The 72,089-nt window shown below is 40.4% G+C and overlaps 1 protein-coding gene across 1 annotated transcript; it reads right to left on the reverse strand.

The window, feature by feature from the left end:
- Positions 1–6,126: 6,126 nt before the first annotated feature.
- On the reverse strand, positions 6,127–37,993 carry LOC148021170 (protein BTR1-like). Its single transcript, XM_087698106.1, has 8 exons — positions 37,634–37,993; positions 8,574–8,812; positions 8,317–8,420; positions 7,080–7,273; positions 6,905–7,002; positions 6,649–6,813; positions 6,486–6,547; positions 6,127–6,404 (listed from the first exon to the last, which is right to left on the reverse strand). Exons 1-8 carry the CDS (start codon positions 37,776–37,778, stop codon positions 6,305–6,307), a joined length of 1,107 nt encoding a protein of 368 aa, XP_087554232.1. The 5' UTR covers positions 37,779–37,993; the 3' UTR covers positions 6,127–6,304.
- Between the last annotated feature and the right edge of the window lie 34,096 nt (positions 37,994–72,089).

A 72,089-nucleotide genomic window follows, 5' to 3' on the forward strand; every position in this document is an offset into this window, starting at 1 on the left:
CAAACATTCTGACCTTTTACAACTCATGGGGTTTTGGGGTAGCAACCAATCTGCACTTAGTTCAAGGAGAACGATGTTTTTTTATCATCAATCAAGCATGGCCATCACTTCACAAGGTTATATGGTAATTATATCTCTAAATCTATTTATTTCTTCATCTAGCTATCTAAGAAATTGATACTACCATATTGTTCTGATGTATATAATCAACTTTATCAATTAACCACTACATGAAGTTCATTCCACGCAATGATTTAGGCACAACATATCAAGCAAACAACCAAACATTGGAAAAGACAACTTCTTTTATTTCAATTCAATTCCTTTGTTATATGCCCCATGGGATTTTCAATTCCCACAAAGTCATTCCACCTCTCACTTAGATTAACCCAATTCCCAAATTAAGCAATGGGGATCATGAAGTTCTCACATCCCTATCATAGCCCATTATGGGATTTACTTGCTTAGAGTCCTCTAAGCTCCGTTGTCTAATGTAATGGAGCAACAACGTGTTTAGACTATTTCACTACTTGGCTCTCATTCTTGGATACAAAGCATCATATTCTCATTCTCATCCTTTATACCATTGGACCTTGGGGCTAATCCAAATGTTAATGGCCATTTCGTTGCTCCCACAGATCTAACTACCATATCTTTTCAAAAATCCAATCAACGACTCAATCAATCATCAATCAATCATCAATCATCAATCACCAACCACCATCACACACACGAGCACCCACCATCATCAAATACTATCAAACATCAATCAACCACCCACCGACACAAAATCACAACTTGATGTGGAAAGGTTAGCAACTTCCTTGTTATCAATTCTCATGGTGGAATTGTTTGCAACCTCATTAGCTTCAATGGAGCTTTCATCATGCATGAGCTCCTTCCCTCCATTCGTTCTCCTCTTAGGCTGCTAAAATGAAGGTGGCTAGAAAAGAGAGCAAATGGATAGTTTTATCGAGGTATCAAAGCAATCATAGAAGAGTTCAAAAAGCCTAACCATTAGGGTAATTAACTTATATAGTAACTCTTGTAGCTTTAGTAGTTCATGTCCTTTCCTATCAATGCACCCCAAACTCGATTGTATATGATTCTTCAACTCCATCATTTTGTCCTATACACCTTAAAGAAATCTTAAGAGGATGCTAATATCACTTTCTTTCTTTCTTTCTTTCCTTACTCTCTAGCCTATCGTCTCATCTAGGATTTTAGCTAGCAATTTGTTGTTTCCTGATGTTTGCTATATCCCCCCACTTGCTACTCCAACACTTGTTGTGCATTCAAGATATGATCACCACCATAAAGGAAGAAATCTCCACGGCCATAGACATCAAGTTTAAGGCCACACAACAAGGGTGGCATGTCAAGCTTAAGACCGCATAACAAGGGTAGGTAGAGGGGGTGAAAAAGAACATTAAGAAGAAAGTGGAAAAGCATAATCATAAAGAGGAGGTGCACATCGCCAATCACCACTCTCAAAGGAGAGAGGATGAGACAAACGAGGCATTTGAATGTAGCAGTGAATGGCATGTCGGATAAAGAAGGCTCATTGCCCAAAGTGAATGACAAGAATCTATGCATGTGCACTGGATACAAAGAGGAAGATCCACTTCCCTTCACCAACATGGAGTTGGGATAGGACCACAACAATGTACACTAATATTGAGGTTTCGAGATAAGATGAAGAGGACAATCTTCATGTGAGGGAGGTCGTACGATGGAAACTTCGACCAAGATACAAGCAAAGCATAGATACACAAGCATGTCCAAAATAATAAAGGTCTTGGATCCGGAGCATTGACTTGCTTTCAATCCATTGGTCCTAGTACAATGGACTAAACCTAGGGTGTATTGAGACAATGGAACTACTCAATTCCTTGAGCATCCCCCTTGTCTAATTGGAGAGGACCATACCTACCTCACATATCCATCTCCTCAAACCACCAAGTTTCAGCCACCACCCATACCTAGACCACACCTATGCAACACATTAGCTTAGTTGAAATACACAATCACCACCTCTATCATGGGCTCACACAATTCAAGCACACTACTCTCCTAGGGACACTCACCTCCCAACTCACCTCCATCCTACACTTAGCCTAACCACCAAATCTTCCTAGCCTCCACACATACTATAAGACTTGCCTAACGACCTAGGATCATGATCTAGAATCAATGAGTGCAAGGAGATACACAAACACCTCCAAATCTAGAGGGCTAGAGCATTTTACAAAGTGGGAGGCCTCTAGGCAAGAGAGGACCCTTACTCGTCATAAGTAGTGGGCATACAAGGAGACACAGTACTAGTATCTATACCACCTATTCATGAGCAACGATGTATCCACATCATGGTGCAAATTTTGAAAGCCACACCGCCCACACTCATTGAAGGCCCAAAGGTATGTCACTCATATGCAAAGAGACTACATGATGTACCACACTAACCGCCAATTCCTCACCCTCTTAAGCCTCGCCCTACCACATCCACTTTCTTCACACATGATATAGTGAGGAGAATAGTAGAGCACCTACAACATAGAGAATTGATGGATCATACACATATATAGGGTTAGCACTTCATTTACATAGAGGACATTTTGGCTCCTCTCCTTGCTTTCATATTTAACATGGCACTAGCAAAATGCTTCCTAGACAAGTGGACCATGCATACCATCGTGCCTATCCACAAGTCTAGAGATCCCCTAGATTTTAGTAACTACAAGCCATACATTGGCCAAGATATATAGAGCAATGTGATGGAGGCGAAGCTCGGCACCTTTGCAAAGAGGGAGATTGAGAGCAACAAGATAGGTTAATTCAAACAAGGACTATCTACTTTGAACACATCTACACCATCAAAAGCATGATTGAGGAGCCAAAAGTGAGGAAGAAGAGACTCTATTGTTGCTTTATGGATTTTCACAAAGCCTTTGATAGAATCCTACAAGATGGACAAAACCATGCGTGCGTGCGTGAGTGGGTGGGTGGGTGGGTGGGTGGGTGGGTGGGTGGGTGGGTGTGGGTGTGTGTGTGTGTGTGTGTGTGCAAGAAGAAATGGTTGCCTCACCTTGCATGCATGGATAGGGTAAATAAGATGCCATCACGGTCTTTCGCAAATATGAACTTTTTTATTCCCATTGCTTGATTTGGGATGAAATGAGAGATGCAACAACTTAGTGGGAGTAAAAAATCACACAAGGATTTTAATAAAGAAATTAAACTCAAATTTTACATGACATCTTTTGCTATGGTTGATTGTATGCTTGATATATTGTGCCTAAAGGATCATGCAATGAACCTCATGTAGCCAATTAATTAACAAAGTTGATAGCAACTATCAAAATAATATGGTATTAAAAACCACTCAGACAGCTAAAGCTACCTCAATAAATGGAATGCAAAGCGAATTAGTTAAGGTCCCGACAACATATTAACCATAGAGGCTAAAATAACCATAAGACTTTAGATGTTTAGGGATGTTCATGTTTAATCCTTTTGGATTGAGGCCTTAAATTTTCGTTGCAAGATAGACTCAAGGATCACCCAACCAAAACTAAATCCATGCATCTTATGGATTCTAAACAATGCCACTCATGGAGAGATATCGAAGACACTGTTGAAGGTTACTGCCTCTTAACTTAGCTAGAAGTGAGTACCTCATACGTGGTATCAAAGCATAAGTAAATAAGTGTCTTGTTCTTGTTTGATTAATGGGGGGATGATTGAAGCGAGCAACCTTTGTCAAGGATGTCTCCTTAAACCTTTTGTTTGCATTAGTGACTTATCTGACGCTCTCCCTATCGAATAAGCTAACAATTCATGGTAAAATCCTTAGTCTAGCTCTTCTCAAGAGGATAAGCTTCTAGGACAATCTCTTAAGATGACTCGTTTATGTTTCTCAAGGCAAATAAGTCTAATATGCATACATTGGTGGTCATTTGGAGACTCCTGGGTCTTCCCTCTAGCCTCTAACATCAATACACAAAAGTCCTTTCCTGTCACTTACATAGAGAGACATGTGCACTTTGTAAAGATGGAATTGTTTCTCAAGGAAAGAGCAGAAACAATGATGTAGTATGGCCTCCAATTTCTTAGCTTTGCCTCCTTGGAAACAAAAGTCAATAAACAATTGATATAGCCCATCTACTTTATACAATGAAAAAAACAAGGAAATCTTTTGGGTTAAGTATGGGTCTCTTGGTAATATATTACCGTGCTAAAGCATTTGGATAACAGTGCCTTGCCACACGTAAAGAACAACTTTGCAGATGACCTTGTTACAATCCTTATATGAGCAATAGCATCCTTGGGTAGACATTGTTATGGCTTCATTTGAGAAAGCTGACATCTCACATGATTGTACTACAATCAAAGTCTCTTGGTGGTATGTCTTGAATTCAACGTAAGGAATCAAAGCACCAATCTTTCCTTCTTGCACACTTGATTGCTTATTGGTAGGAGATACTTCATAATGTTCCCTTTAACTCTAGAAATGAGACTTAACTAATTGCAAGAAATGCTACCTTGTCAAATGTCAAGAATGACAACTTTCCAGATGGCCTCGCAACAATCCTGATGTGAGCAATAGCATCCTTGGGTAGACATTGCTATGGCTTTATTTGAGGAAGCTGGCAGCTCACATGATCATACAACAATCCAAGCCTCTTGGTGATATGTCTTGAACTCAACTTGAAAAATCAAAACATCACAATGTTTCCTTCATTCACACTTGATTGCTTCATAGCAAAGGATCTCTTGCTACTAATGTTCCCTTGACTCTAGAAAGGAAACTACCCTCACTCTAGAAAGAAAACTCTCTCATTGCAAGTTGAGATTATGGTCACATCCAAGTTCCTTGATTGACCTAATAAGCACATGAAACATAATAAGTTTGAATGGATGGCAAGACTAGATTTGAGGATTATATAGGATACTAATATTCCTAGTCATTCTCAGGTTTATTGTTGTGTGCCATATCCATCAATACATTTGTGTTCCTTAAGGTTATAGGTTGATTTCTACCACATTGAAAGAACAACTTTGATGGCATCCCCCTTTGACTACATCTCAATCTTCATCTACATGGTTGGACTAAGCTTTTGTGAGTGTGGATGATTTCTTGAAATGATCAATCAATCTAGTTTATCATAGGATGGTTGAGAGTAAGAGAGGGATGATTAAGAATGCCAATAAAGTTTGGTATACTTAGGATAGTAAAGCTAAGAGGCCTGATGAGTCTAGGCTTTCCTACCTAGGAAAAGTGTTTATATAAATGCTTCTTATTGAGAATCTCCCCATGGGGAATATGTTGTGCCATTGCAAGATCTCCAATGGTAGAGGTGTCATATATACAACATGTGACGAGACTGCTGCTCATCTTTTTATTTCTTATCCAGCTACTAGACACGTCAATAGTATCATTCGCGGAATATGGCGGATTTTGGGCAAAATGCTATTCACAACCACTTAACAACCAAAATATACCCGTCTCTCTCATTTTCTACGTTGAATTGTTCCTTGGCACATCAAGTATCATTGCTCATGTGGACATTGTTCAAGAATTGTTATTGTGCCAAGTTAGTTCCATGGTTTTCCTGGATGGCTATCATCTGCATCACCCTGATCACACCTGCTTTGTGATTCCATTATCCTATCATCGTCACATATATGGCTCCATGTGTTGTTTTCTACCTGTTTTTCCAATCCACTTGGTCGGTCAGAAAGCCCTTTGTAAGTAGTTCAATTCGTTGACACAAACTTCTTCACAATGTGGAACTGTTACAAACAACAGTGCAGCACATCCTTACCCCTTTCTCCTCACATACTTACACCTTCATCTACGTTCCAGTTCATTACTCCACATTTTCAACTTAACTCTAATCTCCTAAGAGTTCAAATGAGTACTAGTAGTCCTCATACTCGCAGCAAACCAAACTTCTTTCCTCACAAAAATCATCTGAAGTACGTTGCTCATGTCATGTCACTAAGAATGTCTTTATCTGCAGTTACGATTTAGCATGCAGGACTTCATGAAACAACGGTTCTCAATCGGGCATCTCAAAAAAATAATTTGTTTCCTAGAAAAGTTGAAATATGAGCCAGACAGTAGATGCAACCTCATTCACTTGAGACCCCAGCAGTATAAGTTTACACTGAGAATAAGCCTTAAAGCAGGCATCTGTAAAGAATGGCTGAGTCCTACCAAAAACTTCAAAAACATGCCCCAAAGCACAGAATAGAATTCCGAGTATAAATTTATGCAAGTTATCTATCACCTTGCAAGACATTACTTCTCAAAGTTGAGGGCTATGCTTTGCTGAACTTTCTTGGTCACCAACTGCTGAGCTATTCGAACACACTCAGCAGTACCAGTAATTGTTACTTTTCTGAAGGAAAGGAAAAGAATTAAAACGTTAAGCTGAACTTCCACCGTTATTATTTATAAAACTTCAGAGCAAATAAAATACCGATTTGTAGTGCCATCCATGAAATCGCCACGATCAGAAATTTTAATTCGAACACCACTTGACTGCAACAAAAGAAAGGGAGTTGAGACTTCAAAACCTGCTAATACCTTGCAAAATTACTATTTTAGTGTACTAACATAACTACATGAGTAGAGGAAGTGACCTGCTGAATCTCTGTAATGATTTTTCCACCCCTCCCAACAATAGCACCCACATGTTCATCAGGAACAGCTAAACTAACAGAGGTGGTCATTGAGCCTGTTGCTACTGCAGGTACTGAGAGCTGCAGAGGTGATGATTGTACTGTGACTAAAGGAGGCATTGAACCCTGCCTCCAATAAAACGTCAATAATAAGGTCAATAGACCCAGTGGTCACATTACAGAGAGAAGAAATGTAATCACTCTTACAAAATCTTACCTTTATCTGATGATTACTAGTCGCACCATTTGTGTAACCCATCGACATGAATGTAGAGCCAGAATGTCCCTGTGCGGCAAGTATACTGGCTGGCGAACCTGGGCGCATACACAATGGCAGCAAGATTAGAATTTAAGACCATAAACTAATTTCACATGAAATCTTGATTACGTACCAGTGTGAGAAACTAAAGCAGATGTGTATTGATTATAATTCGGATCCTCCACAAGCTTTCTTAGTATGAGTGCAACAGCCCGTAGCTGCTGATCTAAGCTTCCCATGATTGAGACAATGCGGTCATTCAAGCCTGGCGTAAGGTGCTCCAAAGGTGAGAGCTTTATACTTGCATTTGAGTTTTCAATGTAGGATCTGTATCATAACGACAAGCTAGGGAGTTTAGCTGATGGCAACAGTTATTATAATATGTTGAAAACCCATATGATACTAGTCTATTATAATTAACATGAAGATCCAGCTCAAGTGTAGCAATGTTCATAGATCACCACTCTTTGTCTACAAGGGAAGAGGGGGGCGAAGGGGCACATTCATCACTTGTACTTGCAGATTCTGGCATGAAGAGAGGGACGTAGAATTTTTCCAATGTATTGTTGACCCTTGAATAGTTATTTTCTGTTCTCATATTGTTTCATTTTGCTTCCGTGGTCTTGCAATGTCTCTTCCATTACTGCTGTATCTTGCACTAGTAATAAGACCGATCTAGCATTCTTATTGTGTAGCATGGATTTTTGTTGCTTCTACTTTACCTGGCCATTGTAAGTCTACTAACAACAAACATGTGGCAAAATATTTTGATAAGGCTTCCTATTTGAGTTACCACATGCAAACAGCCTGTTTGCACGTTAGACTTCAATTGTCTAGAATCATGAAATGATGGAGGTAAGTAACTTCCAGGATGTGGCATAGCTGAAACCAGTTTCAAATTCTCTTCTGCGCTGGTGAACATCAAGATGGGGGGGTGCTTTCATAACATGTACTTGCAGATTCTGGTTTGAAGAGAGAGAAGTTGAAGTGAGAGAGGCTATAGATAGAGTGCGCCAGCAATTTGCCATTCTATTCATGATCCTACATTTTCTATTCCTGCTCCCGTACTCTTTTGTTTACATACATTTGCAGTGTTGCACTGTCTTCTCCATTCTCTGGTACATAGTAGCATCGTATTTTGCAGCAGAGAGTCTTGTTTCCAATTTACATAACCATCAAATTTCTAATGTGCATAACAAACATGTGGTTGTCTCTTATGTTACAAGTACTTGCGGTTCTCACTTCCTAGTCAATCCTTTCATGATCTGGTCATTTTGGCAGCATTCAAATGTTATGTTCAAACAGTCTACTTGCATATGGTATCACTGCCAGTTTTTGAGATGTGAGTAGACAAGAAGAAAATTGCATACTTTATTGTCGCACCTCCTTTGCCAATAATTGCTCCACATGCTGAATTTGGAACAACGAGTCTCACAAGATTTGACTTCATGTCATTTCGGTTTTCCGTTTGTGCCTGGTATTTGCCAAAAATATATCCAATATGTCATGAGCCCAACAGCAGCTATACGACTCCCCTTCTACTGTGATAGCAAGTGGACACAGAGAATTAAGTTTTCAGAAAATCACAGTACAGTAAACATTTTCAGGCAACCCAATGAAAACCCACCTCATTCAGTATCTTTGAAAGTATGAGATGAAAAGCAGTCAATACATCTTTGATGGTACCACTTAAAGCTATAATGCGGTCAGTTGTTCCTGGAAAATATTCATGATTTCGAGAGAGCTGAATCCTTGCACCAGACTGAGATTGGAACTCGTTGATAGTAGCCCCACCCTTTCCAATGACGGATCCTGCTGCTGCATTTGATATAAGAAATCGTATGCTGGAAGTGTTATTCCTTGTTTCTGCACATTCCAAACATAAACTTGTAATCCATTGAAGTTTAAATGATGCTTTAAAGCACCATTCCTGAGAAATACAGAGTTTACGAACAATAAGACTATCAAACGTTACGTCCAGCACAGCCATCAAGCCATCCACAGGCTCAACAACAGCAAAGTGCAACCACATCTTGTGTATAGCAAAGATGTTCTTTCTTTTTTCCACATGCTTGAATAAGATTTGATGTCTAAGATTCTCTTTCAAGTTCTCATAATAAAATTTGTTCACCCGAAAGCTGCACAAATGAGTTTTAAGAGAAACCCAAATGAAGGAAGATCATCATAGAGCAAGATTTCAGCTTTTGTGTGCACACCTGGAAAGATAGCCACTGGAGATGTGGCCGACCAGACATAGGTTTGTAAAGCTTGTCAGTATATGTAAGTATAGATCAGGGATGTCCAAGCACAAGACATTCCGGCTGAGAGGTGAGCAGCCAGATGGAAAGCCAAAGACAGCCACAGAACAGAGCAGTCAGTTCAGTTTGCAGGTGAACACCCTTTACAAAGCAGTGACACTACATGAGGCAGCCGAACCACTTTGGCAAGCAAGTAGAGACGGTCAATACACGACATGGCTGCACACGGCAAGAGGAGACATGTTAGCATTGGCATGACAACAGGACAGAGTCAATGGTTGTGCACAAGTGTCAAGGGGCATGCTCCTGGGAAACCCTAAACTTGAAAATCAGCTACAAAACATGCACACGGTGGCAGAAGCACTGGGGGATGTAGGCTTGACAACCTTCCAACAATTATGGAGCAAACATCTAATCTATCTCCCCCCAAGCCACAAACTAGACTACTAGACATGTCTGAGCTATTGTTAGAAGTAATGCTGAACTAGGCCATGTATTCATTAAGAACAACCCTGAAATCGCATGTTCCCAAAACTGTTGGCTACAGTGACTTCAATCATTGGATCCCTGTTAGCAACTCCTTTGGCATACACTAATTATGATTTCAACTTCCGACTCATATGAACTGCAACATCATTATGGCAATGGCAAAGCTGCTCACATCTGCAGTGACCTCAATCGAGTGCATCACAAGAAGCCAAATTAATCTATTTGGAGTTTGGGTAGAACGAATGCCTGCCCAAACTCTATAGCAAGGTGCCAAGCGAGACAGCCACATTTTGTCTCACACTATCCAAGCATCATCATCAATACCCACTTCACACTACAAGAACAAGCTTCCGTGCTAGCTTCCTCCCTCCTCACAATTGCTCTGCTACCTAGAAACATCCTTTGCTTCCCTCACTGTAATGTAACCAAAATTATTGCAATAAAATACTCCTATGTTCTTGCCATCTATACTTGAAGCACTACCCGTATCTCAAATTTCAAGAAGAACTTGGCTTAATAGTTATAATGTTAACTAGCCACAGTAATGAAGATAATTTCCCAAGAAACATTAATGATAATCACATCCATACTATGGCCAAAATGTTTGTACCCTAGGTTGGGAAAATTGACAATAATCCCAACCATGACTTACGTCAACAAAGTTGAAAGCCCTATTAGCTCTAATAGTAATAGTTGAAGGTGCTTACTATATGTCATGATAGTCATGAAGATAATATAGAATTATCATTAATATGATAAGCAATGTAACCATAACATAGATTAATTGACATTAGTGGGAGCAATATTAATGAAACATTGCTACCCCAACAAATTGACAAAAGCACACTCCACTTCTACAGTGCATCCCAAACTTCATAAATACTCACAAGAGTACTACCAAAAAATGCAAATAAGATGGACCCATTCACCTTGCAATCAGTGTGTACCTTTCCACCTAAAAAAGGTCACCAATGCTAGCACAGGCTTTCAAAAGGCTAACAAAAGTGTATGGGCTTGTGGCAACACCATCCTCTTGCATGTCTAAGCACAAGTGTAGGGCTTCCTTACCACAACCACATTCAGTCTAGCCAGAAATCATGGCTGTCCAAGAAAAGACTGCTTAATCAGGTAATGGCAGAAAACCTTAATAGGAGTAAATCGATGCTCATCATTAACATTATTAAAAATTAATGATAAAGATAATAAATAAGATAACCCTTTTCTCTAAAAAACGTGAAGAAAAGAGAAAAATAATCTACATAAAATTTATATATTATAAAACTTTTTTCCCTCGAAAAGGCTGGTCAACACATCAAATAGGGCCTCCTATTATAAAAATTGATTAATTAATAAAATATAATAATAATAATGCTTTCTTTAAGCCATAAATAGGCTGCATAAGCTGGTCGATGCCAACAAGAGGGCTGCAATCTCAAAAAAGTGTGCACCAACACCATCGGGCTGATCACAAGTGGGGAGAGAGAACAAATCATGAGCAGGTCGACCCTTCAAAGGGGGGAGTAAGAGAAAGAGAAGACTAACCACCTCCAAAAAGAAGGGGCTGAGAGCAAGCTACCTGTCTTTAGAAGGACTTTCTGGCAATTGAATCAACTCAAGACCTCAAGGCCTCAAAGATGGCTTAAAAGCGAGCTGAGCACCGTGGTGTGGTGATGAGGCAGCTGACTTTAAAGCTGCAACCAAGCCTCCATGGATGGTCAATTTGCAAGAGTGCTTAGGCTGCTTCTATTGCATGCAAGAGGTGCCCTCTTGTCCCTGATACACTAGCAATATCTTCTTAAGCAATGAGTCATGACACTACGAATGGTGGTCATACGTGAAGTGGGTGCAAACATCTCATCATAATCAATCCCGTGTTGTTGGGCATACCCTTTGGCAACAAGATGTGCCTTGTAGTAATCAATGCTACCGTCAGATTTGCGTTGTAATTTGTAAATCCATTTAGTGCCTATAGCATGCTTGCTAGCAGGTGAGTCACATAACTCCCATGTGCCATTTTTATCAATAGAGTTGAAGTCTGATTGCATAGTTGCCATTCAATGGTTGTTTTGTGAAGGGTCGTATAGAGAAACAAGTTCCTCATTGCATGCAGTAGCTACAAGTGCTTGCGCAACCAAGTTACCATGTGCATGGTGAGTGACTACTCTAGCTCTACTAGGAAGAGAAACGGGTTGTTTGCTATCTTGTAATGTATCTAATAGCCATCTAGGGACTATTTTAGCTTCCCGAGTAGCAGCCCTCTCATCGGCCACTTCATAATCAGCAATGCCTTGATCAATGTAAAGGAATGCTCATAATCATGCTATTATTCAACATGTGTTGTTGCTGATTTCGCTACTGTAAACCCTCTATAGATTGCTGAAATTGACCAAAATCAAGTGCACTTTGCTAAAATAAAGGCAACAAATCGTCAAACATGTTCGAGGACCCCACATTGGGCTGAGATTTGCAATCCATGAAGGGTTGACTATACACATGACAGAATCAAGCCAAAACTTTGGGGGCAGCTTATTGTGTGACAGCATACAACATGCCACTTCTATCAAGGTGCAATTTTTTCTTTCAATCACACCATTTTATTGAGGTGTATAAGGCATAGTACACTGATGAATAATGCATTTTTCAGCCAAGGAGTTGAACTCCCATGACATATATTCCCCCCCCCTTGATTGGTACATAGTGTAATCAGCTTGCATCCAGTGCCATTTTCAGCAAAGGCCAAGAATGTTTTAAATCATGCAAACACTTTAGATTTGTGCCTCAAAGTATATGCCCAACAATAATGAGTCATGTCATCAAGGAAGATAACAAAGTGCAACTATCCTTCGATGGATTTGACACGCATGGGCCCACAAAAATCACTATGCTCAAGATGCAATTTCTTATTAGCATGCATAGAACCAACCTTGGAAAAGGAAGTATGATCCATTTTGCCAAGTACACAGCTTTCACATACATTGTGAGTAGATGCTTTCATAGGCGAAGCAAACTGTCATAATTAAGATGACCAAACCAAGCACGCCATAACTCAATGTCATCCACAATGGAGGTATCAACCTGTAATGCATCATCTAATGCTCTCCTCTCATATAAATCAAGCTGATAGAGTCCATTGTACAAAGTACCAAAGACAATGAGAGCATCCCCATCATTTCATTCATTGACACTCCATCAATCCATGTGGAATTTAACCACAGATCCAACACATGCAATGGTTGAAACTGAAAGCAAATTTTTCTTTATGCTTGGCACATACAAGACCTTTTCAAGGATGATCCATTGCAATAATGGGAATATGACCAATGCTTTGAATTGCATACAAAGCATTGTTTGCAGTAATCCATTGCAATAATGGGAATATGACCAATGCTTTGAATTGCATACAAAGCATTGTTTGCAGATACAACAAATCCCCCCTTTTATACATTTGTATATGACACAAACATGCCACAAAATGACATTATGTGCTTAGAAGCTCCACTGTCAAAATACCATGTGCTACAATTTTCAGTAGCTAAAAGCCCATGCTCATGCGAAGAAGACGCACAACAAAGGCATAAGACTGATCAATGTCCAAGCTCGCCAAATGTGCCATTGCACACTTTCCATTTGCTGAATTTTCAGCAACACTCATGCCTAATTGTTTCTTCTTTTCACTTACCATCATCTTTCTACATTCTTCAATAATATGCCCTTTCTTCCTGCAATAATTACCCCTCTTTTTCTTAGCACCATCATCTTGGTGCTTGAGGAGTCTAAATTTTTATTTTGCCTTTTCCCTTTGAGTTTGAGGGCTACAATTACTTCCCTTTATTTCAATGGCTGGCTGCAAATGCTTAATTATCCATACTTATGTTAGAGCAATTCAGCCTTGATTGCTCTTTTGCAACAATAGTGATACCACACATCGAATGTGTATGCATTGGTATCTCCTTTTGTAAGTAAACAAAGTGTAGTTAAGTATCAGGTAGACCAACCAAGACTATAGATACAAGAGATGCATCAAAAATGATTTCATCAATATTAGCAAGCTGCTCTGTAATGTCCTTGACATGTGTAATGTATTGCATCCACAGAATCACCTTCTATCATGTGCTCCATCTCAACCTACTTACGCAAATAGGCTACATGAGCCTCATCACGCACCTTATACAACGAAACAAGCTTATTCCAAGCATTCTTGGCCGCTGTGCACAACCGAATATGCGGAATGACTTGTCTTTGGCATGAAAGTGCAATCAAAGTATGAGCTTGGGTGTCACACCTATCCCATTTCAACTACTTTACTATGGAAGGTGCAAAAGAAGCTGGAGCGGAAGATCCACTGGTGATAGTGGATGAGGTAGAAGAACTTATGGCATTCTATGCAGCCAGGCCTACAAGCCTAACTTCTAAATCAAATACATAACCCCAAAGCTACTTGGCAATAAGTACATCCTTCATCATGTATGCCCACATGGGATAATTACGTCATCTAATTTGTCTAAGTCTCCAAACATGTTGGACAAGTCATTTTTCCTACCATTGCTTCGGATTTTTAGTTTTTTTGAAACCAATTGTTGTCCAAAGTGCGAATGCACTTACAACACAAAAATAAAGCAAAGAAAATAATAAAAACTCAAAATTTTTTAAACAATTGATGGCATCAATGAAGAATTTACGGCTAAAAGGGCTCCAATATGCTCAAATGTCAATGTAGAAGGTATAATTAGCCTCAATGTCAATGAATTTGGGAAATTTTCACAAAAAGCCCCAAACTAAATTGGTAAAATTGATGAAATTTGAGCTCAAATGTGAAAAGCCTCAAATTTTGCTACAAAATAAATGCAAAATCCTCAAAAATTCTAGTGAAATTCGGGGTTTTCAAGCAAAAGCTCCAAAATTCTTGATGAAATTTTGGGGGAAATTTATGTTTCCTATAAAATCCCCAAATTTTGTGCTTAACAAGGGCATACACAAGAACAAGAGGTATTTATGTGGCTAAATATTGATTATGGCTGAAGACCCTGAATTTTTTAATATTTTAATCCAGTAGACTATCGAACAAAAGTGAAGCACGATGTGCAACGACTCAGTGTTTGATTGTCAAGACCACCTCCAAGGTTGTCGAGCAAACTATTAGAACCACATCAAGCTACATGACGGGGTGCACAACTGAAACTACAAGTAGTCGTACAACGTGGCATCAAGCGTACAGCTATTGTGCACTCTAGATGGAGCAATCTAGACGTGGTGCAGCTAGCATGCAATTGTCGGTAAATTTCCCAACAGGCAATAGGCGCGAGGAGTCAAGGGATAGATTGGAGGACGTTGTCATGGGATTCCGTGCCCATGGTCTAAAAATAAAACTTTTATCCTTTACATATATCACTTAGTCACTTGTATTCTAGACATGCTACATAGAGACTTGCCTAATGCAATAAATCTTAAAAACCTAAGTCCACCAGCATATGGCATGGTGTAATAAAGATGGGGGCTCTTTGCCTTAAAATACAATAAATTGACAAGATGATTGATTTTGGAAACTTAGTCTTATTCGTCCTTACATTGCTTACATGAAGTTGCTACAAGTTTTGTAAGTCATGGAACATTAAACAAGAAGAAATATGGTCATGAGCAGATGACTTGGTAGGTTCCCTTGGATTACATTTTCCAGAAGCCAATGATGTGGTTGTGTACTTATGATATTCAAGAGTTTTAAGTGTATTCACAAACCAAGTCACACGGAAGATGGAGTTATCTAAGTTGACTAAGTATGGGACATTTGTATGCATTAGCCTTGCTTATGTGGACTTATTGTGGTTCATTTGAACTACATGGACCTTCCGTTTTTTGCACCGCATTTTTCGGGCATTCTCGGGCTGAGAACAAGGCGCATCATGGATGGGGGAGAAAGGAGCTCATTCACTGCCACAACAAAAGGAGATGAAGCCATGCAACCGCAAGCAACTTCAGAAGACTCCACTTGACATGTAAGTACCACTCTTCCCATGCACTGACGAACTAGAAGGCCACTCTTGGCTGTGTAAAACAGGGCTGAACTATGTATTTAAGGGCAGCACCCCATACTTACTTAAGGCTCTTGGATGATTCTTGTGAAGAAGGTTTATTCTTAACTTGGGTATTCTTCTCTATGCTGAGTCTGATCTCCCATGCCAAGAGAGGCATCAAATTTACTCTCTTGAGTTCTTTAAGAGTTGAATGAGGACTACTATTGGCTATCCAAACCTGTAATCTGAAGGGCTGAAGCTCATCTCCTTGCATTCTTGCCTAATCTTGTCACAACAAGGGGCTCATTCTTGCTCTTGGAAGCCACCATTGTAGAAGCTTGAAGAGAGGAGTATCTAGAAGCCTTCTTGACTTGAATATGTAATAGAAGTGGGCTGAAATAGGCAGCCCAAACAAAGAATTGAGGGCAGTTGTACATATCTTTCTCTTCTTGAAGATTCATGATCAATCATAGATCTTACTTGACATTGATATGCTTGATGCAAGTTGACATTGCATAAACATTGTGGAAGGGGCATCAAGAGAGCATCTTGATTGCTCTATGGCAACCAATAACAAGGCAGACAAGGGCAGCAGGATTTCCTTCTTCTCTCCTACTTCTACATGCTTATTGCAAGCTACCTATTGCTTGTTATATGCTTTTGAATATAGGGGCTGCTTTTGTACTTCAACAAGGTGTCTTCTTGGAAGGTTGATGCCATGCATATGGGCTGAAATAGGCAGCCCACACAGTGATTTTGTGGACAACAGGTCCTTTTTCTTCTCTATTGCTTCATACGGTGTGATAGACACTTAAACTTGGCTGATCTATGCACTCTGAGATAGGGGAAGTTTATGTTATCATCAGAGGTGAAGCTTGGATGATATTTGGGGGCTGATTTGGGTTGATATCCTCAGCCATAATCAGAAAATTAGCTACAGTAATGATCTTTTGATTCATTTCTTGCTCTTCAAAAGATATCTTGTCAATGCAAGTCTTATGTGCCCCTATGGCAGGGCAATGTTTATAGACCATTCATAAATGCTTTGAGTCGGATTAAGAGGAGCTTTTACTCTTTATTCTTGACTGTAATAACCTAACCTTATCAGGAACTCTATTTGAGGCTTTCTTAAAGCAAGTCTCTTTTGCTCTACAAGCCTTGTAATTGACTCATAGTCTTTTGTCTCTATCAGTCTATACTGAATGTAATCATGCAAAGTTGATTTATACTTTGGAATCATGTTTGATCGATGGGATGCAGAGTTGTTTATGTTACATGATAGCATATTGTACTTGAACACATCTCTTGTGATTGCTCTTACAGTCAATAAAACAAGCTTGGTTTGAATTAGAACTTAAGAGGCAATACTTTAGTGATCTTTGCTAAGTACATGCAATTGGAAACTCTATTATCATCCTTGAGAGCTTGGCTTGAAACCTTCAATCCTTCTTTTATCTCTATCAACTCCAAAGTTCAAGCTCTTGAACCCTCATACATTCTTCTCTCTTGAAGACACATCTCCATCTTGTCCAGTTTTCTTGCCAAACTCTTTGTGAGAGCTCTTGAATCCTCATCCTAACCCCTAGGTACTTTTTGAAGGCACGTGCACATTGCCCGCCACAAAATGCTAGAATGGGAGGGATATTGAATTCCTTATGCAGGGTGGCTGCGCCGACTGCTGTCGACTTAGCAACTTTACCCAGGATCCACTTCATCCCCGTGACAGCCATTGTCTCCAACGGCTGAAGGAGTGTCTGACGATGTCCTCCCATAATTTCGGCTCCATACATAAGGACCGGAAGCACGCACGCCTTGAAGACATTGAGTCTTGTTCACATGGGGGTCGAACAGGAAGAGAGGAATGTCTGATATGCATAAAGGGTCTTACGGCCCTTCTCAATCCTCTCCCGAATTACTGTTTCAATAGAAAGCTCACTATCTAGTACAATGCCCAGGTAAGTGTATCTCTCACAAACTTCGATCCGTTCGGTCCCCAAGTGAAGTGATCGATCCCTCAAAGCTTGCAGCTTGCCAAAGAAAACCATGGCGTTACACTTTGAAACGCCAAAGCTCATTCCCCACTTGATTGCCTACTCATTCAACCGGTTTAATGCTTCTTGCAGCTCCTCGACGAACTCTGCAAGGAGAATCAAATCATCTGCAAAAAATAGCCCCTCAATTCTCTCATGAAGACCGAGAACGCTAACTCCAAATCCATCACCCTCGTTTATGATTTCGTTAATAAATATGTTAAAGAGGGTGGGGGACCCTGTCAGAAGTGGAGCAGCGGTGAAAGCATAAACATGTGCTGAAATAAACTGCTGAAACACAAGACAAAAAGAAAAGAAAGAACACGATACAGATGAGAACTCAGATGTATGCACGGGAAATGGAATCCATATATCTGAACACGAGACAGTCGCATACAACAGTGAGTCACTGGCTGTGTGGGCACTGGCACTGGCTCCTCTCTCTACAGAGTCTGCAGATGGTGAAATGAAGTGACTGACTGAGGAGGAGCCACTGAGTATAAATAGGCTGAAAAAGTGGGGAGCAATAATGCTGGTCGGACAGCATTTAATGCTGGCCGACTGGTGCATAAAATGCCCCAATGGCATAAAATGCCACACCAGAAAAATACCTAAAATACCTAATAAAAATGCCCAGCCCAGATCAAGCTCAGACTCACACATGAGCTGACAAATACTCTGCTAACACCCTCTCTCAGATCATGAGTGATCTGATACAATACAATAGTACAAGGAAAAGGGATCAGAAACTATACAACATAGAACCACCAAGTAGAACCATGGATACCCAAGCAGTGGGTGATCAAGCCACCACCAAGGTGCCTCGAAGAGAACTTGATGTCGATGTCGATCGTACCAAACACCTGAAAATAGAGAAGATCATAGCATGTCTCTGTGTCCATCACCAATGTCTCGCAGTAGCATACAAGACTATCCTGTCAAAAATGTCGCTGAACATATGTGACCATGGATTCGCCACCTTTGGCCAGACCGCCAAAGTGTCCCCTCATGTGAGCTCCAGACGAATGCCTCCCGCTCTCTGTCAAATAATCAGCTCAGCATGAACCTGGATATCAATCCCAGCTCCAGGATTTGATTCCGTCAGACTGAAGTCGATGCGTCAGGGACGTCCCTCTCTGGAACCTGTGCACCTATATAAAAGTATAGATGAGGCGCCGCTGCCCCATCTGAACACCCGCTCACACTCTCTCTGGCACAAGAGTCGTGAGGGATGACCTCATCACCACCACTAGAAAGCAGCCGAGGAAGGGGCCACCAAGCCCTTCCCGCGATCCAAAGAAGAGGATCCCTTCCGCGCCGTGGACTTCACCTTGGTCGGAGGATCGGAGTCGGAGCTTGATGAAGGAAAGGACTCATTGGTAGAGTCAACATCCCGCTTCGTCTTCTGCTCCTTCTTCCTGGAAGCCGCTAACTTCTTGCAGTCATTCCGCAAATGTCCCTTCTTGCCACAGTGGTAACACTGGGCCTTCGACTTCACCTTCCCGTTATCCCTCTCTGAAGCTACATAAGCCTCACCTCCATAATGTGTTGGAAGCCGCCCCTGTAATCTCAAGGATGTCTCATGGTTGTCCTCATCAAAGTCTTCAAGAAGAGGAAAAGGACGGAGAGGAGGAGGAGTAGCTCCATAGACGATGTACCATAACCGCTTCTGCACAAACCAAGCTTTCATGACAGCACTCCATGTGAGATAATCAGGTCCATGTAACTTATCATCAGTGGAAGTGTACGGAGGAGCCATATGGAGAGGATAAGAAGAGAAGTAGAGAAGAGATGGAATTTAGAGAGGAAACACAGCCAAAACACAAGCACAAACTGCAGAAAATGAGAGTTCACATGCAATATAACCCAAAATCTGATCAATAGAAGACAAAATCTGCTGCAAAAAGTCAAAAGATCAGTCAAAAACTGCCAAAAACAGCAAAAACGGCCTGAAGTAACAGTCATCAGCCACGAGACACGCTGAATCAGCAAAACGCAGGCTGTAAACTGGAGAAAAACAGGTAGAAAACTGTCGCCAGCAGCTGCAAATGAAAAACGCAGGCAGCAGAGGGTGCGTAGGCAGCAGAGGGTGCGGAGGCAGCAGAGGGTGCGGAGGCAGCAGGCGATGGCAAAACTGCAAAAAACGCAGGCTGAAAACAGCCCCAAAACAGGTCGCCTGGCTGCGACAGCAGTCGTCTGATCAGCAGGGGTACTAAACAGTCCTGAAATCAGCAAGAAAACACAACAGAAACACAAATCCTTAAAACTGATACCATGTCAGAAGTGGAGCAGCGGTGAAAGCATAAACATGTGCTGAAATAAACTGCTGAAACACAAGACAAAAAGAAAAGAAAGAACACGATACAGATGAGAACTCAGATGTATGCACGGGAAATGGAATCCATATATCTGAACACGAGACAGTCGCATACAACAGTGAGTCACTGGCTGTGTAGGCACTGGCACTGGCTCCTCTCTCTACAGAGTCTGCAGATGGTGAAATGAAGTGACTGACTGAGGAGGAGCCACTGAGTATAAATAGGCTGAAAAAGTGGGGAGCAATAATGCTGGTCGGACAGCATTTAATGCTGGCCGACTGGTGCATAAAATGCCCCAATGGCATAAAATGCCACACCAGAAAAATACCTAAAATACCTAATAAAAATGCCCAGCCCAGATCAAGCTCAGACTCACACGTGAGCTGACAAATACTCTGCTAACAGACCCGAGGCATCCTTGGCGTACTCCTCGTTTCACTGATATGGCTTCGGACAGAAGGCCTCCTATCCTCACCCTTATCTTAGAAGCTTGGTACATCCCCTCTATGAACCGTATGCAACACCCTTCCACTCTACAAGCTCGCAGCTTGCAAAACAAGGCTTGGTGCAGCATCGTGTCATATGCCTTTTTGAAATCGATGAAGGCAACGTAGGTGGGTTTGCCCTCCACACGACGCCTCTTCACAATCTCTTCGAGGCATGCAACTTATCCGATACACTCCTCGTGCTCCCGAAACCCAGCTTGTGCTTTGAGGAAGAACTTGCAGCTCTCTAGGGCCTTGTAGATCCTAGATACCACAATTGCACTATGCTTATTGCCATCTTGAAAATGTCATCCACCCAAGATATTTACCCAACAACTTCAATAAGCAAGTCAAGGCAATTGGATACACATGGAGTCCATACTATGCTAGGAAACTCCTCCTCAAGCATACATCCTTGTTGAGCTAAAATATGCATTACTTACTGATTAGCTTCTAAAACAGCCCCAAAACACACCAAAAATGCTCTTTTAGAGTAAAATCCTAAAACACGGAGCGGTTCGAGAGAGTTCAGTGGAAACCCTAAAATGGAGAGCGGTTCGAGAGAGTTTAGTGGAAACCCTAATTTTTGGGACGCCCTTCCACATCTATAAATAGCCAGGCTGCCCCCATTCAACCATTATCCTTGTTTGCAGGTTACACCAACCCACACACCCTCTGTTGCTATTGGCGCCCAGTTTCCAGCCTACAGCCCGCCTCCATCTGTTGTCCAGCCATCATTGACTACAGCCACATTATCTTCAGCCTGTCCATTGCTGTAGGCAACAACTCTCAGCTGTTGGCGACTGCTCCAGACTGTCCCAGACTGTTGTTCAGCCTATTGTCCATCATCTCCAGGGTCAATCAGCCTACATTTTCAGCATTGCAAGCCCTGACACTCTCAAACACTATTTCAGCGTGCTGTTTACAGCAGATTGTGCACAGCTTCCAACCTCCGATCGGTGGTACACTGCTGCGTTTACCAATTTCCAGCCTCCAGACTGTTGCGTTTTGGTGACCAGCCTACTGCCATTCAATTTTCAGCACTCCTACACTCCGACTGGTGGTCACAGACTTGGAATCTGTCTTCGATGGACGTCACACTCCGACATTGCTCTGCCCTTAAGCACACTGTACACTCTTACATTCACTTACAGCATTCATTCACTTCAAAGTTGTGTTCTCTCTCTTCCTTCTTCTGTTTGTGTTTGAGTTTCTAATTTGAGTTTTGAGTTTTGCGTTTAAGGTTTGAGTTTTGCCCTCTGTATCTGTGTCTGTCTCTTTGTGATTCTATCGTGGTCGTACACTCTGTCAAGATTGTGGGAGAGAAAGAAGGAGTCTCACTTGTAGCTTTCTTGCTTGCACAATGGGGGAATACACACAAGGGTGGAGGCTGAAAACAGTTTTCCTCTTCTTAGTTGTGTAAGCCAAAAGAACTCTTATACAAAGAAATAGAAAAACCCTATATATGGGTCTCAAACCAAACTCAACTAACTAAGGTAGCATACCATAGTTACCAGGAACGGGGAACGGGAACGGGAACGGGACCCCCGGGAACGGGGGGAACGCCTAAAGTTAGGGGACGGGAACGGAGGGAACGGCATATATATATATATATATATATATATATATATATAGAGAGAGAGAGAGAGAGAGCTCATAGATTAAGTTAGTTGGAAGATTGCATGGTGGAAGTGAGAAGAGTGGCATGATATCACCGTTGCATCTTGCTCACACCAAATCTGGACAAATCCCCAAATTTTCCAAGTCCTGCGTGCACTAATTTCAGTGAAATTGAAAGAATTTCACTAAAATGTGAAAAGCCCCAAAATTCCCAGGTAGATGTGCACCGACTTTGCAATTTTTGAGTCAAATTGTCCAATTCTGTGTTAAGATCCCCAGATTCGAGAAAAGCCCCAAATTTTTGAGCCGATTTTGAACAGATAAGAAATCTTGTGCTCACGCATGCGAAACCCCGTCAATGGGTGAAGGAGATTTCAAAAAAAAGATTGAAATTTTGAAAAAATCTACGGGTCAACGGACCCGTCAGTCGTGCGCTGTGACGCCCGCCTTTCGCCGTTACGTACTGGTCACCGTGTCCGCCGTGCAGTCGCCCCGTCGCGTGCAGCTGTTACCTGTTACGTATCGCACAGCAGTCGCCTCCAGTCATCTGTCCACACTTGCTGCAGTTCCAGGGAACGGCCGTTCCAAACAGGGAACGGTTGCTGGAACGGCCCGGAACGGTGCGGAACGGGCAGGAACGGGGCTGGGAACGGGCAGGAACGTTCCATTGGCGTTTCGCTAGAAGACACATGCCGGAACGCGTTAATCCGTTCCTAAGGCCCGGAACGGGCGTTCCCTGTTTCTATGTAGCATACTAACTGAGCCACGAACTAGAGTAGATAAGGATAGCTGTCATGTAGCTATTATTCATGGGCGGTGTACCAACCGCGTCTGCAACTGACAAGTCGGTGACATAAATACACAACGGTCACCCTGGCGTATCACGAGTGGAGCTCGATATCTCAACACTCCCCCTCGAGCTCAATCCCAATTCCTGTACACCAAGCAGGTCTCTGAACTTGCGCAACTTCTCTGCGCCCAATGCCTTCGTGAATATGTCAGCTACCTGATCCTTTGTGCTGACATAAACTAGATGAATAAGACCTAGTAAAACCCTCTCTCGCACATAGTGATAATGCACCTCAATGTGCTTTGTTCTAGCATGATGGACTGGGTTATTTGCCAAGTGTATACTACTCATGTTGTCACAATAAATGACAACTGGCCCATCTGTAAACTGATGCATATCATAAAGTAGCTTATGCAACCAAGCTACCTCACATGCAGCCATTGCTGCACCCCTGTACTCAGCCTCTGTGCTCGACAAGGCAACTGTAGGCTGTTTCTTGCTGCTCCAAGTGACTGCAGCACTCCCAAAAGAGAACACATATCCACTGGTAGATCGTCTATCAGAAATACTACCAGCCCAATCAGCATCAGTGTATCCATGCAACTGTATCTGAACCCCAATCTCATAAAATAGTCCATATTGCAATGTGGACTTCACATACCTAAGTATGCGTCTAGCCACATCCAAATGTGGTTTCCTTGGAGCCTGCATAAACTGACTTACCAATCCAACAGCATAGCTCAAATCTGGCCTGGTAATAGTCATATAAATCAAGCTTCCTACTATGCGTCTGTACATAGTAGGGTCTTCTAGAAGCTCACCTGCATCTGTGCTCAGCTTCACATTCTGCTCCAAAGGAACTGAAATAGGCTTACAGCCTGTCATCCCATATTTGGACAGCATGTCCAATCCATACTGCCTCTGCAAGAGCTATATCCCACTTGGTGATCTAATCACCTCAATGCCCAAGAAATAACGCACCTCTCCCAAATCCTTCATCTCAAACTTCTGCTTGAATAGCATTTTCACATGAAATATATCTTCATCACTGTCACCTGTCATAATCAAATCATCAACATAAATGACAAGTAGCATAATACCTTTCTCTGTTTTTCTCACATAAAGTGAAAAATCTGCCTTGGAAATCTGAAAGCCAATAGTGACAAGATACTGTCCTATCTTGTCAGACCATGCTCTAGGTGCTTGCTTCAAGCCATACAAGGCTTTCTTCAACCTGCAAACAAACTCAGGATGAACAGCATGCACATAACCTGGTGGCTGCTCCATATAGACCTCTTCTTGCAAATCACCATACAAGAAGGCATTCTTTACATCCATCTAATGTAAAGACCATCCCTTTGATGCAGCCATAGCAATGACTGCTCTTACGGTTGCCATCCTTGCAACCGGACTGAATGTTTCTTCATAGTCAATGCCATATGTTTGTGCATACCCCTTGACTACTAATCTTGCCTTGTATCTGTTCACAGAACCATCTGCATTGTGCTTCATCTTATAAACCCACTTACAGCCAATTGCATTTTTACCTTTAAGCAAAGGTACCAATTCCCATGTAGCATTTACTTCCAAGGCATCCATTTCTTCATCCATGGCTTTCTCCCATTTTTCTTTTCCCATGGCTTGCTCAAAAGAAGTGGGTTCTGGTTCCTGTATCACTTTGACCATATATGCATAGTGAATGGCTGTAAATCCATCATATTTCAGCCTATCCACAGGATACCTAGCTCTCGTAGACCTGCGCAAAGTAGGTTCACTCCCAGGTGCTCTCAAAACATCCCTGGTCTTCCTTACTCCAGGTGTAACAATAGAAGGAATACCCAACTCATCATCAATGCTCTGTTCTGAGCCACTGGATTCACCATTCACATAAGAGTGACCTGCATTCACATCAAACATGGACTGATCAACCTTCTCTTTTCCTTTTCGTGATACCTGCATACCACTATCTGCATTACTTTAAGAAGATTCTCCTGATCTCAATCTGCCTGTCCATGGCGAAGAATGTGAACCACTACTAGAGGATGCTCCAGGTCCACTAATATTTTGTGACTGCAGCTGTGAATTCTGTGCAGCATTACCATTTTGTGCATCTACATCATCAATCACATTTACTGGTTTATACCAACTACTCATCTCATCAAAAACATCTCTGCTCACTGTAAACTTACGAGTAGAAGGATTATAGCATCTATACTCTTTTTGCTGCAGAGAGTAACCAATAAATATGCACTTCTCAGCTTTTGGATCCAACTTGGATCTCAACTCATCTGGCACATGTACATAGGCAATGCAACCAAAAATTTTCAAATGAGAAATATATGGTTTTCTACCAGTATACCTCTCCTCTGGAGTCATTCCATGTATTGCTGCAGTGGGAGTCCTGTTCATTATGTAGATTGCTGTAGCAACTGCTTCAGCCCAATAAAAATCTAGCAAGTCTTTTTCATTGAGCATGGCTCGAGATACCTCTCCAATATGCCTGTTTTTCCTTTCTACAATTCCATTTTGTTGTGGGGTATGACTGCATGAATATTGCTGCTTTATGCCATGCTCCTGCAGGAACCTTGCAAACTCATTTGAGAGGTACTCTCCCCCTCCATCTGACCTTAGGCATTTTATCTGCATGCCTGTTTCAACCATAGCTTTAAGAGTTTTGAAATGCCCAAAAACTTCACTTTTCTTTTTCATAAAATACACCCAAACTTTTCTGCTATAGTCATCAATAAAAGTGACAAAATAATAACAGCCTCCAAGAAATGCAGCTTTAGTAGTCCACACATCAGAGTGGATTAATTCCAATGGCTTCTCACTCTCTTGAACATGTCTAGGAAATGGTTTCCTTACCTGTTTTCCAAACTGACAGGCTTCACATACCTTATGCATTTCTGCAACCTTGAATTTGGGCAATCCTGCAACAATATTTTGGGCCTGCATTGATTTTAGTCGCTGTACATTAACATGACCAATGCGTTTATGCCAGATATCAATATCTGCAACTACACGGTCCCATGTGCAAACATTGCTACACTCAATTCCAGCATGTCTGCATCCAATGTAAACATTCTGCCCTTCTTCTTTCCTTTTGCTATCAAGCGACCTTTATTTTTCATATCCTCAACAAAGCATCCATGAGGATTAAATCTGACCTGCAAGCCCTGCTCAACCATTTGACCAACAGAAACCAGATTCTTGGTGATATTCAAGACATGAAATACATCGGACAGGTATTTCTTTTTCCCATCCTGCATAGACAAAGGAATTTTTCTAATCTGCACAATAGGATGTACAGTATCATCACCAGTCTCCACAAAACCTGGTTTTTACATTTTCCTTGCATCCTCCATCCATTCTGCATGACCTGTCATGTGGTTTAATGCACCTGAGTCAACATACCATACATCATTGCTTTCTTCTGCACTTGTCACAGAATTGTTCATGTGCTGCACCATAAACAAATGCTCATTTCTGTCATCACCCTGTCTACTAGAAGATGCATAATTCTCTTATTGCAGTTTTCCATTCATGATGTCATTCTGCTTTTTATAACAGTCTTTAGCCATATGACCCATTTTACCACAGTAGTAGCATTCAACATTACTGTTTGCATTTTGGCCTCTTTGCCATCCACCACGACCTCTTTGGCTCCCCCTGCCTCTAGAGTTACCATGTCCTCCTCCATAGGACTGGTTTTCTTGAGTTTGCTGCATATTCTGATTTCTACCACGGCCTCCAAATCGGCCTCCTCTACCTCTGCCTCTACCTCTTCCAGCATTTGAGTAGAAGACAGCTTCTTTTGAAGTTCCTCCTGAAGAAGATGCACCACCATTTCTTTGCTCCTCAAAAATTAGAAGAGCAATCAGCTCCTCAAAATCAGGAAATCTTTCACGAATTGAAATGGATGTCCGAAACTGTGCATAATCCTTTCCTAGACCATTCAAGGTCACAGAAACCAAATCATCATTTTCCACTGGCGACCCGATGGAAACAAGTGTATCTGCAATCTTCTTCACCTTCATGTGGTAGTCATTGATGCTCGTATTTTCTCTTTGCACATTATGCAACTCTTGCTTGAGCTGCATTTTCCTGGCTTGGGTATTTGTGCTATACATTTTTGACAAAGTATCCCATACCTCCTTTGGCGTACTTGCATCCTGAATATGCACAATCATAGAGTCTGAAATGTTGATAGACAACCAGTACATAACTTTCCTAGCTCTCTCATGCCATGCTTTAAATGCCTGCATTTGCTGTTGATTGGGAACATCAGGAAGAACTGGTTCTTCTTCATTTCCTGCAACAAATTCCCAATATCCTTTTCCCATAAGGAAATTCGTCATTCTAAACTTCCATGCTTGGAAGTTGTTCTTGTCAAGCTTTTCAGTGACAATCTGTGAAAGAGAATCAGATGCCATTACAGAACACTGCAAAAAATTATGTCACTGCAAAAAACACAGCTTCACCCTCACAAGGGAAAATCTGCAAAACTGGCGAAAGTGGTATTTGATTCACCGCCCTCTTGCTTCACCGCGAAGGGTGTCTCAATCTGAGACAATGCACTCTTGCAATTTCCGGCTGTGCTACCTGCATAGATCTGCTCTCAAAACAGAAAATGAAAGCAACACTGCTCCTCTTATCAGAACACCGCGAGCTTGGCTTGCTTTCTTGAGCTCCTTACCACGAACAAGGCTCTGATACCATGTCAAGATTGTGGAAGAGAAAGAAGGAGTCTCACTTGTAGCTTTCTTGCTTGCACAATGAGGGAATACACACAAGGGTGGAGACTGAAAACAGTTTTCCTCTTCTTAGTTGTGTAAGCCAAAAGAACTCTTATACAAAGAAATAGAAGAACCCTATATATGGGTCTCAAACCAAACTCAACTAACTAAGGTGGCATACTAACTGAGCCACGAACTAAAGTAGATAAGGATAGCTGTCATGTAGCTATTATTCATGGGCGGTGTACCAACCGCGTCTGCAACTAACAAGTCGGTGACATAAATACACAACGGTCACCCTGGCGTATCACGAGTAGAGCTCGATATCTCAACACACTCTATGTGTCCTCAATGCAAACCTAGCAGTTTCCTTCACAAACCTATAAACACAATAGCTTCCATTATCTGTCACGACTTGCACCACATTTTCGACTCCTATGTCCATAATGACCTATCACATGTGCTCCCAAATGAAAGCTCCTGTGATGGTAAGACCTTAGGCAAAGGCATCGATGGCCTTAATTAACATGGTACTTTTAAAAAAATACACTAAAACATTATAAGCATTACTTCAGCCTATATCCGACCATCCACCGCATAATATTCTGCATCTATATTTCGCCCATGTCTCCTTCAAGGATTCCAATTGAGCCTCTATGGATACTTTTTTCATTTCGAAGCTCCTGTGTGCATAATGCATCTGTGGATAGGCCTTCCCACTCACAATCTATGCGGCTCGCTACCCTAATTATCTTATTCCATTGATGTGTAGTGGCCACATTGAAAGGGATAGCACACCAAATAAATAAGCGTGTGAGTTCCCTAGTTGCCTCCACAATTGCCTGCCTCTAAAGTCCTACATAGACACTTGCACCATGCAAGGAGCCCCTTTGCCCACCACCACTAGAAGATGGCAACGGAATCCTTTCTGGGCTTTGACCCCATACGGATATAGATACACTTCTTTTTTCTGAGCCACCAGCACCTCCAGTTTAGCTAGCACCACCAGGCCAACTAGCATCTCCTTGCACCACTTGTGCTTCATTAGCCCGATATGGTGTTGGATGAGAGGATTCATCCTCTTCTAGCTCAATACCCATACGCTTTTAGCGCCAAAGTTGGCGACTTACCGTTACTTTTGCCGGTACATTTATACAAGGCCTGATGTCTTTGTTGAAAACGCATGTCAAGCGGTCTTTCACGTGCATTACGCTCCTTGAATTCTCCAATCCACAATAGTTACCCGGTACTTCTTTGATCCACTAGAGTCCTCGTATCCCTTGATTGGAGTAATGTGCCTCCAAAATGGATTCGATGCCATGATTAGGTAATTGAAAATTGGAATTTGGAAAGAAAATAAATAATAAGAACTTAGAATAAGATTAAAGAAGGAGAAGGAGGAGGAGGAGAAAGAGAAGGGACTTGAAAGGATAATAAAAAAGGACGGAAAAATAAGAATAGAAGGAACTTGAAAGGAGAATAACTTAGGAGGAGAGAAAAAGAAGAAGAAGAAGACGAAGAAGAAGGAAAGAAGTAAGGAGGAGGAGAGAGACTGGAGAGTGAGCTGCAGGAGGTAGAGAGCTGGAGTCCAAGAGATGAACATGCCAAAGACCGAGCGAAAATGTGAAACGAAGCCCGGTTTTACCCTCCCACTGCCCATTTTCCCGCAGGACTTTTTCATTTCAAGCCAAAATGGTTGTTCCATTTTGGCAACACTCGTGGGAGTAAACCCACCACCAAAATCACTCCTCATAAAACCTATACGATGATCAGTTTGGTCATGAATCAACAACACCCAAGCACTTATATAAGTGAAAGCATCGGACTTGTGCTTGAGAAAGTACACCCACATGTATCTAGAGAAATCATCCACTATCAAAAAAAGATACAACGCATCATTTAAGGCGACAGTGGATGTGGGACCACAACGATCTACATGAATGAGCCTAAGAGATTCAGCAGCACGAGTGATAGATTGCTAAGAAAAGGCGGCAGTGGATATGGGACCACAAAGATCTACATGAATGAGCCTAAGGAAATCAGCAACACGAGTGATAGACTGCTAAGAAAATGGTGTAAGATGCTATTTACCTAGTTGACATGCTTTACAGACCTCTAAAAAAGTTTTAGGCATGGAAGGCCCTCAACCATCCCTTGGTGCGACAGCTCATAAAGAGAGCCATAGCCCAAATGTCCTAAGCAAAAATGCCAAAGACGCTCAAAGTCTGTGGACTCCCGTGTGGTGGCCAATGCCTAGAAGCAATGGAACTCCGAATCATTGGCAGTCGGCTAGGTAAGAAAGTGTCATGTGGTAAAGGCCATTAAAATGTGTCTTACCTCAACCAATCATTGAACCAATCTGAGAGTCTAGGACCTTGACTGTGGTCACAATGAAGAAAATTGCTCACCCGAATTGGCAAAGCTGCTAAACAAACAACAAGTTCACCCCAAGCTGGGAGGCATGATAGACATCATCCAGCGAAGCAAGATTTGGACCTAAGTCAATGGGGAAACTTACATGACCCTGGCTTGAATCTTGACCAAGGAGTTGTTCCTACGCGAACACTCGACTATGGGGATCGAAAAATGAAAATATCTGCTCTAGGAGTCACATGATGGGTAGCTCCACTGTCCACAAGCTGAACAAGTACTAACGTGCTCGGTTGTGACGAGTGGGCCTTTGTAGGCACCTTATCAAGAGGCAACTCGCAAATGTGAACAAGACTCACATCCGATGTCTCTAAGAAATCGATGTGGGCCTCTGCCAAAAACCAGATAAACCCTCTTTGTGTGCCTCTTGCCTTAGATCGACACTTCTTGTCATAATGGCCAATCTTTTGACAATGTTGACAATACCTATTCTTCTTAGATACGTTTTGCCACCCAAGATTAAGTTTAGATTGAGTGTTTTCTTGGGATTCACTAGTCTTGTTTTGAGTTTGATCTTGATTTGAGTTTTGTTTGCCCTTGCTCTGTTGCCCCCTCTGAGAAGATGCAACTAGAGCCCCCTCCATCGAGTATGCGTTATGAAATTAATTGAACAACCGTGCGTAGTGTAACAACTGACACTCAAACTCATAAAATGTGGACATCTAAGGCTGTGAAATCACCTGCTACACAAAATGGAAATATTTTCTTAACACCTTGTTAAGAAACAAGATAACCTAATCGTCAGAGGACTTAGGAGCCCCAGTGGTTGAGAACTCAGCGAGGAGACATTGATACTCAGTCAACTTGACTTTCAAGTCATCCTTGTCTATGATTTTGAAAATTTAAAGCTCATGATCTAAATTGAAGCAATGGGTCTTATCTCAAGCCGCTTAGCGATCAATCAAGTGTGCCCAACGCTCGGATGCTAAGTCAAATGTTGAAGCGAAGAGTGAAACTCAAGCAATAAGCCCTACATAACCCCAACAATAGCAAAGGCATTACGAGCCTTCCATAAGTGGACGATCTTGTATGGAACAAGATCGGGATCAGGTTGGGGTTCCAACCCCTGCACTAAATAGTTCTAAGAGTCTAAGACATGCCTCATAAAATTTGACCAAGTGGTCTAGTTTGTCCCGTTGAAACAAGTCTTGTCATTAAAAGCATTCTTGGCAGATGAGAAACTAAAACCATGAGGTGTCTGTGAAGATGGATAGATGAAATAAGATGGAGAATAAGATGGCGATGGTGGTGGTAGTGGTAGTGGATAAGAGGAGGAGGGGGTAAAGGTGGATAGGCAAAAATAGACCACTGATATTCAATGAGTGGTAATTGTTGTGTAGGTACCAAAACAAATATAGATCCATATGATACCGTAGGTGTACATGGAGGCACTGGGACACAATAGCCTTGTCCAAATGTCGACTAGGGCATAATATAATGATCGGATGATCCACTAGGTAATGCCATAAAGGCGAACTGCGATACCAAACGATCCACACTTAAGTACGTATGGCATGCACTCCTAGAGGGATAACCCGAAAGTGTGTGTGGGAAGATCGAGCCGTCATCACAGATACAACACTTAGAAATAGGTATGTAGAGATCCTTAAGATTGTTTTTAAAATATGCAAAATGCCATGTTATTGTGTGTGGTTGATAATGAGGTGCACTTAATGGAAGCGGAAAGAAAGATACAACGAAAGTATTGAATTTGTAATGGATGTTGTTGTGGAAAAGATGGTTGGTTCCTTTTGTCTATTACATGCATTAGATGATGCACCTACTTCAAATTGACCATGAGAAATAAAATAATTTTGAGTTCATAAAGAAATGTTTGTCTTTCTCATTACTCACAAATCAAAGTATGTTTTGAAGAGTCTCTTCTTGACGAGCATCCCTCAATCCAACAAAAAATACAGATTCAATTGGCATAGAATCTGAAATAATAGGGTTTGTATCTGACATTAGAGAAAAGAAGTATTGTGGAAGTGATGTATAATCCGAGCCAAGTTTCACTTGCAGATGGCCAATCCGTAGTGAAAATTTTGAAGGTCCTACAAGATCATTAGTTCTATGAAACTCACGCTTAGCTTCAATCTCCTGTTGAGCCCTATGCACAAGGATGTGATCATACTCAAGGGCAAAAATTTGATATGGTCTATGGACTCCATGGTAGCTCATTGGTTCTCCACCCATGTCAAATCGAGTAATACCAAGTTGAGAGGCCCACTCCTAATTGTTTTTATCCATATTTGGCTATGGAGACTGAAGCGATGTTATGAATGTATTTGAAGTCATCTGACCCTTCTGTTGTTTTTGCTTTTATGAATGAGCTTTCCGATCAAAGGCCGAGGTTTCTCAGAGGGTACCTAGTTTTGATACCATGTGAAAAAGTGCTCTAAAAGCAAAAACACAAAACCAATCATATGACAAAGCATAGACTAATAAACACAAAACACAGTTAGGATTAGGGTCAGGGTAACTCAAAGACAATGAACACGATGAATAATAAAGTGAATGAACAATAAATATACAATATTCATGCAACAAACACACTCTGTAATGAATACTGAACCTCGAACTCTCGTATCTCTGGGATCAAGGAAGAGGTTATGAGCTATAGAGTGTGTTGTACTCCAAATGGATCCCAAATCGCAACAAAGGCAACCTCGAAGAGTCAAATACTAGCAAACGTAGCCAAGGAAGGATGGATCTGATGCAGACGACAGTGCATGAAAGAGAAATACTAAAAACACAAGTACCTAAGAAGAGAGAAAATTTGGGCGACAACTTAGGTGCAAGCGCAGCTTGCGAAGGAGAGAGAAAATTTGAATGGCAGCTAGAAACTGTAAACGCAGCCTATTGAGGAGAAATAAGATCAGGGCAACAACTCCAAACTACTAGCGACAGTACCAAATGTTAATGTCAATATTAAACGCAACACTCAAACAATAGATAGGCGACAACTCTAGGGTATCAAGCGACAACTACAGACAAGTGGCAAAGGCTAGGATTAGGCGCTAGATGGTAGCAGATGGCTAGAGGAAGCTCTAACCGTGATATTCATCACATACAGGGTGTGGGCAGCAAAGATACGGCTCTTGAAACCTGCAAAACTAAGATTAAGGAAGAGTGGTGACCTGCATGTCCATTCATAGAAAGTTTGAGGCACCCAAATTAGGGTTTTATATGTGGGACATAGTAACTCTCTAGGATCACGTTTCTTTTCTAAATAAGATATTTATTCATTAATTAAGTGTGTTTTAGGCTATTTGAGTCAGACTAATGCATTTTTAGCTCAACACCTAGAGCAAGCAATAGCAGTCATATCTGTGTTTTGGTGTCTCTGCATTTGTCATGAGCGATCAACAGTATTTCTCCCTCAACAGACCTACATCAAGATCTCTGCATCATGTAGCTGATTCCTCTTGTTTTGGAGCTGTCCATAGTCAAATGTAACTTTTTGTGGGTATTTGTAGGTATTTACCAAGATGTCTTATGATGAGGTCTCTATTCCTTCCTTTGAGAGATGGAGAGATTTTCGTACTAGTTCACGCGAGGAATGGAGGTCACCCAGCCTGTTTGTTTGAGAACGCTATCGGAGGGGTTTTTGTCGAAAGGTCGAATCCACCGAGGATCAAAAGTAGAAGGAAGTAGAGATAGGAGATGGAAGAGAAGATAGAGAATACCCAAGTGGTAAACACAACAAAAACAAATCACAATGAATTGAATCAATATGTATTGAAAGAACCTGGAATCTTTGCACTACTTAGAAGCAATCTCCAGCATTAGTTCTCCTGGAGCTCCTTCGTAGACTAAAAACGTGGATCAAAAAAATCAGCCCTTTCTCTGCTGTCCGGAACCCAAATCTGATGCTGGCTCCGAAAGGGGGGTAAAACCGCAGGACACCTACTCACGGATCTCCCAGACCACTCCTTCTTCTTTCTTCAGTTCAATCTGCAGTTTTCAGCCTGTTTACAGCAATCGCGACACGCGCGATTTCGTCAATCTGTCTTTTTTACGAAAAATCTTCTAATTGGCTGAAAAAGCAACTAGCTTTTTGCATGCCACCCTAATCTAGAAGCTTTTTCTAACTTTTTCGGATTTTTACAATAAATAATATCAAAAATAAACTAAAATTATCCAAAAATCTAGTATTTTCGAATAATCCATGCAACTCACACTAGTACTAATGACTCAAATCACATTGACTCTCTAGATCAATAGAGAAGTTGAATGATGATGCATTCCATACTTTTTCACACTGTGTCCTCATAACATCACGACATCGCTCTCCTCCCCGTTCTCTCCATGTTTCACAAAAGGCCCATTCTATTGGCCTTCGTATGCTATTCATGGCACCCTCTATATAGGTGCACATGCTCCCTTCTTTACCCAAAGAGGACCTTTGATGGGTCAAACTACTTGCTTTGGTTGTGTAAGGTGAAGTGTATCCTTGATACCTTCGATCTTTGGGAGTTTGTTACCCACCCTATTCCACGTCCTGTGGAGGATCGCACAATTGGATCATCGATGGATCGTGCGACCTTATGGGATTGGCTCAATTCTAGAGCCCGATCTTTCCTCTTTATGAGCTTACAAGATTCTATCCTAGTGCATATGTTCAAGTTGCAAAAAGCAACGAAAGTGTAAACAAAGCTTATTTCTTTGTACCATCAAAAGACATTTACCCATCGAATTACTCTCAAGAAGCAATTACGGATGCTCGTTGTTGACGATTCTCCTAGTGCATATGTGCAAGTTGCAAAAAGCAACGAAAGTGTGAACAAAGCTTACTTCTTTGTACCATCAAAAGACATTTACCCATCGAATTACTCTCAAGAAGCAATTACGGATACTCGTTGACGATTCTCCTTCCATGAAATGGTTCCTTGGACAAGCACAAAGCTAGGCTTGTTGCCAAGGGTTTTGCTCAAAGGGCAAGTTTTGACTATTTGGAGACTTTTGCACCTATTGCTCAGATGTCTACTATTCAAGCTATCTTGGCTCACCACCACTGGCATGTTTATCAAATGGACATCAAGTCTGCCTTGTTGAATGGCATCCTTGAGGAGGAGATTTATGTTTCATAACCTCTTGGTTTTCCTGTGCATAGGAAGACCATGTCTACAGATTGCAAAAGGCCCTCTATGGCCTGAAGCAGGCTCCTAGAGCTTGGTATCAACGAATTGATTGACTCTTTCTATAGAGTGGCTTTCATTGATCAACTCATAATTCAAGGTTGAGAGTGAGAGGTGTGTTTTGCTCATATTGTATGTGGATGATCTTATCATCATAGGGAGCTATGCTCAGGAGCTTAGAACCCGAGAGATTTTGAGACAAGAGTTTGACGCGACGGATCGTGGGATCCTACACTTCTTTCTTCGGTTAGAGATCTATTAGATGGCACCAAGAATTTTTATTTCCCAACACAAGTGTATCTCTGAGTTACTTTCGGAGTTTGATATGACCAATTGTCAGCCTATTTCATGCCCCATGGATCCAAAGTCGAAGCTTTTGGCGGCAAGAGCTCCCCTTACAGATGCCACCATTAGAGATGTCTTGTTGGCTCCCTCATCCAGCTTAATCACACTCAGCTGGATTTTTTTTTTGTTGTGGCTCTATTGTCTTCTTTCATGAAGACTCCCACTCAGGAGCATTGAAGAGCGGCCTTGCGCATTTTTCATTATTCACAAGGGACGAGATCCTACAAAATCATGTATAGAGAGGGGGTCGCTCTTTCCAGTTGAAGTGACTCTGACTGGGTAGGTAATGTGGATTTAAGACGGTCCACTACAAGTTATGCCTTCTCCCTTGGATCAGAAGCTATCTCATGGAAAAGTAAAGAAGCAACCTATTGTCGCCCTTTCTTCTATAGGCAGAGTATTGTGCATTATGTTTTACAACTATGGAGGCAGTTTGGCTTCACCACATATTGGCGAAGATTAGCTTTCCCCAACCTGGACTTATGGAGCTATATATGAACAACCAAAGTGCTCTATCTCTGGTGAAGAACCTTGTGTTTCATACTTACACAAAGCACATTGAGGTTCAATATCACTATGTTCGAGAGCAGATCTTGGATTTTGAGTTAGCAGTGGCCTACTATCCCACAATGGACAATGTAGCAAATCTCTTTACGAAGCCTTTACCCAAGGTATCTATACTTCATCACATGAGGTTGTTGGGCCTTCAAACACTCCCAGTATCTAAGAGGGGGTGTTAGCATGCCTAGTCATGTCAATTTGTCATCTCCTGATTGTGAGATACTATCAAAATCCAATGAAGACATAGGAGCTCTAGCACTTTTAGCTACTGCATTTCCTTCAATTGTCAACTTCTTGTGTGCATTTCTAGGTTAGTTTATTTTTTTGGCATTTTTCCAATGCAGCCAACATTAAATCCTAGTTGGCCAGCATTTATTGCACCTACAAGTGCAAGTCAGTCAGTTTTTGGCTTCATTGGCTATTTATAGCCTCCCTCTCTCACTTGGCAAATAAATACTCTAGTCTTCATTTTGTCATATGCAAGTGCACACTCCATCACTCCATACTTGGTATTGCCATCATCATCAGCTTGATTTGGTGCCCTCGCTGATGTTGTGGGTTGCATGCAAGGACTGGTCAGTCCATCCCCTTTGTATCAACATTCTTCTTCAATTAGTACAGTATTATTCCTTCATCTTCTACTCTCTCTCTCTCTCTCTCTCTCTCTCTCTCTCTCTCTCTCTCTCTCTATATATATATATATATATATATATATATATATATATATATATATATATATATATATATATATATATATATATATATATATATATATATGTTCATGTTTCTCTTCCATTGCCCACTCTCACATCTTCAACAAAAGGGTGTGGATTGTACATCATAGATACATAACTAAGAGTTTTTCAGTAAAATGCCAGCTATTGTATCATGCATTGCCCCTTTGGAGATTAGCTCCAGCCTATAGCCCAGTCCCCCCCCCACCCCCCGGGGAAAAAAAGGTTAGCCTTAGCAATAGAGGGTTAGGCACTTTTTTGAGGGATGAGTAAGAAAATATTGCCTCCATTATTGGAATAGGCCCTCCTTGGTCTAAATGATTTTTAATAATAATGCGACATAGATTTTCCGATGATGCTTGTGTGTGTGGTTGAAACTCAGAGGCGATTCCAATTTTCCAAGAATGCCTGTGTGCTTGTAAGTCCTCTAAAGTCCCTGTGTGTCGTCTGGAATAGTTACAGCAACTATACAGGGTCCACTCTGGGACCACTCTAATCAAATGAATCTAGCGGATAAATAGTAGACCTTTCAGAATGAAGATGAAAGGCACAGTAGCGAAACACAAGCAATGCGGATGAATAATAAACTTTCTGAATAAAGATGAAAGGCACATTAGGGAAACACAAACAATGTTGTAAGCGTAAACAAGGTTAATAAGCAATCGGAACAGGCAAAGGAGACTGCTATGAGACCCCAGGTGGAAATGTAGAGCCTGATATGCGAAGAAGAAATGGAGCTTACCGAGGGGATTGGCGGAAGGCGGCGAAGAAGACGTAGCAGGAGGGAGAGGATCTCCTTCCTCTTCTTCTTCCTCATCCTCTTCCTCTTCCTCGTCTCCATCCTCCTTGCGATGCTGTCGTTGGAGCGAGCGTAGTGGAGCTTCCATTATGAGGAAGAAACCTGGTTGACGAGCTTTACAAGAAAGAGCGATACGGAAGCATCGATTTGTGCTGCAATGGCGTTCTTCTAGTTGCCGTCGGTCAAATTAGCTGCAATGGCCGTCTTCTACTTCCCCGCGAAGGTTGAATCGAGCGCGTAGGCGGGTCGGTGTGTTGTTTGCTTTTGTTTTGTGTCATTCAAGCGTCACAAACTTGGAAGGTTATCGTCGTCTTTGAAATTACCATCAATACTTCCGAAATTATATTTCAGGCACTTTAGTTATTTTTTGGCCTGCCCTATGCCATCGTGAAGAGGATGCGCTATGCTTCTCCTTAGATCATTAATTTAATATTGTTATTATTTTATCATTTAGGTCTCACATGACAAATGCTACGAATAGAGTTGCATTTTGCCAGCTAGCATGGTTATAGAAGGGGGGTTAGTTGGGGATCTCATTGCATGTGTGTATAATGACTTTTCCTATGAGCATGAACAAGTGGCTTTTTTTGTTGAAAGGGCAATTCTTGCTCCAAGGAATCTACAGGTGGAGCAAATCAATTTGGAAGCATTGCATTTGATACTAGGAGATGTAAGGTAGTATTATTGGTACTGACGATAATATGTTTCTCTACTCTATAGAATATTTAAATTCTCTTGATCTCGAAGGTGGGTTTCCATTGCATGTGTTGCTCTTGAAGGTTAATGTATCAATTATTTTACTTCGAAACTTAAATCTTGGGAGAGGGCTATGTAATTGAAAGAGGCTAATATGCAAGGCTTTTAGTAGTAAGGTTTTGGAAGTTGAGATCATTACCGCCACAAACATCAATGCTAGAGTGTTCATTCCAAGAATCGCCTTCATTTCCACAACCTTACACTTTCTTTCACTATAAGGGTAGTGACAGTTTCTTGTGCAATTGGCATTCACAATGACTATTAACAAGGCTCAAGGACAGACTTTGGTTTCAGTGGGGTTGTATCTTAAAAGCCCAATCTTTACAAATGGGTAGCTCTATGTGGCATTTTCTCTAGTGAAATCCTCTACGGGGTTGAAGATCTTACTACAGGACAAAGATTGTTGTGCAGGTTCCACTATTAATATTGTCTACAATAAAGTCTTGCAAAGAGTTTGATCGCCTCCTATCTCTGTCACTTCCAATGTTTGTCGCACTTGATTGCTTTGGAACATTTCTATTGTTTGTGGACTAAATTCACCTTTGCTTTTTTTATTTTTTCAATAATGTGTTGTAGGGAAATGAAGACCTTGGTGTTTAGTTACTATCGTGCATCTTAAGCTCAAATGAGATTGTAGGAGAAATTCCTACATTGGGTGCAAGAGCCTAAAAGGCCAAGATCTCTTGCCCACATGGTTGAGCACTTTGTGAATCTTCCATTTGTTCAAATATATAAAGGCATATTTGTTGGGATTATTTACCAGGGATATGTGGAGTGTTATTGTGTAGCATCCCCTATCTATAACCACGGTGTAACTTGGTCGCACTCAAGGAGAATCCCTCCTCAATGGAAACGATGGGAGTGTCATGATTTATGTTGCTTGGTTGTGCTACATCAATTGAACATGGATATTGACCAATGTATTTTATTTGCATGCACTATAATTCTTATTCTTTTTACTTTTTAAAAATGATACCAGGAGGCATATTCCATGGTGGATTCCGTGAGGTTTTGCGGTGGATTCCGTAAATTTTTATTTTTTGCCGAGGCCCATACACAAGGTGGATTCCTTATGTCAAAAGTCGATGGGGATGCCTGTCTTTTTTAGGCGTCTTCTTAATTTAATGTGCAAGTGGGTGATTCCATAGCGGGTGATTCCACAAAATACATATTTAAATTAATAGACGTTTATGAGTTTAGAGTGCGCACTCGTAATAAATTAAGGTTAGGATTGAGTTCTTACCAAATTATTTATTTTGTAGCTAAAGACTGCTACGTATTCACTTTTGTCAGTTTAATTTTATTATTTTCTAACAATTATGAATGCTTTAGTTGATATGTAGAGCAGGCAGCGGTGGCGTTGGGAAGCATTGGGCGATAGTGTGTATTCAAGTTATTTAGAAGAAATTATCATTTTTGACGGGCACGCATCTTAGGCGTGGCGCCAATATTTATTTTGACGCTCTTATTTATTGAAGCGTTTGATATTATTTTATTATTTTGTATGCGTATGGGCGCATGATTTAAATATTTGTATTGGACATTGTATTTGGGCACCCAGTAGCTTTAATTCTTTAGTGGGACAAAAGCAAACACAAAAGCTAAAGCATGCTAATTGTAAATTGGGCTATTTTTTTGAGCTTGGAGATCAATAATATATCAAATACATGCTTTCTGGAGTACTCACACAAGGCATGGGGGAAGATTGTACCCAATTAGTCTTTTGATTCATGCCGTGTAAGCTTTCTCTCTTGTTTTTTGTGCAAAAGTAGAGTTCTTTTGTTCTGGGGACCTTTCGATGCTCACTACGCGCGCATACAGCATCCTATCTGTGCACAAAAAAATATGCTAATGGATTGCATTACTACTACTATTGTGTTGTGTTGTTGCAGCAAATGTTATGTTTTCTAAAGAAGTGCGATCCACATGCAATGGTTTGGGTGAAATCTCAATGCCGCGGCATGTGGAAATCACAACGCTTACTATCATTAATAGCAAGTCTCACAAAAGGAAACTATTCAAAAATGAATAGCGAAATGGAATTAATGTTCATCTTCGATACATTCATGCATAAGTATATTATGTTTGTATGGAAATTTGAACAGTGATGGTCACTAATTTGTTACTAATTGTTTTGACTCTATCAAGACTAAATTCTCTCATTAATGAGAGATCTTGCATCATGACGAGAAGTGGAGAAGGAGGAATGGGGTGCTTGCCAAGAGGGGGTGGACACCTTTGCCATATTTGTGTGCATATAATTTGAAATGAAATTTCAAAGTTTTTCCTATTCTCTTGCAAACATTTAGTTCAAGGTTTGGGATGTAGATAGCAAGAAAATAGTTGAGAGAGAGAGAGAGAGAGAGAGAGAGAGAGAGAGAGAGAGAGAGGTGTGAAAAAGAGGGGGATCAATGACCCACTTTGACACAAAACCTAGTGCTCTGCACTAGGATAGTTAACACCCGTGCTTGTGCGAGTACTAGCATGGAGCACTAATCTTGATAGTAGATACTTGTGAGGTGATATTTCTAGCACTTTAGTTGTTTTTACTTGCCCTATGCCATTGTTAAAAGGTTGTGTGATGCTTCTTCTTAGAGCATAATTTTTTTAGAAAAATAAAAAATATTAAAAATTTTATTATTATACCATTTTAGGTCTTGCATCATTTCAACCATTCTTCTCTCATCAAGATTTAGCCATTTGTTGTAGGAAGAACAAAAAAAGAACCTTTGAAGTCACCATAATTTCCACCTCCCCCACTACCAAAACTTTAATACTAGATGTGTTGAGATCATGGTTTGTGAGTCAAATTTTCACACATGAGCCTATTTTTAGGGTCTTAGAAACGTGTTTAATGAGAGCATGTAGGGTCAAACGCCGTTGCATGGTTTAAGGTTGCTAGAGGTAGAGTAAAGGTTTATCATAAACAAGGTGACATGCTTGTTCTGTGGATCTGAAGCAGATCATGCATGAGCTGGACTACAATGTGGACTTACTATTGGCAAATATTTTCCCTTGTTACACATCATAATAACCATTGATACACACAAATAAAAGGACCATTTCCATCTTTACTATGCCATTGACATATACAAATAAAAGGATCATTCCCATCTTCGCTATGTCTTCTCCCTTTGGACATGCATTTGTATATAGTTGGCATTTGCTTAAAGCAATGAAGAGCAAAAAGTGAAACTCATATAACAAAATATTGTCTTTGCACAATGCCAAGGGGTTGTAGTTATAATCCTTAGCTTTAGGAGCAACACTGATTGGTGAGGAGCAATTTGGCATCATCTTGGACATAATCAATTCGCAGCTTTCAAGGCATTGGAGAAACGACTAAAACATTGTTGCTTAATTTGCCCTTATCAACTAGAGATTCACGTTAAGCATTATGGTCTTTGTTTTTCTTCATTCGGTTCTAGGGTTCCCTTTTTTTTTTGAGTTTTTTTTGCCTTTTATGTATGCTTAAGCTTGAAGACCTATTTCTAGGTTAGTTTACTTCTAGTTTTGCTCCTTTAGGAGTTCTCTTATTCGGCTCATCTCTTTCGAGTGCTCTTGGTGGCGTATTAGTCTCACTTGTGTCTTTTTTTTTTGGAGTGGCCATGGTTAGTTTTCTAGTCCTACTTCTTTGCGATTTCTTATCAAACAGTTTCTCTCACGAGATTAGTAGTGTGATGCTTCTTTCCCAATATCTTGTGATAAATTAGTGTGTGCATAGACATGGTATTGCTTTTCTTATCCAATGTATTCAATTACCATTCAAGTGCCCTAAGTGCAAACTATGCTTAATCAGACTTTCCACTTTCCAATCAGTAGTGTACGGTGCACAAATAGTCTAAAACACTATGTAATGTGGTTGCCATCTTTGATTTTAAGCACAATATTACATTTACTTAAGTATTGTCTCTTCATCTTCTTTGGCCATAGCTGGGTATTCCTCAATGCAATGCAACCTCCTTAGGCCTAAATATAGCTAGACAAGGCTATGAGGCATGGTTAAGTGCAACATTGGAGGCATGATTATGGCCTATGGTATTAAAATTGTGCATTGACATAGAACTAGTTGCAGGGCTCCTAGTAGCATTTTCCAAAGAAGTATGGGTTCAAGTGAGGTTCTCTAACAAGTCATAGGTATTATTCGATGCACACAAGTTCTTGGAAATTTTAATCATGTGACTCCAATGTGCTCCCTTGCTCAAAGGTCCTCAACTAGACATAAGACAACCAAATTTCCTCTAGGCTATCAATGCTTCCAATGGCTTACACTTGCTCAAGGGTTTGCTTGGTTCTTGGCAAGCCTTGAGGGGTTAGGATCACTCATGAAGTTTATGGCTTAAGTGAGCAAAATGCTATGTTGCAAACAATCATGATCCCCACACCAATTACTTTAACAATTGGTAGAAATCTAGCTCCTTGAAGCTAGGATCATGTGATCACTAGCTCAAATAGCTAAGTACAATAGAGATAATGTTTTGATGATTGGATAAAGTTGGTATTGTGATTCGTGGAAGCAACTCACACTAGTGTTAGTGCCTTTAACCCAACATAACTCTTGAAGCTTGGACAATTTTGAGATGCTCTTAGAAGAAAATATAAAATGTAAGACATTCCAATTGTGTGAGTACAAAACTTTCACTTGAAGTAAGGGATATTGGAGTGATGAGATGCCCCTTAAGGTAACCCTTCAAGCATTTTCACTAGTAATATATTGAGGATACTTATTCAACAGTTAATGGGTCTTTTCTGGTGCAATGTTTCTAGCACAACAAGGTACTCCAATGGTTCTAGTATGATGAGATTATCTTGCACAAGAAATTCTAAATGGTGTGAGAGGTCACCAATTAAGAGGATATAGGGTAAGATTCAATGAGCCTCAAGGTTTTCCACAAGCAGTCCCTTGGGTTGCTCCAAATCTAGCAAAGGCACCCTTATATCTTAGCAAGATCAAGATTTAATGCTCTTAGGTCTAGCCAGGTCACTTACATGGTGATGATATGGCATTTCCCTTGTGCTAGGGATCTTAAAGAGTTGTGAGTCCAAGGTACATGCCCTCAATGTATTAATACCTCGAGGGTCGTCCTTTACAAGTTTGGGAGTGACTTGCATGGTTTTTTCTAAGATATTGTTGCCTCTTCTTTAGCCTAGATAGTACTAGATTATCTCAATCACATCTCTCTTGAGAAACTATTGATAAGGTGCCTTGCATAGGTTCGAGTTCCTGCCAAGCAATCATATGGGAGTTGTTAGGATAGAGTGCTCCAAGTATTGGCTCATGGCTTGAGGATTTGAGTAATAAGTCTCAAGAGCAAATGCTAAATTGCAATGGGATGGGAGTTATGGTCCAAAAGTGGAAATGTGCGAGTAATTGCCCAAGGGTCACAATTGAGTGCCATTTGCAAGAATTACCATCCATCCAAGTGAAGGAGGTCATGTCCATGTCCTAGTGACATCCACGGCCTTAACAAGTCCTTTGTGTTGTGGGAGGTGCAAGGGCAATGTGATACATTTGATCAATGAGTAAAAAAATTCCCATGTGAATGCTTCCTTGAGCATGCACGAGCATGCAATCACTTACATGCACATAAATACGTGTATACTTGCTCATTATACAAAAATAAAAATTCTCCATGGGAACTCATCCTTAGGAAAATATAGACATGCATTTATTTGCACATGTGAGAACACACATGAAAAGACTAGTTTTTGCAAGCACAAAAAAAAAGGAAACAAACAAACAAACTCCTATTGCATGTGTGTAAATGAGTCAACTCGCGAACATCTCCTTGATCTCATTGAGAAAACACGTGAAAATTTGTGGCATGGCTGTAAATAAAAAGGGGGAGAAAAGAAAAGTCAATGAATTAGTAAAGAAAAGAAGAGCTCAATTCTAACTAGAACTCTTGATTAAGAGGGAAGAGTTCAAATCCAACTGAAACTTTACATGAGAATGACGCATAGGCTTCTCTCGAAAAGATATTTCCCTCTTTATGCCACTACTTAACAAGTGGATATTTTCCTATGATTATTTAAAAAAAATCTTCCTTTCCTTATGCCACCTTATGACACTTCAATTATGTTGATGACATCCATAGCATCTCTCCTCCCCCTCCACCTCCCCCTCTCCTATAAATAGAGGCCAAGGGAAGAAAAATAGAGCATGGGAAGCAAAGAGCAAAGCCATGTTGAGATGAGTCAATGCTAGTGAGAGTGGCACACACACAAACATATACACATACACAGAGAGGCAAGGGATAGCAGGATGATGGTCGATAAAGAGGAGTGAAAAAATACAAGAGTGTTGAGAGAGAGAGAAAGTGAATACTAAAATTCTCAAAATACTTTCCCAAAGTCAATATTCTTTTTTGCCTCATCATATCCCCTTTATTTTCTCCATCTAGCACGTTCCCTTGTAAAAAGGTCAGCATGCCTAATGAGGCACAACCTTCCAATGTGGTGGGTTCATCTATAGTGACCCTGAATGGAGTAAAAAATATAGCCAATGAGGCCATCAATTCTAACATTCAAAATCAGGCATTTAATATTTACATGATTCATTTATCAAGGAAAGATATTTAGAAAAATATAGAGTCGTGCGAGTGAGATGTAAGTCATGATGGAAAGAGGTTAGTCTAGCACTAACATTTTTATGTTAAGAGTATGCAATCATCATCAAAAAGGAAAATAATTTAAATTATAATAGGACCTTATGCTTTTACCAAGTGAGGTACCTCTTATAGGGAAAATCTTATTATAGTATACACACGATTTGATAAGAATAAAAAAATGTTAATGCTAAGGGTTAAGGAAGGAAAGAGAAAAAACTTGCAAAGCTTCTATATGATGATAAAGCCTATGAAAAATAGGAAATCATATAAGTATATGAGTACCTGATGCATTAGACTAGGAGTTGTAAATACAAAAATTTTCCAAATTCATCGATATTGAGGCCAATTATAACATATGGGAGGCGGTTATAAGATTGTGTGTGTGTGTGTGTGTGTGTGTGTGTGTGAAAATTATTGTTAGTCGAAATGAAGGCTAGTGGTGGAATTGTTGCTTAATAAAGATGTTCTGGCCTAGTTAAAGCCATTTTTGGTTATGGATGAATGTGGCTGATTTTGGTTGTGTTTAAGATGATGTATGCCAAAAGTCAAGTACATAAGATGTGATGATGTAGTGTACATTCATTGCCATAAGAGGCGGCACTATGGTTGGTACAAATTTGTTGCAAGAGGTAGCACCATGGCCAGCATGTACTCTCCCCAAGGTTTTGTAATCACAACTTACATTGGACCTCGATTTATATCCACGTCTAAAGTGTGAATTTCCACCTAGATGAGAGGTCAAACATGTGAGGAAGCTTCATCCCCCTTTGTTGAAAGATAGGCATGTGAACCTTATGTATACAAGGGTGGATAAGGGTAGCTAGGTGTAAATGAACTGGAGGACAGGGAGCAAGGGGAAACCCTAACCCTAACTTCTCCAGAGGCTATATAAAGTGCCTAAAGGTCACTCTCACAGTTGAGGAGAGTGTACTAGTTGTACTTGTGAACAACTCACCAAGCAAGATCTTCTTCTTGTACTTGAGCTCTCTCTCTCTCTCCCTCATGTGCACACTCTCATGCTTCCACTATGATATTTCAACATGGTATTAGAGCCAACTCTGGTTTGATCCAACAAGCTTCCTTTAGCCATATCCTAACCTAAGTGCATAGGAAGATCTTTTGCCTTCTCATTTACCTTATTCTCCACTATAGCCAGCTTGACCCACTAACCTTGGAGGAGGTGGTGTGTGCAAAGGAGGAAATATTAGCTCCTGATTTCTTCTAGAGGCTTCATCCCCAACTCAGGTCACTTTAGCATGGTACGTCAAACACAGACATTGGGTGACGAGGAGGGCATCATTGTTGAGTTCTCAGAAAATGGTGCAGTCTGGGCATTATGATGTTTCAGGGCCTAGTGCGATCAACAGATGGGTGCAATGTGGGTAGTTATCGTGGGGCTTTCTTAGCCCCCTTAGTGGGCCATATCGCTCTAAAGGGTTTGAACTAATTCCTCTCCTAATGTCTATTGTGACTAAATTCCTAACTATGGGTTTTTTGGCAGCCATAGCCAAGAAGCTTCAAGCTTCTTATTTTCACTTTTTTTCAATGTAGGAATCATTAACAGCAATTCTAATCACTGAAGCATATGCTATGAAGCGTGTTTCTAATCTATGAGTAGCTCCAATACTCAGGGGACATCATAAGCTTATCAAGAAGCTGACTCTCAACACTGGTCCTTAGTCAAGTATTTCCTAAGCTTGACAAGGTAAAAACCTAAACATCTCAAGTGGTCTTAATCTTGAGATGAGTGCCTTTTTAGCATTGAAAAGGCATTTAGTGACATTAGTTGCTACTAGCTTATGATGAAAAATGAACATGGATGCAATTGAAATCTCCTCGGACTCTTCACCAAGTGTCGAAGTTATTGATCGATCGTGCACAACCAAGTATTCATCCACTAAACCACAAGGTGGGGAGGAGCCAAAGGTCCAACAATCAAAGTTCATCTCATTGAAGCCCAAGAAGACAATAAAACCTAAATCAAGGGTTTTTGGAAGGAAAGGACCATCAAAATCTTACCTTGAGGTACTATATGTGTATGATTTCCAACCTTTTTCATGCTTACAGTTTTAAAGTCGGTTGTCATTTGTAAGGCTATCATTTCTATCAGTTGGTTAATACTTGGCCATTTGTAAAGGACTAGACGCTACCATTGCCCAGGGCAATCGATAAGGCCTTCCTATTATGGCCATGGCTTATGTAGATGTAAGGCCTCAAATCCACAAGATTAATGGAAAAGGTTTCCATCCCTGGCAAGTCTTGGTGAAATATAAAATGATGGAACAGGGCTACTGGCCCTTCATAAAAGGGACCAAGGTTATTGATCCATAAAATTCACTTGATGTAGAAGATGATGAAAGAGCTCAAGTCATCATCATGCTTCATTTGGATGAGTCCCAAATACATCATATTGACCAACTCTCCATTTCCAAGGAGAAATGGGACGAGCTTGAAAAGCTATATGGTGCTATAGGAAATAACTCGAAGATTTTTCTAAAGATCGATTTTTTTAGCTTGGAGTATAAATAAGGAGAATACCTAGGTAAGTTTATTTCACATATGAAGGGGTTCATGGCATAGCTGGCCTTCATTCAAGCACCAATTCATGATGAAGATGCCATTCCCATCCTTTTGAAGGCTGTAAAGAAGGTCTTTCCAACCCTTGTTACTACCCCTACCAATATACCTAATCCAACTTTGGCAATCACCATCCAGTCTTGCTTAGATGAGGAGAAGAGGAGTCAAGGATCTACTTCAACAACCCATGAGAAACTCCTGGTGCATACTATCTCCACCAAATGCTCCTTTTGTAATAAGAAGGGACATCTTGTAAGTAATTGTTGGAAAAAATATCCCAACAAAATGAAGTGTAACAAGTGTAAGAAGATAGTGCATATTACCAGTAAATGCTCTACTACTCTTGAACTGCCCAAAGAATTGGAGGTCAACTTTGTCTCCAAATCTGAAGATAGACTTTTCTAAATCCTCTACTTATAAGCACTCTTGTAGCCTGATTCAGAAAGGCATCCCATTTTGTTTTGGGGGGGGGGGGGGGTCTTAAACATGCCTTGGTGTCCAATGCCACTCTGGCATTGTATTGACTTCTTGTGGGATAATCCTTTTCTTGAAATATGTTAATGGCGGTAGTAATTAGCAGCCTTTAAAGGCAGGATCCTCCAGTGTGGCGCATTAAGGAGCTGACGGGTGCAGAAGTAGTAAAGACTGCCTAACATAGCACATGGGAGAGAGAATGTCCTGCTATAGGCAATGGCCTATATAAAGGAAGGGAGCGAATAATTGTTTTTCTTGTTTGAGTACATGCATAGCCCTAGAGGTCAAGTATCAATATCAAAGGGTTCTCTTGCTTCATTTCCATATCCTTCCCAAGTCCCTTCCGCCACTCTCTCTTGACTAGTACCTTGAGTGCTCTCTATCAGTAGAGCCTCTATTGTATCGTCCAGTCACTACATTCAGCATTAGTACTTATGATCATGTAGTAGCTATTTCCAAAGTTCTGTGTTGTGACCATATTGGTCCCTAATAGTTGTATTGTACTTATTTCATCAATATCTTTTGGATTGATCTTTGAGTACATTTGGCATTTGATCTCTTTGCTATGATTATGTCTCCCTCTACAACTCGGATGTTGATTGTCGAAAGTGATGTCAATGTCCACATGTGTCAATTCTAAGCACGCCCTTCTTGGTCAATTGACCATGTTTTGGCAGAGAATGTAGCTCCACATTTATCTCTTTGGCATCATCGCCTTAGGCATATGTCCTTGAAAAAAATGAAAATGCTTACCTATTTGCAATATCTTTCTTCCCTTGACTATAAGTGATTTGAGTCTTGTGATCATTGTTTATATGGCAAGTAGACATGTAATATGCATAAAAGGTTTGGTATGACACGCATGGGTGAGCCATTGGCTCTTGTTCATTTGGATGTATGTCTATGAGAAAAATTTCTAAGAGATACGATTGATAGTATGGAACCGTAGTGGATCACTCTAGACACACCTAGGAAGAATAGAAGAGGTGATGCATAACCAAGATTTGATCAGGATTACAGAGACACACTAGAGCCTTGAGAGGGGGCTGCCTAGAGTACATGGATATATCTGTATACAAGGGTGGATAAGGTTAACAAGGTGCAAATAAACTAGAGGATATAGGAGCAAGGGGAAACCCTAACCCTAACTTCTCCAGAGGCTATATAAACTGCATAAAGGTCACTCTCACAGTTGAGGAGAGTGTACTAGTTGTACTTGTGAACAATTCACTAAGCAAGATCTCCTTCTTGTACTTGAGCTCTCTCTCTCCCTCTTGTGCACACTCTCATGCTTCCACTATGATATTTCAACACCCTTAAGGCAATATGAGAACCAATGGGGCTTTGGTAGTAATACTCAAACTAATCCTAAGATAGGGAAACAATCCTCGATGGACACAATGTGTGAGGCAAGTGCAGTGGCGAGACCCAAGATGAAGAGAGGGTACAAGTTGAAAAAATGAGTACAATGCAAAGAGCATTGGGAACCCAAAATTTATGGGCTGGTTATTGCTCTAAAGAAGAGAGTGGATTCTTGAAAATGGAAAGCGAGTGGATAGTCGTTATGTTGACGTTGTCTAATGGATGGGTGGATCCAATTAGGCCGGTGTCATTCGAAAGATTGAAAATAGGAATAGAGCCAAACACTAACTCTCTAGGATCCATGTCTTAAAACCTAACTATGTGCTATTTTAGGGGACCAAAGTTGAGATTATGTCTTATGGGCAAAGAGGTCAAGTTTGATTCCCCCTCATCTTTTACTCTCTTTGAACCAAGTGCAACAATTAGTATGCTCTTAGTTATGATAGATTACAATGTGATAATCATGACTAGGCACTAGAAAGTTGGTAAAGACATATTAGGTCATAAGTCCCTCAAGTAAATCCTAGTGGGTTATGCCAAATATTCTATTGCAAGGTAGACTCGAAAGCCACATGACTAGCAAAGTTTGTCAATCCTAAGGGGTCCACATAGCACTTCTCAAATAGACATCCAAGCAACTACTAAACATCCTCTCCCCTAGCTCAACTAAGGGCATGCACATCACAAGCAATTATTGTCTGAGGTGGCATAGGGGCCAAGGGCCAATTATGGTGGTGGCACCCAACTGAGTAGTCGCTATAGTTGATGATTGACTAGTAAGTTAGAGGTAAAGCCATGTGGCCATATTCTTGACTTGACGGTTGATCGTCACATGTATACTAGATATAGAAATACATGAGGTAGTTGACAGTGCTTGAGCTATTACAATGTTAGAATGAGGCCTATGTGGTTGAGAGGGTGGCGAATTTTGAGAGAAGCATGGCATTCCTTCTAGGAGGTGGTATCATGTACCTATAGGGCGAAGGAATGTTACGGCCTAGCCATTTGAGCAATAATCATAAGCTACACATGGACCTTGTTCAACGGCTGAGTGGTTGGCCCACTAGGTGGTGAGTGGTGGCTAAGGGTAGAGTGTTTGATCCAATAGTGGCCCAAAAAATATTGTCCATGGCCATGGGCCCATAAGAAGCCCATGAGTGGGAGATTACTCATATATATATAGTGCCAATACGTCCAATCATCATGCATGTTATACCAATCCCCATCATTAAGCATGTATGCTATGTTTCCACATCACTCATATACACTATCAAACACCCATGTCTCACAGTCGATTGAGGCAATAGGTGGTGAGTTACATTGCTAGGCCAAGGCCAAGACAATGGTAATGCATGAGGCACCAAAAGATTGGCTATCAAGCCAAAGAGTAGTGTTGACTATACAGAGGCCCAATGCATCCATTGTGGGTTGTCCAAAGGAGTCACTCACGATAGGCTAGGAGGGGGACAAGATGTATGGTCAAGGGCCAAGGATGTTGCATAGGGCCAAGTGGGGCACAAGGGTTTGAGAGTTGGAACTTCAAGAATGGGGTGGTTGAGTTTGTAAGGGACATCTGAGATGAACTGCCAAGGTGATAATAAGGTAGGCGTAGTGAGGGCTAAGAGGGCCAAGCTAAGGCCTTGACAAAGGCCATGTAAGGGTTGATGAGTGCTCCATTGTGATCGAGGTGGAGATGTAGATGGTTAAGGCAATAAACTCAAGTGAAGATGAATTGAGAAAGAAGATGAATGCCAAGAAGTGGCCTAGAAGAATTGGGATTGGGTGATTGGGTTGGGGAGTCACCAATAAAAAACTTTTTGCCTAAAAGGTGCAGCTATCTAAGGAGGGAAACCATTTGAGGGGTGCTGGGGGCATGAAAGTTGTGACTCAATAGAAAAAAATAGTGAGGGGATTGGCAATAGTTGTGAGCTCTAGACCAACTGAAGAGAGGCAAGAGGAGGAGAGTAAGACCAGTGCAACTATGGCTAGTGGCTGAGCTATATGGATAGGGCTATAAGGGAGACTATAAGCCTTGAGAGCGGCTTCTCAATCAAGATGGAGTGTGTGGAAAAGGATGTGCTTGATGAGTTACAAGTAGGCCTCAAGTGGCCTACTCCTCCTTCCTCTACTTGCAATCCCCAACTCAAGCACATGCTACTCTTTTGCTTGGGATTACATCTATGTATTTGACATCTTTGGGTCTCTGACATCATTTGGTACCTTGGTGGTTTATGCTCTATCTTGCATTGGTAGTTGCATTTAATATCTCAATTGCACCCAAATATCCATGGTAGTGGGAGCTTTGCATTTTGGTCTTTCGTCTACAATTATACATTCGTTTACACAATTTTATGGACAGCCATGCTGGAATTCAGTTTTGAGTAGTTTCTTTGAGAGTAGGCGCTTGTGTTCAGTACTCTATGCTTTTTTCTTGTGGACAATTGTATATTGTCTCAGTCTTCCTCTTATTGTACATATTTTGGCTCAGTTGTAGGACTGATCTATTGTTATTAGAACATCCTATGTTCTCTTTGATTCGCAGACATAATGTCAAATGTTTCAAATACTTCCAATGATAGTTCCATCTTTAACATTGAGAAGTTGGATGGCAATAACTTCCAGTATTGCAAGAATTAGATTTGGTAGGTATTGGTGCAAAAGAAACAAGTCACAACATTGAAAACCAAGGGTATAAGGTTGAAAGATTGGAATAGAGATGATTGGGAAGAGCTTGATGAGGTATGTAAGTCCACCATTATCTTATCTTTGTCTAAACATGTTTATTTCAATGTTATTTCCACCCAAAGGTAGTACTTATAATTTATGGAAAACGATCTGTGATCTTCATGACAAGGAAGGTCTTACTACACAATTTTATTGGTTGAAGAAGATTGTAGACCTTTGTATGAAGGAGAGCACTCCTATATCCACTCATTTGAATTAGCTTCACTCTATTTTCAACTAGCTTATCTTGCAGGGCATTCAATTTGAGGAAAACATAGAGTCTTTATTCTTCCTTGTCACACTACCTAAGTCTTGGGATACATTTTGGACTGTTATGAGCGACAATCTGCTTAAAGATGGCTTTAAATGCTTCAATGTGGAGAGCAACTTGTTTACAGAAGAAGTAAAGAAGAAGAAGATTGATGCAATGACCATGCAATATCACATGAGTTTATAAACTAAACTAATGCAAGCACATATACCTTCTAGCTCAAGGCTAACAACAAGCAAAGATATAGGAAAATCCACAAACAACAACTTAGCAACCTCATATGATGGGACACCATCACACTGGTAAGAGTTGATGGTATTTCCCTCCGTGAAGCATGAATGCTAAAATTGAAAACATAACAACAAAGCATAAGCAACCATTACAATATATGTGTATATAGAGGATGGTAAAAAATATACCCATCTAATGCAAAATCATCGATCCATATCATGTCTACCAATAGAGCATCTACGATAGTTTGGTATTGAAATCCTATCATCAAAATAAAGTTTACTTACAAATGTTGATGTTGGCTAAATGTTAAGCATAGAATGTAAAGCTAGAAATCTACATACTTGTCTTGCGTATAATGGGACATCTACAAGATTCTTGTATAGACTTTGATGAGAGTAAGCCATGTATGACATAGCTCGAGAAGGTGTAGTATGTCACCAAGATCCCTCAAAGTGACCCTTACTTTTTACCTTTTCTTTCCAAATGCTATGCATGTCAAAATCATCTTTTTTACCTAAAGTTGTAAAGAAAAATAGGAAAGAAAGCAAATTATTTAGTATTTAATGTTTAAAACTTATATTATCTTTAAAAAATAGAAAAAATATACTTTTAACATGACTCCAATAATCCAAAAAATGATACTTGATTCATCTTCTAATTCTTCATGCAATGTAACAACTTTCTCTTTGTGTCTAGACCTTTGCTTCGTTGTTCTAACCTCATTTGATTCACTTATATTACCTAGGCAATGTAAAGCCAACAAAATAATACTTTAATAAATTGACATTATAATTGAAAACCCTAAACTCTATCATTCATGCAAAGTGGCTTGCCCTTGCCATGATCCAATGCATCATCTATTGTGGGGATATCCTTTCATTTTCTTATGGACTTTTTCTTCATTGTAGTATCAACAATTGCATCACTAATGGTACCTAAGTAGTGTGAAGTCAACAAAATACAATATTATATTCATACAAATTAGAAACAAGGCTACTTAGATCAAATTGAAACTTTGCATTCCATCCAATATACCGTTTGCTATGCTACCACCACAAGTCGCCTTTATCCTCATAGCATGAGGGACCATGTCTATTGGATTGGACATTTCTAATTTGCAAAAACAACAAAGTTAAGAAAACACACAAGTCTAAAAAGTTATGATAACTTTCATGTTAAACAAACACATTTTTAGAAAGTACCATTTCCTTCATCCTCTTCTTTGTGCATAGAAATTACTCTATTTTGTTCCAAGAACCTTGCATATAAAGAAAGTATTACTAAAACAAATAGCTAAGAGCAAGAGTTACCACATATTTACTATGTTCGGCTCTCAAATTACTTACTCTATCTTAATTCAATCTCTTGCCATGGAATGTCATTCAATGGATAGTCTATCCACCACGGACAAATATGCATTTCCCATTCCAAAGACCCCTCTCAAGCAATGCTTTTGAGAACATATAATTTTCACATCCCAAGTCCATCCACTCCTCCACTAGAGGAGGGAGGCTTTCTAGCACCCCACTTTCTTGTGTAGACTACACAACCATCTTTTCCAAAAACATAAGAACAAACAACAAAAGCACTCTTAAGTTAGAATACATTTGTACATATGCTATTTAGAAAATATGATTTCTTTATACTGGAAATACATGTACACCACCCTTTTGCTTGATTGTGTGAGCTCTGGAACCTTCTTAGAGTCTCCAACATTCTTCATCTCACCAAAAATATTTGCAAATGCCTTTAAAATATGTAAACATCTTTGGACTTTTAAAAAAACATCAAAGCCTCCTGGAATCTTAGTGCCATCAACTTGTAAGCTCTTGATCAATAAGGAGCATTCTCCAATCATATGAAACCAATACACCTCTTGCTTCATGTAGCTGTGTAATCTCCTTACATCCGCAAAGTGTGACATCATGGAGTCCTTTGCCTTTGTGACAGTCAAGAGAAGTAAAATCTCCCTTTTCCTAATATATTGGTTATTGAACAAAATATAACTTCAATATTATTGAACCAAATTAAGTTCAATTCCAAAAAACAAGAGAACATTAGTCCATGAGGAAAACATACCTCTTCGTAGCAACATTAGCACTACAAATGGCATACAATTTGTCATTGGTAATAGCCATCATGTTCTTTTCATCCCAATTCAATGCAAACAAAACAGAAAAGAAATCATCTCCATGCACAGGATTAGCTATTCCAAGGTACTTGTATCCTTTGTCCCTCAATTTATCTTGCTCTTTGTTTATGAATTGTTTTCTTTTTGCCTCATAATTTGCCTCTGACAATGTAAGCTCCTTGAGGTGGGCCTCCTCTTTGAGTATGGTAGAGTTATAGTCATCCTAAATAAAAAACCAATACACTATTCTTAGTTATTGTTAAGTTCAAGATACCACAATTTTTATGCTAAAAACTGAAACCTATTGGTATAAATAAAATCTCTTGAAATTCACACATAAATTATCTTCATATTTTGAGATTCACATATAAATAAAAACTATTGGCATTCACACATAATTGATAATTTGTTAACCCATTTGAAAAAGTTAACAATGATAAGTATACTTACGCATTTGATGTATCCAATGCTAACAATGGTTCTCATTCTTTCTTCTTTTCCACTTGAATGAATTGACATAGAACTCTAACATGTTGTGAAATATCTTCACTAAAAACTAATACATCAAATAATAAAATAAATAATTAGTCAAAGAATGAAGTATCATCACAATAAACAAGAGAAAGCAAGTTAATGCACAGTTACCTTCCTTTATCCTCTTCATCCATGTCTTCAACCTATGTTTACCGTCCCATACGAAAAACTTGCGCCCTTTTAAATCAATCCACTCATTAGTCAATTCATCTTCAAACCTTTGGTTAACTTCTCTCCAAAAAGGGCCCCACTCTTCCATATTTTGGGGAGATACATCCATTAGCTCACTAGTGGGCCTTCTCAAAGAAACCAAAAATTTTGGGGAGATACATCCATTAGCTCACTAGAGGGCCCTTGAAGCCAAAAATTGAATGTAACTTGGCTATAGGAGAGGTTTAAGGGGCGTTTTAGGGAGGAGGGGCTGAGAGGGGAGTGGTTTAAGGAGGAGAGATTGCCACCTAGATATGTGATGGTGATAGATGGCCATTCTTAAACCCTCCAAAGTTGTTGCTCATATCTATAGACAACTTTACGAGCATACGACTTCAAAAATGCTGCCTAGGCAATGTGGCAGATAAAGAATGCCATGTGTAACCATGCCATGGCCTTACATCTTTATGAGGTATCCAACATAGACGTCTTAAAACAGTTGCTCCTCCTTCCACCTTCTTCCACATGAGAGCACTGCCTTGTTTGCCCCCTCTACCTCCTACAGTCACCACGGCCTCAAACCAACAATTGACTTGTTCGCCCCCTTCTACCTCCTACGGCCACCACGGCCTCAAACATAGAGGTCTCCAACATAGAGGTCTTAAAACAATTGCTCCTCCTTCCACCTTCTTCCACATGAGAGCACTGACTTGTTTGCCCCCTCTACCTCCTACGGCCACCATGGCCTCAAACCAACAACTCTCCAAACTGCACCAACAACACCCTGCAGATAGACAACCACAGGGTGCTGAGGGTTCCCCCTCCTCTCCTTCTCCCTCTCCTCCTCCCTCCAAGGGGGGTTGCGCCCAACCCCTGATAGTTGTCTGCGTTGACGCCAATATCCCAAGTGCCCCAAAGGTCTCATCCTCTCCCATTTTTTTAGTTTTTATAGTCTCCTTCTCTCCCCTCCCATTTTTGTCCTCTCAATGTCTACCTCCTCTTTCATTTTTTTCACCCATGGAGGAAAAATGAAACTTGAAATATAGATTTTCATCCATGGGGTTGGAGTGTGGAGCTTATCCGGTGAGTTTGATGGATAATATTGGTCTTGTTTGAGCTTGTTGTGCAGGGGCTGCTCTCCTTCTTGCTTTTTCTTTGTGCTTTTCAACTTGCAATGGGAGAGAAGAAGAGAGAAACAAAAGAGAAAAGGAAGAAGAATTAGCCATTGCCTTGAAGATTTTCAATGCCATCAAGTTAATTGTCCTCATTATGAGATCAACAATCAACATAATAAAATGGATTTTCATGGTTACCTCAACAACACAGTGAGCAAGGGGCTACTTTCAAGTGAAGAAAAACATTCGATCACTTGTCACTATTATAGTAAAGTTGTCGCTTGTTATGCAACTTGTAATTGCAAACTTTATTACATTTTGCCAAAGGACACAAGCATAGAGAGACTAATGCTTCATGTAGGCACAAGCACACACACAATGTGCAACCAAAGACTTCAATGGCTACAATTAAAAACATTAGATCTTAGTTCACTCAATTTTGCAAGTGAATCAACATTGTGGTGCTAGGAAGATTCAAATGATTGTAGCAAAACAAATTATCATTAAATCTTTGTCAACTAATGGTTTAAAGGTGGAGGGAGAACAAGAGCTTACAAACTTTTCATAGGAGTTGATGCCATTGGTTCAAAATCAGAGGTTAGTTTTGGTTATTCAAGTCTACAAACTATGGTTTGTAGCATTGTTATTGGTTTAACAAACTTCCTTTTGTTGAGGTTGCAGGTTCAATAGTATCGTGACATGCCAGGAAAAAAAAAAGAAACATGTGTTGTTGGAGATGGCTTTGATAACATTTTGGAGTTGAAAAAAAGATGCATGTTTTCTTTTTTTCATGGAAGTAGATTTACAGGGCAAGGAGGGGTGGGTGAAAAAAGTTACATTTTCAAGATGTCTACTAAAGGACCCAGGTGTAGAGTGGAATTGGTAAATCAAATGCGATGCTCCCGAAATGGAGACCTTTGCAAGTCTTGGGTTCACTTTAACTTTACACAAAGAATAGATGACTAGGCAACAATGTCTTGTTCTATGTGCGATCCATGGTTCTTCAAGAATCTTACTTGTTATCAATTTTAGTTGACATATTTTAGTTGCTAATCCTATATTTTGATTGTAGGTTGAAGGGGATCATGGTGATTGCTATTTGTGATACAAAGGGAGATGATATAGAAACACAAATTCTCTTTTCAAGATGCCTTAATAATGTGATGCTTGAGTAGTGTGGACACCCTCTTGCAGACTTTGCAGGTTTTATGGTGGATGAAGCACGTGCAAATCGGATGGCGATCCACACTATTTTCAATGGGGGATTTGAGAATGTGTTGGAAGGAAGAGAGTGATCGTGTTTATTTCACTAGGAACAAAGCTTACAAAAGCACACAACAAAATACATGCCTTTAAACCTTTGCAAGCATCACTTGAATTTATGTGAGAGGTGGCACCTTCCAAAATCCATTGAATAGGGCAAGAGGAATGCCACAACTGTACAAAATTGGTGGCAGCAAGTAGGACTACCTCGAGATAGTGTTGTAGCATTGAAGAGATGGATCAAATGGTGGTGCCACCATGTAAATGTTTTTATTTGTTTCTATTTGTTACATGCTCATCTACTAATATCATGTCAAGAATCGCGTGGTGGGGAGACTTGCTTCAGCTGCAAACACACACTGTATGCACAAGAGGAAGCTCACTCAAGAACATAAGAAGAGAGATGGAGGCCAAATTTTTTTCTTGTTGGTTTTTTCTTATTCTTCCACACACTATACAATGTATATAAATTATAGATAAGATACAACATAAAGGAAAATGGCCTACTAAGTCAAACAATGCATAACGGACTACACTAATCGACTAGCACTATATCTTTGCCAGCTGTAGGTAGGTGTAACAAACTAAATATAATAAGTGATAAGTCAGTGGCCATGTGAGTATCATAATGACCACCAACATGATAAATGCGTAGACGTGCAGACCCATCTAGCTAGGCAGTCCATCATCAATGTCCGCACATGTTGAGCTTGCCATCTCAACACTCCCCCTAAGCTCAACTCTATCTCTGCAACTCCAAGTAAGCTTCAGAACTTTTGAAGCTTCTCTGTACCCAATGCCTTTGTGAAAATGTTAGCTATCTGATTTTGTGTGCTGACATATACCAAGTCAATCTCTCCTCCAAGTACCTTCTCTCTCATAAAGTGGTAGTGTACCTCAATGTGTTTTGTCCTGACATGGAACATTGGATTCCTAGCTAACTGTATGCTACTCATGTTGTCACAATGAATGACAACTGGACCATCTCCCTGCACATCCAATGTTGGAAGAGAGGGAGAGAGACAAAGTGGAGCAAAAGACGAGTCTCAGCTCATTGTTGTTCTTCTTACATTATTCTTCTATCATACTAATCGAAAGAGACTTACACACATAGGTATGACTAACAAAGACTAACTATGGTTAAGTTACTGACTACACTGACTTATTGAATGTTATACATGTGTACAACTGTATAAAGATAGTCTAACTGAGGAGTAATAGGAGCTTGACATTCTAACACTCTGCCTCAAGGTCAAACCATATGATAAACTCCAAGTAGCTGTCTGAAGTATATGAACTTTTCTTTACCAAGAGACTTGGTAAATATGTATGCTACTTGGTCTTCAGTCTTCACATGAATCAAGTCAATCTACCATGCAAGAACCATTTCTATGATGAAATGGTAGTGAACCTCAATATGTTTGGACCTAGCATGGTAAACAGAATTGCTAGCCAACATAACACTATTGAGGTTATCACAATGCAATCTCACTCTACTTTCTCGTTGTATTCCCAAGTCTTTCAGTAGTTTCATTAACCAAACTGCTTCGCAAGCCGCTAAGGTAGCTCCTCTGTACTTAGCTTCTATACTAGACAATGCAATAGTAAGATGTTTCTTACTCTACCAAAAACTGATCATATTGCTACCCAATCCAAATGCATAACCATTGGTTGACCTCCTATCACAGGCACAACCAGCCTAATCAGTATCAGTAAACCTTGTCAAGTCAAGAGATTTTCCATATGCATAAAAAAACCCATAATCTGTAGTACCATTTACATATCTCATGATCCTCCTGACTGCATCTAAATGTGGTTTTCGAGGCTTCTGCATGAACTGACTAATCAGCCCCACTGCATAACATAAGTAAGGACGACAAGTATATCAAGCTGCTCACCATCTATCGATACATGGTCACATTTTCTATGTCATTCCCAACATCAAACTGTAGCTTGACATTCTGATCAAGAGGTGTCCTATAGGCTTGCATTCAACCATACCATACTTCTATAACATATCATGAGCATACTACTTCTATAATAGCCATATACCTTGAGGCATAGAGATACCTCAATCCCAATAAAATACTTTAGTTCACTAAGGTCTTTGACTCTGAATTCAACCTGTAAACATGATTTAATTTTAGCAATGCCCTCTTCACAATCTCCAGAGTGATGATAAGATCATCTACATAAACCACTAGAAACACATATCCATGATCTGTCTTCTTCGTGAATAGACTATGATCTGCATCACCCAATCTAAATCCATGTTGCTATAAATAACTGTTGATCGGAGCATTCCATGCTCTAGGTGCATGTTTCAGTCCATATAAAGCCTTTTTCAGCTTACATGTGTAGGAAAGTCTGGGTGAACATAGTCTTCAGGCTGCTCCATATATACTTCCTCAACCAAATCACCGTTCAAGAAAGCGTTCTTGATGTCCATTTGCCATAATTTCCAGCCTTTGCATGCTGCCAACGCAATGACAGTTTTGACTTTGCCTTTTTAGCCACTAGACTGAAAGTCTTCTCATAGTCAAGACTATATTGCTGTGCATACCGTTTTGCAACCAGCTTGGCCTTATAGCGTTCTAACAAACCATCTGACTTGCACTTAACCATGTACACCCAGTTGCAACCAATGGGGGCTTTGCCTTCAGGAAACTCAACCAATTTCCATGTCTCAATTTCAACTAGGGCTGCATACTCCTCATCCATGGTAGCACACCAATTTTCATCTGTAATTGCATCATCAAACTTTGTAGATTCTTTGTAACCTATCATGCTAGCCATATATGCATAATGGCGGACTGAATAACCAGTGTATGTAAACCTATCAACTGGTTTTCTGATTCTCTTAGATCTCTGTAACTATGGCTCACTCTGAGCTTGCCTCTCATGAGGCTGTACATAATGACTATGCCTTGCTCCAGGCATCATAACAGATGGAATGCCCAACTCACTATCCAAACTATCACTGTTGGATGACTCATCACCTACTGTAAGTGGACCTGTCACATCCTCAAGCATCTTTCTTTTCCCTTATCCAATCTTCCCTGCACTTACATATCCGTGTCAGTGGATGTAGGAGTACGACTCTGCAAGCATCTTGACCAAGGACTTACTGTAGGTGACCCATCACATGTAGGGTGACTCATAGATGTACTCAATGTAGGTGTATTTTCAGCATTACTAGTGATGGCTAATCCATCAGTAGCATTGTAACCGGATTACCATACCATGATGCCAACTCATAAAAAACAACATCTCTGCTAATCAATGTCTCATGTGTAGACGGTACATAACACTTGTAAGCTTTCCGGTCTTGTGCATAACCAAGGAACAGACTCTTGACAACTTTAGGATCCAATTTCTTTCTCTTTTCATCAGGAACATGCACATATGCAATACTACCAAATACCTTCAAGTGTGAAATGTCACATACAACCTCTCATATGGAGTTATATCATGAATCCCTGCTAAAGGGGTTCTATTAAGCACATAGACAGTAGTCACTAATGCTTTAGCCCAATAACCATTTGGCAAACTCGTCTCATTCAGCATAGCTCTTTTCGATTCCATCAGTATTCTATTTTTTCTTTTTTGCTACACCATTTTGTTGCGGTGTATAGCTGCAAGTTAACTGTCTTCTGATCCCATGTTTAGCAAGGTACATGTCAAAGTAATTAGAGACATATTCTCCACCTCTATCTGATCTAAGACATGAAAATTTACAACTCAACTCCTTTTCAATATGCTTCTTGAAGTCCTTGAATGCATCAAACACATCATCCTTATGTTTCAGTATGTAAAGCCAGGTATACCTGCTCTGCTGAAATCATCAATGAAGGATACATAGTAACAAGCACTACCAAACGAAGCATTATGAGACGGACCCTATATATCTAAATGTACCAACTGCAAGGGTCGTGAGCTATTCTGTACATGTCTCATAAATGGAAACCATGCTTGCTTTCCAAATTGACATGCATCACATACATGCCCAAAGTCATGATACTTGAACTTAGGCAGTCCAAGCACAATCTCTTTCTGCTACATAGATTTCAGCTTTTGTACATTCACATGGCCAATCCGCTTATGTCCATGCTATTTGCCCTTTGCCTTCATATCTCCCTGCTTCTTGTAACAATCCTTTGCAATGTGTCCATATCTGCCGCAGTAATGAGAGTCCTTATCTCTATTTGACTGATCATTCGACTGCCATGAACAAGATCCACCACCTCTACCATGGGGTCCATATCTGCCGCAGTAATGAGAGTCCTTATCTCTATTTGACTGATCATTCGACTGCCATGAACAAGATCCATCACCTCTACCATGGGGTGATCTCCCCCTGTCTCTAAAGCCACCAGATCCACATTGGCCCTGTGTATTTGTGCCATGCTAGGCATTCTGCTGATGCTGTCCATAAGCATTTCAAGTGTCTCCTTGACCTCAAAAAGAGCCACAGCCTCTGCCACCTCTACCACACTGGCTAGAGTAAAGAACAATGTCTCTGCTTTGAGACATATTAGAACCTGTATTCAGCCCAAGCTTAACTTCCTCATGCAGCATCAAAGCAATCAGCTCATCACAATCAAGGGATTCAACTCTCACAGAAATAGGCGTATCAAATGCTTTATACTCTTTGCGAAGTCCATTCAATGTAACTGCAATCATATCATCCTCAAACATTGAAGATCCAATGGTGGCAAGCTGATCTGCTATATTCTTGATCTCTGTAGTGTTGGCCTAAATGCTTATGCCATTCCTAGACATGTTATTGAACTGTTGCTTTAGTTGAATCTTTCTTGCATGTGCTATATTTCCATAATTCTTCATGAGTATGTCCCATGCATCCTTTGGAGAACTACATCCAGTAATCTGTATAACCATAGCATCTGATATACATAAGGAAAACCAATGTAACACCTTGCATGCTCTCTCAGTCCATAGCATATGTTCCCTTTTTCGATCATTTGTTGGTTTTCTTTCATGCATTTCAAGTTCAACCTCATCACCCGTACATAAGTCCCAATAACCTCTGCCAACCAAAAAATTCTTCATACGAAACTTCCATAAAGCAAAATTTTTGTTGTCGAGCTTTTCTCCCACATTTTGAGTGATATTGTTAGTGCCTTGAGCATTTTCCATAGTTGTAGCTTAGGTATTCAGTGATGTATACAACCGGTAAGTATTTGAATCCTTTTCCTACAGTTCAGGACCAGTTTTTTGCTATTCAGGACAGTTTCCTGCAATTCAGGATAGTTTTCCTGACAACCTGCTTGTTGCAAATTGTATTCCAACAATGAAAAAACATAGTCAACTGAGCCTAAACCAATCTCAAATCAGTTTAAAACATTCTATGGTAGTGGCAAAACATCTCAGCAACAAACTATGTCCATAGAAGTATTAATGTTTGTAATGTATGCAAGTAGCAGTAACAAATATAGCAAGCCCACTACAATAACCAACAGTATTTTCTTTGTTAAAACAAGAGTATTCAGACCTCAAAACAGCACCAAAACATCTCATTCAGTTGCCACTCTATGCAGAAGTTATATATGTCCAACTGCTTAGAATATATTGCATGTATGTCAAGTGAAGATGATAGGTATCCTTCCTACAAACAATAACCAGTCAATACCTTAGTATAACCAGCAAAAAATCAATCCAAACTTTGGACTTTCAGCACTCAGAATATCCCAAAAACCATCTACCACTCAAGTGGTATGATCCAAGCATTTGTCACTAGCAAATAAGCATCACAAATATTTCAACCCTGTAGGTATATTGTTTCCAAATTCAGGACATCAACCAGTTCGCTATTTTCAGCCTACAAATAATCTCCAAAACTGAGCATTTCACACTCCAATATCATGCTCAAATGCATGATAATAAGGGCATGTACATTGTTAGGATGAAAGCCACCAGTGCCCTAGAATCACTTGCTGTTTACTACCAGTCTACACATGTTTGTGTTGAATATCTCAAAATCTGTGAGGAATTTGAAAAAACTTTCTTTTGCAAAGTTGTAGACCACATCGAAATGGTTGAGAATGGTAAGTTGTTTCTCCAAAAACCATTTCTGTAGCAAGATATAGCTTTTGCAAAAAAAGGGCTGCATGCACAACCTCCTTTGATGACGTTTTCTTCAGATATGATATCTTGATGTTAAATGGCCATTGCCAAGCCTTCAGGTTTTAGGCATTCAAGCTCTGATACCATGTTGGAAGAGAGGGAGAGAGATAGAGTGGAGCAGAAGATGAGTCTCAGCTCATTGTTGTTGTTCTTCCATTATTCTTCCATCATACTAACTAAAAGTGACTTATACACATATACATGACTAACCAAGACTAACTGTGGTTAAGTCATTGACTACATTGACTTATTGAATGTTACACACGTGTACAGTTGTATCCAGGTCACACACATAAAGATAGACTGATTGAAGAGTAACATGAGCTTGATATTCTAACATCCAAATCACCTAATAACTTTTGTAGCCATACCATCTCACATGCTGCCATAGCAACACCTCTATACTCAGCCTTCGTACTCGATAAAGCAATTGTAGGTTGCTTTTTGCTGCTCCATGTAATTGCTGCACTACCAAGGGAAAACATGAATCCACTAGTAGATCTTCTGTCTAACATGCTACCAACCCAATCTACATCTATGTATCCAAAGACCTGTACATCATTACTTGCCTCATAAAAAAGTCCATAATGTAAAGTGGACTTCACATACCTCAATATACGTCTAACTGCATCCAAATGATGCTTTCTAGGCATTTGCATTAATTGACTAACAAGGCCAACAACATAGCTCAAATCTAGTCTTGTGATAGTCATGTAAATCAGACTCCCTACTATCCTCCTGAACATAGTAGGGTCTTCTATCTCATCCCCAACGTCAGCACTCAACTTCACATTTTGCTCCAATGGTACTGAAAGAGGCTTACATGATATCACACCATACTTGGATAACATGTCCAAGCCATACTGCCTTTGGGATAGCCATATACCATCATCACATCTGATTACCTCAATACCAAGAAAGTATCTCAGCTCACCCAAATCCTTCATCTCAAACTTCTTCTTCAAGAAGTCCTTAACTTTAACAATCCCATTGTCATTGTCACATGAAATAATCAAGTCATCCACATAGATGACTATGATGACCAAACTTGCATCTCCCTTTCTCACATAAAGTGAGTGATCAACATTAGAAATACAAAATCCAATATTAACAAGATACTCTCCAATCTTGTTAGACCATGCTCTAGGTGCTTGCTTAAGCCCATAGAGCGCATTCTTTAACCTACACACATATATGGGATGCTCTAAATCCTCATAACCTGTTGGCTGCTCCATATACACTTCTTCTTGCAATTAACCATGCAAGAAGACAATCTTGACATCCATTTGCTACAAACTCCAACCTTTGGATGCTGCCAAGGCAATCACACATTTAACAGTTGCCATCCTAGCAACTGGACTCAATGTCTCTTCATAATCTATGCCATATGTTTGAGCATAGCCTTTTGCAACAAGCCTAGCCTTATACCTACTAACTGAACCATCTGCATTATGCTTGACTTTGTAAATCCACTTATAGCCAATAACTTTCTTACTCTTAGGTAAGGGTACCAAATCCCAAGTCTTATTGGCTTCTAGTGCAGCCATCTCCTCATCCATTGGCTGCATCCCAATGAGCATGACCAACAACATCCTCAAAAAAAGTGGGTTCAACATCCTCAACTAGTTTCACCATATAAGCATAATGGTGAGCTACATAACCTTCAAAGAAAAATCTTCTAATAGGGTATCTAACCCTGCTAGACGTGCATACTATCCACTGGATTACTCAATGGAGCCTTTACATTACTATGAGCTCTCTGTACACCTGGTGTCCTGACTGAAGGAATACCAAGCTCATCATCCAAACTCTCTAAACCACTAGAATCTTCATCAAATCCCAAATGACTAGTAGATGCATCATTACCATCTTTCTTCTTTCCTTTCTCTTTGCCTGCAACACTTATAGATCCACTTGAAAATGTGGGCCTACTTCTTAGTCTCCCAGACCAAGGGCTCATTGTAGGTGTAGTACCAGATGATGTTTTTGGTCCACTAAGACTCTGCGATTCTTACTTTTCTTTCTGCACATAGTTATCATGATCATTATCATCATCTAATACATCACCAGCAGGTGCATACCAACTGCTCAATATTTTGGCATATTCTTTTAAGCCATTAATGCTCGTGCGACTTCTACAATATGCCTATTTTTTCTTTATGCAACCCCATATTGTTGTGAGGTATACCTGCAAAGTAAATTGCCTCTTTATCCCATGAGTCCTCAAGAAGCCACTAAACTCATTAGAGAGGTACTCTCCACCTCCATCTGATCTTAGGCACTTCACTTTTAAGCCTGATTCTGTTTCAATAGCTGCCTTAAAAGATTTGAAGTGGTCAATATGTGGAATTTTCATGTTGAATCATCCTAATTTTATGTACTTTTGATGGTACTTGGTGGGCAACATCATTAGCTATCAGTTTGTGGTCATTTTGTCTTGGTTTTGGTGGTATTTTGGTTGTTTACAACAGAAAACAACAAGCCGTTTTGAACTATCTGCACCATTTTGGATTGCATTATTGCATCTTCTTCCATTGATAGTGCTATCTTCAACATTGCTAAGCTTGATGGATGAAATATGCCTATTGAAAGAGCCAAGTTTGCTAGGTATTGGTGCAAAAAATCATAGATAAAGCCACTGAGGATGCATGACGAGCAGCCCGAAACTATGACTGATGATGAATGGGATGAGCTTGATGAGTTATGCAAGTCCACCCTCATCTTGTCTCTCATTGAAAAGGTGCATTACAATGTGGTTGAGGAAGCGCAGAGTGCTTGGAAGCTTTGGGATAAAATTAAGAACCTCTATGACAAGAAAAGTCTAGCAAGTTAGATGTATTGGTTGAAGCAACTTATGGACCTGCGCATGAAGGAGAATATGATAATGTTTGCTCATTTGAGCAATTCCATGCTATTCTCAAGAACTTGACTTTGCAGGGCAATACCTTTAATGATGAGGTTACTCCATTATTTTTGCTTGGGACTTTGAGTGAGTCATGGGATGTCTTTGACTACTATTTTGAACTTGCCTGATGTAGAGAGTGCTCTTCTGCAAAAAGAGATCAATCGTAAGAACTTGGATGTCTCTACGTGTGTTGAATGCTTTGATTGTTAGAGGCAGAGATGGTAATGGAAAGAATGATCGTGGGTATGGATGTGGCAGAGACTTGCAGAAGTCTAGGTCTAAGTTGCGTGGTAAGTCATGCAACAAGTCTCATGGAAGAAATGCTAATGTGACATGTCATCATTGCAGCAAGAAGGGTCACATACGCCCACAATGTCATGAGTTGTGTAATGAGAAGTGCAAAGAGAAGGGAAAAGACAAAGTATAGGAAAAGTCCTTTAATAAAAAAAATCCAGTGTGAAACTTGAGAAGATAAATGTCATCCAGACTGGTGACTTCGATGGGGAGTACATACTTGTAGCTAGTCCTTGTGATGCTACACCATTGACCAAGGTTTACTCTATGTATGCGCAGTGTTGGCTTTTGGATTCTGGTGCTTCATTTCATGTTATACCATGCCGTGAGTGGTTCCATTCCTACCGTACTGTCTCTGGTTCAGTTCGCTTGGATGATGACAGGTCACTTGCTATTGTTGGCATTGGGGATGTATGTCTGCAATTCTCTATTGGCAATGCTTTTTTGTTATAGTATGTACGTCATGTACCTGCACTTACACGCGATCTTATGTCTATCGGATAGCTTGATGATGTTGGATTTCATGTTTCATTTGGGGATTCTGCCTGGAAGATTACCTGTAGATGTGCTTGCTAGAGGTGCCAAGGCTGGTAGCCTTTATCCTCTTGTAGTTGATGGGCCCTCTGTTGACCATGTTTTGTCAGTTAGTTCCATCCCACATGTATCCCTTTGGCATGCCCGTTTGAGCCATATGTCCTTGAAGGGAATGAAAATGGTTTCTGGTTTTGCAATACTTACTACCCCTTGACTATGCATGTTTTGATTCATGTGAGCATTTTCTTTATGGCAGATAGACTCGGAATACGCATAAGAAGTCTAGTAGGACACACATGAGTAAGCCCCTGGCATTGGTACATTCGAATGTTTTGGGTCCATGTCCTATTAGTCTATGGGTGGTGCAAAGTATTTTGTGACGTTCATTGACAATTTTTTGCGTAAAGTCTGGGCTTATCCCATTAAGCTTAAGTTAGATATCTTGGTTGTGTTTCAGAGATGACTTGCATTGGTTGAGAACCAGATTGGGCATATGATGAAATGCCTTAGGGCGGTTGAAAATGGGGGAGAATATGTGTCACGTGCCTTTGAGCAACTATGTGATGAGAGGGGTATTGAGCATTAGTTGACCACCCCCTATACCCCACCCCAGAATGGTTTGACTAAGCGGATGAATAGAACCATCTAGGAGCATGTACACAATTTGCTTAGCCATGCAGGCCTACCATAGAGATCTTGGACTGAGGCAGTCAGTACATCTGTGCATGTCATCAATAGATCACCTTTCAGTGGTTTGGATTTCCAGGTAATAGAGGAGGTATGGATTGGAAAACCTCCGTCTTATGTGCATCTACGTGTCTTTGGATGTGAGGCATTCTACCATGTGCCCAAGGACAAGCAGACTAAGTTAGATCCTAAGAGTGTCAAATCCATTTTTTTTGGCTATGGAGATGCATGCGAGATGGGTTACCGCCTCCGAGATCCACAAGCATGGAAAGTCATCCGCAGCCATGATGTAGTCTTCCATGAAGACAAGATGCATAGGCAGCCTGAGAAGGTGGTAGAGATACGTAGGGTTGTATTCCAAGAGGAGCCATGTGCTCCTACACAGCCAGTTGGACAACTTGCAACATCAGTGTACACATGGCTAGGGTGTTGGATAGGATGCTAGACATGTAGCAGAGCATGCAGTGAGACAGTTGCCTACTAGAGCTAGACATCCACCCGATTGATTTGAGCCCTCAATGCATTATGTCTTGGTTACAGATGTAGGAGAGTTTCTCACCTATGATGAGGCTATGTGCAGGGGTGAGAGTCACACCTCGGAGAGGGCTATGCAGTTTGAGATAGACTCCTTGCATAAGAATATGACTTGGGATTCGGTTTCCTTGCCTGTTGGCGAGAAGACTCTACCATGCAAATGGGTGTACAAGCTGAAAAGTACCCTTAGACACCCCAAGACGGCCTATAAGGCAAGACTTGTTGCTAAGGGTTTTAAACAGGAGCATGGAGTTGACTTTGATGAAGTTTTTTCTCCTGTGGTCAAGATGACCACCCTACACTTGGTTTTGGCCTCGCAGCTTGACTTGGACATGTATCACATGGATGTCAAGATTGTATTCTTGCATGGGGATTTGCATGATGAGATTTACATGGAGTAGCCTAAGGGCTTTGCAGAACCTGGCACGGAGCACCAAGTGTGTAAGTTGAAGAAAACTCTTTATGGCTTGAAGCACGCACCTAGGGAGTAGTATCATAAGTTTGATGACTTCATGCAGTCACAAGACTACAACATGAGTGCTATGGATCCATGTCTTTACATGAAGAAAGCCTATGATGGCTCATTGCTTATTTTGGTACTTTATGTGGATGATATGATGATAGCAGGGAAAGCTCATGATGAGCTGGATGCTCTTAAATCCCAGCTGAAGAAGAGCTTTGAGATGAAGGATTTGGGACAAGCCTCTCACATTCTTGGTATGGGTATTAAGTGTGATAGGCATCAAGGACTACTCTACCTCTCACAGAGGGAGAGGGAGTACATTCATAAAGTCCTTAAACGTTTTCGCATGTAGGATATGAAGCCTATTGGCTGTCCATTACCTTCTAATGTGAATGTTTCACATGTCGATTGTCCACAAAAAACAGATGAATAGAGGGCCGAGATGACCAAGATCCCTTATACATCCGCTGTGGCAGTTTGATGTATGCCATGATAGCCACTTGTCCAGATATTGCCCTTGGAGTTGGTGTTGTGGCACCCTCTATGGCTACACCTGGCAAGAAACATTGGGATTCTGTGAAGGGTATCATGATATACCTAAAAGGCACAGTAGATATGTGTATTTGCTATGGTAGCCAAGATAAAGGAGTTGTGGGGTACACATACTCCGATTATGCAAGACATGCACATAGTAGGAAGTCCACTAAGGCTTGCAAGGAGGCCATATGGTTGGGCTGTTTGGTTCATGACCTTGGGATTGATTCTATACCTACATTGCATTTGGATTCTTTGAGTGCTATTCAGCTAGCCAAGAATAGCTAAGAATCTGGTCTTCCATGCGAAGACGAAACACATTGAGGTAAGGTATCACTTCATACATGGGGTCATGGAGGACAAGTCTGTTGACCTTGTCAAGATTTCCACTGACGAAAATCCTACCGATCTACTCACGAAAAGCCTCACTACTACTGAGCACTTTGCCTTCCTTAAGAGATTGATGAGCATTGGATGAGATGATGTTTTTCCTCATCTTGTTGTATATGTGTACATTGCATTGTCTTTTCTTTTTCTTTTTCACTCCTCACTAGGGCAGATTCTCCTTTAAGTGGGATGTTGTTGGGGGTAAAGGCATCTCTGCCTAGCTGCCTGTGTATTACTACACTAACAGTACCCACCACTGCACACTGCAGGTGGCGGGCGTCTATCACCTCACTTTATTCTTTATTCTTTTAGTGACAATTTGAATAAAGGAAGGTCTGGTCACACATTGTGACTATTGGAGTTCCCATTTGGTCTCTCTCTCTTTCTTGCTCTTGCTCTCCCACCATAGCTCTTCCAAGCAAGCTTCTATCCTTCTTACCTTTCACTTTTGGAAGAAATTATTTCAATAATAGCACCTTCCTTGGCAATCATATTGATCATCCTTGGTTTGTTGGACAGTTTGGATAGCCCTCTCACCATGAATGGGAGCTAAGGAATAAGATCATTTTCTCTAAGTTCAATGGTCAATCATCATCCCCAACCAAACTTGAAGAGTGGCCTTCAAAACTTGAGGATTACTTTGACATTTTGCCAAGGAGCGATGACCAAAAGATTCACTTTTCCACTATATATTTGGAAGGGTTTGCTTACACGTGGTGGCGGTATATAAAAAGAGAAAATTAGCAAGTAGACACTTAGGATGCATTCAAGGCACTTACAGTGCAAGTTTTTATGTCCCTTGTGGAAAAAGAGAAGCTTGCTCATCAATGGTATAGCCTCGAGCAATGCAGTCTCACTGTTGGAGACTACACCAAATCAATTTCTCAATCTCACCATGTATGTGGAATCAATTAGTGATGATACTAAGTTGCACAAATACATATATGGGTTGGATCCCCAATTGTTGCGGCTGATATTTCAACACAATCTCCTTCAAATTTGTTCAAGGTCATTGAGTTGACTAAAAGGTACTCTCGGAAGTATGGCAGGGATACTTTACTTCAATCATATTATGGACAACAAAGGAGAGTATCTCAGCCATCTTTTGGACAACAAAGAGAGCCTATGTAGTCATCTTTTGGACAGCAAAGAGTTGCTATGAGAAATGGACAATTTGGGGCGAGTTATGGTGGTAGTAATATGCCATTCAACACTCATAAAATCCCCACATACCCCACTTTCAATGCTTCAAGATAGCAAGGCAATTTAAGGAGAGAAAACTGTGTAAGAATGGATAATAGAAAAGGGGACAACAAGAATAAAAATGCTTCAAAATTTGGTAGCCAAAAATCCATTCTTATGGACTTGTACAAGGAAAGATAAGAGAAAGGACTTTGCTGTAAATGTGGTGAAAAATATACAACTGAACATGCCACAAAATGTGCCTTAGTGAAATGCAAAAGCAAAGGTTCAAAGTGTGTTGATATTTGAGGATTTAGAGGATGAACATGAAGATGCAAATGCCTTAGTGATGGCTGTTGAAATTGATGATATTGATGAGGAATTAGGTCAAGAGGAGTTTCTTGACCATACAGACACATTTCCCTTTGTCTTAGGTAGTCATATGTCTTTGGATATAGGTGGAAAGAGTGAATTACAAGCTGCCGCTATTTGTTTTATCTCATTGGATACTTGGACAAGATCAAGAAGTCCTA

Source organism: Lygodium microphyllum, chromosome 18 (genome assembly GCF_053477565.2).
Source record: "Lygodium microphyllum isolate KBCC chromosome 18, Lygodium_microphyllum_v1.1.10, whole genome shotgun sequence".
NCBI classification, from domain to species: Eukaryota; Viridiplantae; Streptophyta; class Polypodiopsida; order Schizaeales; family Lygodiaceae; genus Lygodium; species Lygodium microphyllum.

Bases quoted from the DNA above. Each gene is read 5' to 3' on its own strand.
- LOC148021170 (XM_087698106.1), bottom strand. From the start codon at position 37,778: ATGGAAGCTCCACTACGCTCGCTCCAACGACAGCATCGCAAGGAGGAT. The intron at 8,813-37,633 runs GTAAGCTCCATT...TGGAATGTGCAG, and splicing joins GCCTTCCGCCAATCCCCTCG to AAACAAGGAATAACACTTCC. The intron at 7,274-8,316 runs GTATGCAATTTT...GTTATGATACAG, and splicing joins AAAGGAGGTGCGACAATAAA to ATCCTACATTGAAAACTCAA.